A 72089-nucleotide genomic window follows, 5' to 3' on the forward strand; every position below is an offset into this window, starting at 1 on the left:
AAAAATTGAACACACCAGCAGTGTGTGAGGAGACCTGAAAGTGGCACATGGCAGAGTGTGGCGATGGAGACAGCAGCAATGGGAGGCCGTACAGGGACCCATGAGAGACTCTGGACCTGGCAGCAGCATGAGGAGGCGGTATATAGGGGCCTATGGCAGATTAGGGGCCTGGAAGCAGCTGTAGGAGGCCCGTAATCTGCCAGCACCCTATGTCAAAAAATTCAACACACCAGCAGTGTGTGAGGAGACCTGAAAGTGGCACATGGCAGAGTGTGGCGATAGAGACAGCAGCAATGGGAGGCCGTACAGGGACCCATGAGAGACTGTGGACGTGGCAGCAGCATGAGGAGGCGGTATAGGGGCCCATGGCAGATTAGGGGCCTGGCAGCAGCTATGGGAGGCCCGTAATCTGCCAGCACCCTATGTCAAAAAATTGAACACACCAGCAGTGTGTGAGGAGACCTGAAAGTGGCACATGGCAGAGTGTGGCAATGGAGACAGCAGCAATGGGAGGCCATACAGGGACCCATGAGAGACTCTGGACCTGGCAGCAGCATGAGGAGGCGGTATATAGGGGCCTATGGCAGATTAGGGGCCTGGCAGCAGCTATAGGAGGCCCGTAATCTGCCAGCACCCTATGTCAAAAAATTCAACACACCAGCAGTGTGTGAGGAGACCTGAAAGTGGCACATGGCAGAGTGTGGCGATAGAGACAGCAGCAATGGGAGGCCGTACAGGGACCCATGACAGACTCTGGACCTGGCAGCAGCATGAGGAGGCGGTATATAGGGGCCCATGGCAGATTAGGGGCCTGGCAGCATCTATGGGAGGCCCGTAATCTGCCAGCACCCTATGTCAAAAAATTCAACACACCAGCAGTGTGAGGAGACCTGAATGTGGCACATGGCAGAGTGTGGCGATGGAGACAGCAGCAATGGGAGGCCGTACAGGGACCCATGACAGACTCTGGACCTGGCAGCAGCATGAGGAGGCGGTATATAGGGGCCCATGGCAGATTAGGGGCCTGGCAGCAGCTATGGGAGGCCCGTAATCTGCCAGCACCCTATGTCAAAAAATTCAACACACCAGCAGTGTGTGAGGAGACCTGAAAGTGGCACATGGCAGAGTGTGGCAATGGAGACAACCCACCGACTGTTTTGCTCGCTGCCAAGCTGCCACCCTCTTCTCCTGATGATGCGGAAGCAATAGCCTGATGACGACGAGGCTGCCAAGTGCGATCAGCCTCATCATCATCAATTAGGGTCTCCGCCTCACTACTAGCCCCCTCGGCTGCGTGTGGGTAAGGAGACAGACCTGTCTCTAGACCGGCTACCGAGCCACTCTCCTCGACACTACTTCTTCGCCTGGCTGCTGAAGAGGCGGATGTCTCCCCCCGTTCCTGACCGCCCTCTGTTAGCTCTTCCTCACTGTACTGGATGACACCGGGAGCACTAGCCTCTGGCTGCGAATAGTGCTGCCTCGACCCCTTCCTCTGCTGCCACATCTGCTCGCTCCTAAAACATTGCCTCCTCTGCCACTCCTCTGCATGTTGTCTGACATACTCTTTAATTAAACGATTCTGTGTCCCTGAGTAACAATTCTGTGTCCCTGAGTAACGTTTCTGTGGCCCTAAGTAACATTTCTGTGGCCCTCAGTAACAATTCTGTCTGTCCCTGAGTAACAATTCTGTGTCTGTCCCTGAGTAACAATTCTGTTTCCCTCAGTAACAATTCTGTGTCCCTCAGTAAAAATTCTGTGTCCCTCAGTAACAATTCTGTGTCTGTGCGAGTAACAATTCTGTGGCCCTAAGTAACAGTTCTGTGGCCCTCAGTAACAGTTCTGTGTCCCTGAGTAACAATTCTGTGTCTGTGCGAGTAACAATTCTGTGGCCCTAAGTAACAGTTCTGTGGCCCTCAGTAACAATTCTGTGGCCCTAAGTAATGGTTCTGTGGCCCTCAGTAACAATTCTGTGTCCCTGTGTAACAATTCTGTGTCTGTGCGAGTAACAATTCTGTGGCCCTAAGTAACAGTTCTGTGGCCCTCAGTAACAATTCTGTGTCTGTGCGAGTAACAATTCTGTGTCTGTGCGAGTAACAATTCTGTGGCCCTAAGTAACAGTTCTGTGGCCCTCAGTAACAATTCTGTGTCTGTGCAAGTAACAATTCTGTGTCTGTGCGAGTAACAATTCTGTGGCCCTAAGTAACAGTTCTGTGGCCCTCAGTAACAGTTCTGTGTCCCTGAGTAACAATTCTGTGTCTGTGCGAGTAACAATTCTGTGGCCCTAAGTAACAGTTCTGTGGCCCTCAGTAACAATTCTGTGTCCCTGATTAACGTTTCTGTGGCCCCAAGTAACGGTTCTGTGGCCCTCAGTAACAATTATGTGTCCCTGATTAACGTTTCTGTGGCCCTAAGTAACGGTTCTGTGGCCCTCAGTAACAATTCTGTGTCCCTGAGTAACAATTCTGTGTCTGTGCGAGTAACAATTCTGTGGCCCTAAGTAACAGTTCTGTGGCCCTCAGTAACAATTCTGTGTCTGTGCGAGTAACAATTCTGTGTCTGTGCGAGTAACAATTCTGTGGCCCTAAGTAACGGTTCTGTGGCCCTCAGTAACAATTCTGTGTCCCTGTGTAACAATTCTGTGTCTGTGCAAGTAACAATTCTGTGGCCCTAAGTAACAGTTCTGTGGCCCTCAGTAACAATTCTGTGTCTGTGCGAGTAACAATTCTGTGTCTGTGCGAGTAACAATTCTGTGGCCCTAAGTAACAGTTCTGTGGCCCTCAGTAACAGTTCTGTGTCCCTGAGTAACAATTCTGTGTCTGTGCGAGTAACAATTCTGTGGCCCTAAGTAACAGTTCTGTGGCCCTCAGTAACAATTCTGTGTCCCTGATTAACGTTTCTGTGGCCCCAAGTAACGGTTCTGTGGCCCTCAGTAACAATTCTGTGTCCCTGATTAACGTTTCTGTGGCCCCAAGTAACGGTTCTGTGGCCCTCAGTAACAATTATGTGTCCCTGATTAACGTTTATGTGGCCCTAAGTAACGGTTCTGTGGCCCTCAGTAACAATTTTGTGTCCCTGAGTAACAATTCTGTGTCTGTGCGAGTAACAATTCTGTGGCCCTAAGTAACAGTTCTGTGGCCCTCAGTAACAATTCTGTGTCTGTGCGAGTAACAATTCTGTGTCTGTGCGAGTAACAATTCTGTGGCCCTAAGTAACAGTTCTGTGGCCCTCAGTAACAATTCTGTGTCCCTGAGTAACAATTCTGTGTCTGTGCGAGTAACAATTCTGTGGCCCTAAGTAACAGTTCTGTGTCCCTGTGTAACAATTCTGTGTCTGTGCGAGTAACAATTCTGTGGCCCTAAGTAACAGTTCTGTGGCCCTCAGTAACAATTCTGTGTCCCTGAGTAACAATTCTGTGTCTGTGCGAGTAACAATTCTGTGGCCCTAAGTAACAGTTCTGTGGCCCTCAGTAACAATTCTGTGTCCCTGAGTAACAATTTTGTGTCTGTGCGAGTAACAATTCTGTGGCCCTAAGTAACAGTTCTGTGGCCCTCAGTAACAATTCTGTGTCTGTGCGAGTAACAATTCTGTGTCTGTGCGAGTAACAATTCTGTGGCCCTAAGTAACAGTTCTGTGGCCCTCAGTAACAATTCTGTGTCTGTGCGACTAACAATTCTGTGTCTGTGCGAGTAACAATTCTGTGGCCCTAAGTAACAGTTCTGTGGCCCTCAGTAACAATTCTGTGTCTTTGCGAGTAACAATTCTGTGGCCCTAAGTAACAGTTCTGTGGCCCTCAGTAACAATTCTGTGTCTGTGCGAGTAACAATTCTGTGTCTGTGCGAGTAACAATTCTGTGGCCCTAAGTAACGGTTCTGTGGCCCTCAGTAACAATTCTGTGTCCCTGTGTAACAATTCTGTGTCTGTGCGAGTAACAATTCTGTGGCCCTAAGTAACAGTTCTGTGGCCCTCAGTAACAATTCTGTGTCTGTGCGAGTAACAATTCTGTGTCTGTGCGAGTAACAATTCTGTGGCCCTAAGTAACAGTTCTGTGGCCCTCAGTAACAATTCTGTGTCCCTGAGTAACAATTCTGTGTCTGTGCGAGTAACAATTCTGTGGCCCTAAGTAACAGTTCTGTGTCCCTGTGTAACAATTCTGTGTCTGTGCGAGTAACAATTCTGTGGCCCTAAGTAACAGTTCTGTGGCCCTCAGTAACAATTCTGTGTCTGTGCGAGTAACAATTCTGTGTCTGTGCGAGTAACAATTCTGTGGCCCTAAGTAACAGTTCTGTGGCCCTAAGTAACAATTCTGTGTCTGTCCCTGAGTAACAATTCTGTGGCCCTAACTAAAGTTTCTGTGGCCCTAAGTAACAATTCTCTGGCACTCAGTAACAATTCTGTCTGTCCCTGAGTAACAATTCTGTGGCCCTAATAACATTTCTGTGGCCCTAAGTAACAATTCTCTGGCACTCAGTAACAATTCTGTCTGTCCCTGAGTAACAATTCTGTGGCCCTAATAACATTTCTGTGGCCCTAAGTAACAATTCTCTGGCACTCAGTAACAATTCTGTCTGTCCCTGAGTAACAATTCTGTGGCCCTAATAACGTTTCTGTGGCCCTAAGTAACAATTCTCTGGCACTCAGTAACAATTCTGTCTGTCCCTGAGTATGAATTCTGTGGCCCTAACTAGCGTTTCTTTGTCCCTAAGTAACGATTCTGTGGCCCTAATTAACAATTCTGTGTCCCTGAGTAATAGTTCTCTGTCCCTAAGTATCGTTTCTCTGTCCCCAAGTATCGTTTCTGTGGCCCTAACTCTGTCCCTGTCCCTAATACAGAGCGGTCTGCCTCTGTTCAATGACTGCAGGCAAATGAAGAATTCCAAAATGGCCGCTATTTATAGCTCGACCATTACACAGTGCTAGCTGGCTGGCTGCTGATTGGCTGATGCGATCACATGTCGTTGAGGAATGCATTATGGGTCAGCGCGCCTTGTCTGCGCGCCTTCCCAGACATCCCCGCTCCGTCGCCGCACATGTCAGCCGCCATTTTCGGAAAAATTTCGATTCGCGCGTCCGAATTAGGCTATTTTTCGGATTCGGCGCGAATCGAAATTTTTCCGATATTCGACTCGAATTCCACTTCGGCTACTTCGATTCGCTCATCTCTAGTTAAAATAATAGATTTACTAATAGGGGTAGACAGGGGCAGACTGACAACTCATGGGGCCCCCGGGAAATAGGGGATCATGGGGCCCCTGTGGCCTTGCCCAAACTCAAAAAGCCTATGAAAAAGGTACAAGGGGCATCTCATGGGGCCCCGTACCGAGTTTCTAAATGGTCAGTCCGCCCCTGGGGGTAGATTTACTAAAACTGGTGCACTCAGAATCTGGTGCAGTGGTGCTTCTAACCTCAGCTTGTTCTATTAAGCTTTGGCAGTAAAACCTGGTAACTGACTGGTTTCTATACAGAGCTACACCATATCTTACATGCTTCAATTTTAGTAAATAACCCCCACCATGTGCTCCAAGCTAAGGTTGAATAGTGACAACTGATGCCCGGTTGATGTGGTAGCTAAGTCCCAGTGGGGCTGAGTTGCAAAAGGAATATAATGTTAACATGGCAAAGTGAAGTGGTGTCCAATACAATATTGTCCATATATGGCAAAGCAAAAATCCTGTATCTTTTTTTTGTTTTTTTCATTTCTTTTGCACATGATTGAGTTTTGGAAGTGAGAATATTCAACATATCTATTTAAAGTGGTTGTAAAGCCTTAAGGTTTTAAAGCCAAAGACAAAGACAGCTACTTTTTTAAAAGATGCCAGCAATGGCAACCAATGTACTTCTCACAGTGCAGGTTAATATACACTCACCTGTTCAATTGCTTGGTAGCGCAAATTACTAATCAGCCAATTACATGGCAGCAACTCAATGCATTTAGGCAGCTAGCCATGGCGAAGACTATTTGCTGAAGTTAAAACCAAGCATCACAATGGAGAAGAAATGGGATTTAAGTGACTTTGAACGTGGCATGGTTGCTGGTGCCAGACGTGCTGATCTGAGTATTTCAAAAACTTTTGATCTCCTGGGATTTTCCCACACCATCTATAGGGTTTACAGAGAATGGACAACAGTGACTATATATATATATATATATATATATATGCAGTTAGTCTTTAGAAAGCACACACATTCCCATTGTTGTATCCCTTTAAAGACCCTGTAAATACAGAAAAATACCTGCTAGTCTGCCAGAATTGTACTCAGAACTAAAGTCATGTTGTGCACTGACAACATTCAGCATTTTTGTGGACTGAATGGTTTCAGCCCTGTCCAGTTGTATTTTGCTAAACTACCTAAATCCTCACTCTCATCCTGGAATCCTATACACTAATCTGGATTTGAAGATTGCAACTAGGAGAGTTAATCAAAATGAAACTGTGCACAGGACAGCTCTAAATGTCTGACATGATCAAGAGGTAATTTTTCACCGATCCAACAAATGTAAAAAAAATGCTTTCAACTGTATATCTAATAGAATAAAAGGATTGAATTTAAAGACAAGTTCATGGCTGAATTCACACATACTAGTGGTGCATTAGGCCGACCATAGATGGTTTGAATCTCGGCCTGTTCAGCAGGAACCTGCCAAGATTCGAACCATGTGTGGGCAGGCTGAATGTACCCAAGTTGATTGATCGATCAGCCAGGGTACAACCAGCCTTCTGGATTTTACATGCGATTATCGCTAGTGGCTATTATAGCTTTCTCCCAGTGTGAGGCGGGAGGTATTCCCCTGTCAAGACTGACTGTGGTTGTAGAAAAGATATTCGCTCCATCTATGGCCTGCTTTAGTTCATACTTCACGCATTAATCTGTTTTGCATTAAGGCAGCCCATTTATAATAAATGGCTTGCCAATGCACGACAACAGAGAAAAAAATACAAATGGCCTCAACTATACAGTCAAGGGAGTGCTATTCACAATGAATGTCACAACATTGAACCAAAAATGATCTAAATACATTGCAATCAGGGGTGTCCATATGGTTGGTGTCACCTGGTGCGATAACACTTGGTGACACCCCCTCCGACGATCCCCGCAGAATGGATTGGATCTGCATATTGAGCATAATGGATTGGTCTCCGATCCATTATGCTCCCCAATCCGCAGATCCGATCCATCCTGCAGGAATCATGGGCTTTATTTATAACTTACCTTTTCATGGAGCAGGTCCGGTGTCACCCTGTATAGGTTGCATGCCGACAATCCCTGCAGAATGGTTCGCATCTGTGGATTGAGCATAATGGATCAGAGTCCGATCCATTATGCTCCCCAATCTGCAGATCCGCGCCATCCTGCGTGGATTGTCGGCATGCAACCTATACGGGGTGACACCGGACCTGCTCCACGAAAAGGTAAGTTGTAAAGAAAGCCAATGATCCCTGCAGGATGGATCGGATCCATCCTGTGGAGTTCGTCGGCTTTCTTTACAATTTACCTTTTCATGGCGTGGGCCGTGTTTCACCCCGTGCGGTAGGTGTCACCCGGTGCGGCGCGCACCCCCCACACCTGCCTAAGGATGCCACTGATTACAATAACAAATGTTAAAATGCATTTGACAGACAGCGCATACAAGCAGCGAGAAAGGGGTGCAAATCAGCATGGGGAAGCATGTTAAACACCTCCACAATATGCAAATTGTGTAAAACCTTTAGTCGTGAACCACCACAAGTTTGTGAAGAGCCAGCTTAAGTGATCAAGCCAGATTTGTATTTTTCGCTCAGTAATTTAAATCACATATTTGGAATTGTAAGAGATTCATAATTCCACATTTACAGAAAATCAAATGACAGGAAGATATTGATTTGGTATCTAAAACATATGGGTTCCATAAAAACACAGGAGGCACTCTGTAAGGGGTAAATGCCTTAAGAGTTAATAGAAACGGTAGCTTAGTTAGATTTATCTCACTGAGAGCACAACCTTATGGGCCTCAAACATTGCTAAAAAAAATCAGTTATGAAGAATTATAAAAGGTCATACTTCAGCAAGCCCTGAAAGAAGAAAGCCTTTTGTCTAATGGGAACTGTGTGAATGTATGACTTGATTGACTGCCTTTCCTTATTGGGATTAAAAGGTTAATGTGAACAGCTTCCTACTGGATGGTTACGTCTAGTGTGCTGGTGTAGATTGATGCATAAATTAATATGTTCATACACTGGATATCAAAGGATCAAAGCTCCTGCTTAAAGAACAAGGTAGCGAAAGGAATTTCATTTTAGCAGATGAGTTACAAGCCTCATTCTCATATGTTCACAAGTAATGTGGAGTATGTTCTCTATTAGGCAACAGAAGTAAAGATGACCCTCATAAAAACTCTCTTGATCATCTCTGTATACTTATTTTAGTATTTAACCACTTGACCTCTGGAAGGTTTTATCCCCTTCAAGACCAGGGCATTTTTTTTGCTATTCTCTACTGTGCTACTTTAACTGGCAATTGCTAGGTTATGCAACATTGTACCCAAAAGTTATATAATTTTTTTCACACAAATAATACTTTCTTTTGGTGGTGTTTGATCACCACTGGGTTCTTTATTTTTTATTATATAAATTAAAAAAGACAGAAAATGTTGAAAAAAATTAATATTTTCTGCTTTCTGTTATAAAACATATCCAATAAAAAAAAATAAAAATCACATTTCTTCATAAATTTAGGCCAAAATGTATGTATTTGGTAAAAGAAAAATCCCAACAAGTGTGTATTAATTGGTTTATGTTAAAGTTATAGTGTCTACAAACTATGGTATACAGTTGCAAGAAAAAGTATGTGAACCCCTTGGGATTACGTGGATTTTTGCATGAATTGGGCATAAACTGTGCTCTGAACGTCATCTAAGTCACAACAATAGAAGAACACAGTCTGCTGAACATAATACTACACAAACATTAGATGTTGCCATGGTTTAATTGCACATAACATGTAAACATTCACAGTGCAGGGAGGAAAAAGTATGTGAACCTTTGGACTTAATAACTGGTTGACCCTCCTTTGGCAGCAATAACCTCAACCAAATGTTTCCTGTAGTTGCAGATCAGACCTGCACAACGATCTGGAGTAATTTTGGACCACTCCTCTTCACAAAACTGTTTCAGTGTAGCAATATTCTTGGGATGTCTGGTGTGAATCGCTCTCTTAAGGTCATGCCACAGCATTTCAATGGGGTTGAGGTCAGGACTCTGACTGGGCCACTCCAGAAGGCGTATTCTGTGCTGTTGCAGCCATTGTTTTGTTGAATTACTTGTATGCTTTGGGTCATTGTCCTGTTGCATCACCCATCCTCTGCGGAGCTTCAGTTGGCGGACAGATGGTCGTACGTTTTCCTGCAAAATGTCTTGATAAACTCTGGAATTCATTTTCCCATCAATGACAACAATCTGTCCAGGCCCTGAGGCAGCAAAGCAGCCCCAAACCATGATGCTCCCTCCGCCATGTTTCACAGTGAGGATGAGGTTTTGATGTTGGTGTGCTGGGCCTTTTTTTCTCCACACATAGTGTTGTGTGTTCTTCCCAAACAACTCAATCTTGGTTTCATCTGTCCACAGTATATTTTGCCAGTAGTGCTGTGGAACATCCAGGCGCTCTTTTGCAAACTTCAAACGTGCTGCAATATTCTTTTTGGACAGCAATGGCTTCCTCCGTGGTGTCCTCCCATGTACTCCATTCTTGTTTAATGTTTTCCTTATTGTAGATGTGTCAACAAAAATGTTAGCATGTGCCAGAGATTTCTGTAGGTCTTTAGCTGACACTTTGGGATTCTTCTTTACCTCATGCAGCATTCTGCGCTGTGCTCTTGCAGTCATTTTTACAGGACGACCACGCCTAGGGAGAGTAGCAACAGTGCTAAACTTTCTCCATTTGTAGACAGTCTGTCTTACCGTGGACACATGAACATCAAGGCTTTTGGAGATACTTTTGTAACCCTTTCCAGCTTCATGCAGGTCAACAATTCTTGATCGTAGGTCTTCTGAGAGCTCTTTTCTGCGAGGCATGGTTCACATCAGACATGAAACCAGTAAACCCAAAACAGGTGTGTGTTTTTTAAGGGCAGGACAGCAGTCAGCAGCATATCCAATATCATCACACTGATTGGAGTCAAGGTTGGCTCACTCCTGGCTCCAATTAGCTCTGGGAGAAGTCATTAAGCTAGAGCCTCACATACTTTTTCCTCCCTGCACTGTGAATGTTTACATGTTATGTGCAATTAAACCATGGCAACATCTAATGTTTGTGTAGTATTATGTTCAGCAGACTGTGTTCTTCTATTGTTGTGACTCAGATGACGTTCAGAGCACATTTTATGCCCAATTCATGCAAAACTCCACGTAATCCCAAGGGGTTCACATACTTTTTCTTGCAACTGTATATGCTGGAATTTACGCAACTATAAACTTATAATGTGGCTGCCAATCTGGCGCTAACATACACTGGCTCGGTGGGAACTGACAGTGATGTCGCGAGTGACACTAATACAGTGATCAGGTATAATACTGTACACTGTACTAATGACACTGGCTGGGAAGGGGTTAACATCAAGAGGCAATCACAGGGGTTAACTGTGTGCCTAACAAGTGTAATGTGTACTGCTTTTACTCACACATCTGACTGTTTTTTCTCCCTGCAATTCAGAGAGAAGAGACAGCAAGATTACTGTTTTGTTTACACAGAGTTCTGTGTGTTTGTAAACACAGAACTCTGTGCTGTGATTGGACAAAGCCGATCAGCAGGTTTCAGTCGAAATTATTGGCTGAAACCTGCTGACAAACTTGTGCTGTGTCGAATCACAGCACAGGTCAGCAGCGGTGTGCAGATGTGTGCCCAAAACCTGGAAACAAATGGTTACATACATGTATATTGCCATGCCTGAAGATGCCACCTGCTTGCAGCAGATGTACTGTGAGCGGGCAGCAAGCTGTTATAAGAAATGTTGTAAAATATTGATACAACATATACATTATAACTGCTATACAATTAAATTTATAGTAAAATGGTATTTACAATTAAATTTCCATTTCAGTCATCAGCTTTTTACAGCTGTCAGATTCAATTGTCACTTCAGAAGCCACAGTTTCCAATACAATATACAGGATATATATATATTTTTATATATATATATATATATATATATATATATTTAACTTACTCATTCTTGATATAAACTCAAGAAAATGCCTGAAAGTGAACTGATTGTATTCCTTGTTGGTTCCTTTTAAATTATAGAATGGCCCCGACTGCTTGTAGCAACAGCTGAAAACACAAATCACTTGAACATTGCTCCAATTTGACTGGAAGGTAGCTTGAAGCAGTTGACCAAACAAGACCTGATCAGGCAAACTTCAGTAGATGTCTGTACACCACATCAATATCCAGTGATCAAAGTGATCAAAGAAAAGGAGAAACAGATAGGAACATAACTCTTGTCAAAAATTATTTTTGGGATGTAGTTTCATTATGAACACCATATGTTCACAAGGTATAGGTTCAAAACAAAACCATGTTTAGCATTATCTTTGGTTTCTCAGTATGCAGGATGATTCAGATATGTAGTTCCGTAAGTTTTACTTGTAATGATGTGTGTATGGTTTCATATTCCTAAATTGAAAAACCGCAGGTCAAAGCTTACCCAATGTTTTTTACATCACTGTTGTTGTGGGGGATTGGGGAGCATTTATATAAAAAATCCTTATGTCACCTTTACCTGTTCATTGGGCTGGTAAGTTGCATAGAACTCTCCAATTGTTACAGCCAATCTCCTAGGAGGGCTGACAGTTTTTCAGTAGCAGGCTGATTTTTTGAGTTTGGGAGCAGGGCCTATTTTTTGTAACCATTCTCTTGATGCTACTTGATGCAGAAGGACATGCAGCATGGTATTAACACTCATGTTTTAGCCACTATTCCTCTAATTTTTTCATCTGAAGTGGGTGTTAAGGGGGTGAAGCTACTTGGAAACTGACTGGTACCCCTGTAGGCAGAGTGGCAAAATGTGTGGGTACACTTGGTGCTGCACAAAGCTCTCTGTAGTGGTTTTCCACCTGCTGGAAGTGCAGTGCTGAGTGGAGCAGAGTGCATTTGGCATTGCTGTGGACAGTTACCTTTTTTTAACTGTATGCCCTCCACTGACACCAATGAAAGACAATGTGATCTATTGTAATGGTACTAAACAGGTTTTGTGCTCAGAAGACAAGCAGGAGATGATATTCAGGAAATATTCTACTTAACCGCCTTGCCCAGAAACAATGTCAAGAAATGATTCTTTGTCTACCAAGAAAAAGCTTTTCACTTCATTTCATGGCTCTATATGTTCCATACATACATTCCATCACATAACTATGGATTTAAGACAAACTTTATTAACTGGATATTGACAATCTAACCTAAGAGCTACAGTGAGATATTGTGGATTTCAATTCCTTTTTTTCCTGGGCTTGGAGCAGCACCAGTATGTCTCACACAGGCGCAAAGTCAGGATACAAGCTAAGGTCACATAAGGCAGGCAGAAATCCAAAGACAGGTCAGGGGTATGCCGAGTCATGCACGGGTAGGCTGGTACAACAGGTCAAGGCTCAGGATAAGCAGGTGCTAGCTGAAGACCACTCAAACATCCATTCATGTCACAGTCCAGCTTAAATAGGCCATTTGGTGCCAGTGCCAGTTCCGGCTGCATGTGCGCATGCATGTGCATATGTTTTCAGCACACACAAATATGTGTGCTAATCCCATTTTGCATTGAGCATTTGCTCAGAATAAGGTGAATGAACATGAGCATGTGACAGTCTTCTGGTTTCAACACGCACTGAGCTTCTCTTACACATCTAATATTTCCACAGCAGCTTCTCAGTTGCCAAAATCAGGTAATTATTTTCTTCAGGGTCAGTCCTGCATTGTGCCTCAAAGTTTCTGATATTTTCCTATCACACTTAATGTTTTTGCAGATGCTCCTCAGTAGCCAAATTTTGACAATTGTATTGCAGGGTCAGTCTTCTGTTGCACTTTAAACTTTGTAGTCCTAGTGCTCTAGCACTGTCAGTCCGCTACAACTAAAGTTTTCTCAACTGCTCCTCAGCTGCCAAGTTTGGCAATGGGGCAATTTGTTTTGCAGGCTCAATTCTATATTGCATCTAAGGCCTAAGGTGTTTAGCCTGCATCTCAGATTCCAGTGTTTTCTGCAGCTGCTACTCAACAGGTACATTTTAGCGATTTTTTTCTTTTTTCTTCAGTGTCAGTCCTGCATCACACCTCAGAATTTGTGGTGTTTTCCAGTGCCCTGGCACTGTTAAGGTGACACACCTAATTTCCCTATGGCTGCTTTGACCTCTGAAATAATGTAGTCTAACAATAATTTCATCATTAAAACCTGCCTGGTCTCTCCCCATTAAGATGCAGCCTGGTAAAGTCCATAGAGTCTGTAAATATAGTTTGCTTAATTGTTTTGGGAATACTGATGTCAATGTCACAGGTCCAAAATAAATTAAAAATATTTGGTATACTGCCTGTAGCATATTACTTCTATTGTAATCTGTAAAACATAATCCTTAGATGTATTTAGCTCCTCCAAAGATAAACTAGGATGTGGTTTAGACAATGTGGCCCTCAAGATATCATAGAAATATAAGAAAAATAACTATGCTGTCTTTCGTATATTACTTCTTTTTCAATTGCAAAAATATTAACTTTCATTTATTTTTTGCCCTTTAAAGCTAAATGGGGATGTGTTTAGTCCATATGACCTAACAGAAATGGTACACATAAAACCTATGCAGTGTGCACAATATTTCTTCCTTTTTATAGTGTAAAAAACACACTTCATTGTATATATTTGACCTGAACAACTGCATACGTTGTGTTTTTTACAATGCAGCCTATTCCAATTGCTGAAATGCTTTCTATGTAGTTTGTAAAATAATTCTTCCTTTTAGTCTCAGACATATATAAACTCCGACAATGAGTTCTTGGATGAAAATGTTGTATGTCCCTTTTAAAGTGTTTCCTACTCCAGTTGCCTCGGTGATTACTAGGGAGTCTGTAAAATGTTTCTGACCTTTATTTAAAAATAATACACTCTAGATTGAATTTCATGCTAAAATCTGCTTTGTCTTTCTTTCTTACATTGTGGCCTTCTAAAACTGCTTATATGATGCACAGGTTGTGTCTCTGGCAATTGTCTCTGATAAATTATACTGACTTGGATACCCTGGCTAATTGCATCAAGAGCACCTCAAAGAGCAAATTAGAGGAGATCAAGTAGAATAAACTATGCATAAATTCCCGAGTGTCAACGCTGAAAACCTCCAGGGGGTGGTGGATACATGATTGACTATTTGGAAGCCTCACATGTCCTACATTTGTAGGCTCTCAACCAAATGTGACTGCAAGTAGATAATGGGAAGAACAGCAGTTGCAGGAATATTGTTAGGATTAGGGGCATTCCAGTACGGACTACGGGGCCCAATCTTCTCTGCACTGTCACTGCCTTATTCACTAAGCTCCTGAACTGGGACCCATCCACTGCCATAAAAAACTGATTGCATGCATAGAGTAACAGGTTCAAGAGCAGGCACCAGCGATAACCCTCGGGACGCACTTTGTCACATTCACTTTTACAGACGTAAGGAAAAAATACTGCGATAAACATGGGAAAAGAAATCACTTGATTTGGATGGTGCTGCTATATCTTTCCTCCTGGATTTATCAATCAAACTCTCTTCATGCACAGACAAATGCATCCACTTCTACAGCAGATCCATAGTTACATAGTTAGTCTGGCTGAAAAAAGACAAAAGTCCATCCAGTTCAACCATTAAAAAAAACAAAAACAAAAAACAAAGTTATAATCCTACACTCACAGTTGATCCAGAGGAAGGAAAAGAAAACCCAGCAAAGCATGATCCAAGGGGAAACAAATTCCTTCCTGATCCCCCGAGAGGCAATCAGAATATTCCCTGGATCAACTTTACCTATAAATGTTAGTATCCAGTTATATTCTTTGTATCCAAGAGAGAATCCAGGCCTTTTTTAAAGCAATCCACTAAGCTGGCCAGAACCAACTATTTAGGGAGTCTATTCCACATTTTCACAGCTCTTACTGTGAAGAAACCTTTCCATTTTTGGAGATTAAATTTCTTTTCCTCTAGACGTAAACAGTGCCCCCTTGTCCTCTGGGATGACCTCAGGGTGAATAACTCTACACCGAGTTCACTATATGAACCACTGATGTATTTATACAAGTTGATCATATCCCCCCTTAATCTCCTCTTCCATAGAGAGAATAAATTCAGTTCCTCTAATCTTTCCTCATAGCTGAGCTCCTCCATGCCTTGTATCAGTTTGGTTGCCCTTCACTGTACTTCCAGGAGAGTGGGGTGTCATATCATATCATCCCTTTCAATTGCAAGTTTGGAACTGTGGCAACACCATCTACAGTACCTACATGGCCCAGAAAAGCTCTCAGATCTGTTTTCTTTTCTAGGATCACAGCCGGTGGAGGTCCCAGACTTGTTTCTGTGACACTGCCCAGCACACAGTGCAGACAGGCAAACCACCTCCAACAGCAACAGAAGAGACCTTGCTCTCCCTTGGCAAGAGATATAGAAAGAAATATAGCCTTCTTATGTAGAGGCTACCCCTTGCAAATATAGAGACTCTAAGGGGTTTGTAGTCCACACATACCCTATTGATTCCAACTGTTTGATGTTATGGGTTAGGATTTTGAAATAGTGTGGTGGTTAGCTATATGGCACCTGAGTAACTTGGGTATAATACCAGCGTGATTTCCTATAGGCAATGTATTGTCTTGCAGGGTATTTTCCATGGGGCTTCCTACAATGTCACATGGCAGTCTCCACCTGGCAAATTTACATATTGCCCCATACTGTGACCTATACCTTCTCAAGTTTTGATGCTCTCTTGGAGCTTATTACTTAACTGAGCTCCTAGACACCCCGGCAGCATAGATTCTCTTCCAGACATTATTTGCTCATGATTGGTCCTGCCTTACATTTATTTTTCAACTGCCTGTTTTCTTCTAGGGAGCCCCTACTCCACTTAATATGAAAGGGCCATTGTCAGGGGGGTTCTATCCCAGGGGACAAAATTTGGTCAGGGTGATATGGTAGACTACAGGAGTCCACTTCTTGTTCTGCTCAACCACAATCTGCCTAATAATTCTGATCACCCCATTTGGGGGTCAACGGCTCCTTAATGTTTGTGTATGGACATTTCTTTTGCTTTTTAATAGTTTTTTTGTGGCTTAATGGATTGTAGTGTCTCAGACCCAGATCACATTGTTTTTGGACTGTTTCCACACACTCCACATAGGCTGCTCTATAGCTTCTTGCTTCTAGGGGTGTCTCTGTACAACTTTGTAAAACTTCTTACAAGTATTTTTTTATAGTTTACCTATTCTTTTGATGCACAGGTATTAGCAGTTATTGTAAGTGTTACCCACTCACCTGGTCTTCTCTTAGTTTGGTTTCTTTTACTGAGAGCTACGCTCTTAGTTTTTTGCAACTCAGCTCTCTCTTTCTTATGGGGGCTCATCGCTTCCCACTGTTTTAACTTTTTTGTACGTTCCACCTCACTGTCCCCCTTCCTTGTGGTCTAGGGGAGAAGGGAGAACACCTTTACTTTTATTTGTCTCTTCTCCTTCTCCATCTTACTCCACTCTAGTCTTCCCAGGTTTTTTTCCCCCTCAATTCATTTCCCAGCTGGTGCCCTCCTTGTCAGCTTCCCTTGCTATCTCATCCCTCACAGATTTGCAGCTCCTTCGCAAAATACTTGATAGCCTTGTCCCTTTTAGAATAAAGGTACAATATGCAAAGGACAGAAAAGTGTTTTATGAGTGGGGCAAAAAACTGGGCAATTTGTTAGCAAGGGCATTGAGAGACATGAGACTAAAATCCCACTTTTTTTCCATCTACTCTGGTGGAGGTAAACTAGCCTAAGCGTCACATCAAATACCTAGCTGTTTTAGGAAATATTATTGCTCCCTCTACAATTTGACACCTGTCATCATTTCCCCTCACCAGGTACAGAACCTTGAAAAAAAAAATCAATGCCTGAGTGATTCTGGGATGCCTATGATAACAACCGAGATACTCCAAACGCTAGAGGCACCTATCTCATTTGAGGAATTTGCAACAGTGCTTAGGGAATATAAACCACATAAGCTCCCTTATTATATTATTGAACATTCTCACATCTACTTACACAACCTTTTCTTGCAACATAGAGTTCACCTGAAGTTGGTCATTCCTTCCCCTCAGAGCTACGGTTACAGTTATTCCATAGAGGGAAGGATGCTACTCAATGTTCTAACTATTAGCCAATCTCCCTCCTTAACACAGACCTTAAACTTTTCACAAAAATTTAAGTCAATAGAATACTGTCCTTTTTTAGGTCAACTTTTAAAGTCAGCTTGGTACCAAATAGGGATGCCAAAGACAATACAACCAGGGCCCTCAATGTCATACATTATGGCCACTATAGAAATACTCCCACCTTACTTCTATCGATTGGTGAAAAGGCATTAATAGAGCAGACTGGAGATTCATGAAAGCGATACTTCATTACATTGGCTTGGGTGTCCATATGAAAAATTTGGGGAAAATGCCATGTACTCCTATCTAACAACTTTAGTAAAAATTAATAATGTTTACTTTGAGAGTTTTTTTGCCTTAAGGAATGGAATGCGACAGGGGTGCCCAAACTGTCAAGCTATGCCAATGACTTATTGTTTTTCCTCACCAAACCTGGTTAGTTTCTTCCTAGCCTCCTTTCAGAACTCCATACCAACAATACCTAAGGTTTACAGTGTAAAATTAAAATTAACTATCAGAAATTTGAAGCTCTAAACTTGAACATTCTAGCTTCCTATTTAGACACCCTCAAGTCTCATTTTACTTTCAAGTGGGTGTTCGAATATGTTACTTATTTGGGTATACGCCTGACTCCACATCTAAAGGCCAATTTCCTGCCTCCTCTACCTGAATTTCATCAGAATTCGGTGAAGTGGAATTTACTGTAATTTTCTTGGTTTGGTCAAATCTGTATCTTAAAGATGATTATCCTTCCCAGGCTGTTATACAGACTTCAGACACTGCCAAATAAAATCCTAAAATGTTTGATAAATAAATAAAAAATTAATTCTGCAATTTAATATAGACATCCAAAGCTCAAACTGCGCCATCTTCTCTTTTCCCAACCCAAACAACGCAGAGGCCTTGGTTTCCCGGACCCTTTAAAATATTACCAAGCTGTACACATGACCTGGAGATTGGACTGGTTCACCCGGGGTGCAGCCAAATGCTGGATACAGTTAGAGAAAACTATGCCAGTAGCACCCTTCTAGGTTTACCATGTCTCTGCTCATCCTCTGACCTCAACTACCTCTTACCCTGTTCCAGACTGATCACAAAGTCATATAAATAGATTACTCCCCCTCTCCAATGACTCCCATTTAGAATAAATTGCATTTCAAATAAGGTCAGGTAGACCTGACTTATTAACCATTGTGACATTAGGCAAGTTTCCAGTGGTTCAGTGGTTGCACTTTACAGTGGACGCACCCCCCCCTTTTTTTATTCTCCCTTCTTTCTCTGGACCACAGGGCTTGTTCTTATATACCTACCTCTAATTAGGCTTCTTTTTCTTCCTTTTCATTAACAGGGTCATTAATGTCTGCACTACATCTATTCTACCTGTTATGAGTGTTAGCACTATTTTCTATGCCCTCTTGCACAGTCTGGGATTTTCTGTTTTCTCATGATACTCTTAGGATAGCTTGCTATTTCATTTCCCTGGGCAGGCCCATGCCAGGATAGTGATATTATTGCAGCCATCTCATAATACTCCAGAAAACCTACATGTTATCCTCCCTTGAACATTTAGTGGACCAGTTTTCAAAGATATGTTATTTAATTGGACTGTATTATTGATTTGAATGTTTATTCAGACCCTAAGTTAATCTTTTCTGATTTTGGATGATTTAAAATCTTTGTACTCTCTTTATTTATATATGAGTACACCAAAATGGGAAACTATAAAAAGAGCCTTCCCTCTTTTTCTTAATTTGCCACCCTCTAAAAAGCCTATATGATGAGCAGCATATCTGTGCAACATTTCTAACTATTGTCTCTAACATAATACACTGTAATTTTTGTTTCACAATCAAAAATGTTTGTCTCTCCCTTTCGCATTGTGACTTCATAACAATGCTCACATGATATGCACTGTAACTGTACAACATGTGTGGCTGTTGTCTCTGACATATTTTTATTTCACAATAAAAAAGTGTCATGTCTCTCCCTCTTCAAATGTGGCCTTGTAATAATACTTACATGATGTGCAGTGTGAATATGCTACATTTACGACTGTTGTATTTGACATAATACACTGTAATTTTTATTTAATAAAATAAAATGCCTTTTCTCTCCCTCAAATTGCAGCACACTAAAAGCACTTGTGATGTGCAACATGTCTGACATATTTCTGGCTGTTTTCTTTGAAATACTACACTTTAATTTTTTTTTCCTAATAAAACCTGCCTTGTCCCTCTTACACTGCTATCTATTCAAGTTGCTTACGTACTTTCCAGCCATATTGCTATTTTTCAATAGGTAAGTGCTCAAAATGTATGAGTATTGACCAAAAGCTGGTGGTACCTGGATCCTAATGTAAATCTACAAAATATGGAAAAATCTATAGGGGTGACAGGATTTTTTTGGTACTAGCAAAGACACAAAAACAACAATTAATGATTAAAACCAGATAATTTTATTACAAAGAAAAGTATCAGTATTAGAGATGAGCGAATCGAACTAGGCGAAGTGGAATTCGTTTCGAATATTAGGAAAATTTCGATTCGCGACGAATCCGAAAATTAGCATACTTCGGATGCGCGAATCAAAATTTTTCCTAAAATGGCGGCGACATGTGCGGCGACGGAGCGGGGATGTCTGGGAAGGCGCGCAGACAAGGCGCGCTGACCCATAATGCATTCATTCATGACATGTGATCGCATTAGCCAATCAGCAGCCAGCCAGCCAGCACTGTGTAATGGTCGAGCTATAAATGGCGGCCATTTTAGAATTCTCCATTTGCCTCCAGTCATTCAAGAGAGGCAGAGCTGTCTGTATTGAGGGAGAGAGTTAGGGACACAGAAACGTTACTTAGGGCCAGAGAAACGTTACTTAGGGCCAGAGAAACGTTACTTAGGGACACAGAAACATTACTTAGGGCCAGAGAAACGTTACTTAGGGCCACAGAAACGTTACTTAGGGCCACAGAATCGTTACTTAGGGACACAGAAACGTTACTTAGGGCCACAGAAACGTTACTTAGGGCCACAGAATCGTTACTTAGGGCCACAGAAACGTTACTTAGGGTCACAGAAACTTTACTTAGGGCCACAGAATCGTTACTTAGGGCCACAGAAACGTTACTTAGGGCCACAGAATCGTTACTTAGGGCCACAGAATCATTACTTAGGGCCACAGAAACGTTACTTAGAACCACAGAAACGTTACTTAGTGCCACAGAATCGTTACTTAGGGCCACAGAAACGTTACTTAGGGCCACAGAATAGTTACTTAGGGCCACAGAAACGTTACTTAGGGCAACAGAAACGTTACTTAGGGCCACAGAAACGTTACTTAGGGCCACAGAATTGTTACTGAGGGACACAGAATTGTTACTCAGGGACAGACACAGAATTGTTACTCAGGGACAGACACAGAATTGTTACTCAGGGACAGACACAGAATTGTTACTGAGGGACAGACACAGAATTGTTACTGAGGGACACAGAATTGTTACTGAGGGACACAGAATTGTTACTAAGGGACAGACACAGAATTGTTACTGAGGGACACAGAATTGTTACTGAGGGACACAGAATTGTTACTGAGGGACAGAGAATTGTTACTCAGGGACAGACACAGAATTGTTACTGAGGGATACAGAATTGTTACTGAGGGACACAGAATTGTTACTGAGGGACACAGAATTGTTACTGAGGGACAGACACAGAATTGTTACTGAGGGACACAGAATTGTTACTGAGGGACACAGAATTGTTACTGAGGGACACAGAATTGTTACTCAGGGACAGACACAGAATTGTTACTGAGGGACACAGAATTGTTACTGAGGGACACAGAATTGTTACTGAGGGACACAGAATTGTTACTCAGGGACAGACACAGAATTGTTACTCAGGGACAGACACAGAATTGTTACTCAGGGACAGACACAGAATTGTTACTGAGGGACACAGAATTGTTACTGAGGGACACAGAATTGTTACTCAGGGACACAGAATTGTTACTCAGGGACAGACACAGAATTGTTACTGAGGGACACAGAATTGTTACTGAGGGACACAGAATTGTTACTCAGGGACACAGAATTGTTACTCAGGGACACAGAATTGTTACTCAGGGACAGACAAAGAATTGTTACTCAGGGACAGACACAGAATTGTTACTGAGGGACAAAGAATTGTTACTGAGGGACACAGAATTGTTACTCAGGGACACAGAATTGTTACTCAGGGACAGACACAGAATTGTTACTGAGGGACAGACACAGAATTGTTACTGAGGGACACAGAATTGTTACTGAGGGACACAGAATTGTTACTCAGGGACACAGAATTGTTACTGAGGGACACAGAATTGTTACTGAGGGACACAGAATTGTTACTCAGGGACACAGAATTGTTACTCAGGGACACAGAATTGTTACTCAGGGACAGACACAGAATTGTTACTGAGGGACACAGAATTGTTACTCAGGGACACAGAATTGTTACTGAGGGACACAGAATTGTTACTCAGGGACAGACACAGAATTGTTACTCAGGGACACAGAATTGTTACTGAGGGACACAGAATTGTTACTGAGGGACACAGAATTGTTACTCAGGGACAGACACAGAATTGTTACTCAGGGACACAGAATTGTTACTCAGGGACAGACACAGAATTGTTACTCAGGGACACAGAATTGTTACTGAGGGACACAGAATTGTTACTGAGGGACACAGAATTGTTACTCAGGGACAGACACAGAATTGTTACTCAGGGACAGACACAGAATTGTTACTGAGGGACACAGAATTGTTACTGAGGGACACAGAAGTGTTACTGAGGGACACAGAATTGTTACTCAGGGACACAGAATTGTTACTCAGGGACAGACACAGAATTGTTACTCAGGGACACAGAATTGTTACTCAGGGACACATAATCGTTGAATTAAAGAGTATGTCAGACAACATGCAGAGGAGTGGCAGAGGAGGCAATGTTTTAGGAGCGAGCAGACGTGGCAGCAGAGGAAGGGGTCGAGGCAGCACTAGTCACAGCCAGAGGCCATTGCTCCTGGTGTCATCCAGCGGTCGTGTCTCCACCGACAACCCTGCCGTCATCGATTGGTTGGCTCGGTCGTCTTCCTCTTCCCAGGTCACCTCTGACACCTACAGCCAACGGTCGGTGGGTACGTCAGACACAACCGTTAGTTGGCATGGCCCGGGAGCAAGCCCACTAAAATCACGTGTCCTCGACCTGCCCCTGTCCTTTGGTGTTCCCTCACCAAGCGAAGTATCGCATGCTGTGGGCTCAGCCCCACTGTACAGTGAGGAAGAGCTAACAGAGGGCGGTCAGGAACGGGGGGAGAAATCCGCCTCTTCAGCAGCCAGGCGAAGAAGTAGTGGCGAGGAGAGTGGCTCGGTAGCCGGTCTAGAGACAGGTCTGTCTCCTGACCCACACGCAGCCGAGGGGGCTAGTAGTGAGGCGGAGACCCTAATTGATGATGATGAGGCTGATCGCACTTGGCAGCCTCGTCGTCATCAGGCTATTGCTTCCGCATCATCAGGAGAAGAGGGTGGCAGCTTGGCAGCGAGCAAAACAGTCGGTGGGTTGCCCAGGAGGCAGCAGGGTCGCAGCAGTGTCAGTGGAGGCAAACGGCCACGGAGTAGAGCACCAGATCCACTGCAGCCTACCACCACGGCCAGTAGTGGTGCCGGTGTGCACGGAGGAAGTAGCAGTCAGCCAGTGAGGAGTAGCGGGGGCAAAGTTTCCTACTCGGCGGTGTGGCAATTTTTCGTCAAGCCGCCCGAGGAAGTAAACGTAGCCGTATGTCGACTATGTGGCCAGAAAGTCAAGCGTGGCCAGGGGGCCCATGTTGGGACTACAGCGTTGCGTCAGCATATGCAGCGTCGCCATTTGGTGGCCTGGGAAAACCGTGATAAAGATACGGCGGTTCTGCTGCCTGCCCCAGCCCCCGCTCCATCACCCGCTCCGTTACTTGCTCCGTCACCCGACGTCAATCGCCCTCTATCAGCCAGTCAAGGCTCCAACACCTCTGCTGAGGGGAGTTGTCGCTCGTTGGCATCTTCCGCTCGTTCAGATGCTCCTTCTCCTGCTACTCCTCTTCACGGATTCCGTCAGCAGTCTTTCTTGGAATCCGTTTCCAAGAGACAACAGTTTGCGAGCACGCACCCGACGGTGCAAAAGCTGAACGTCCTCCTGTCCAAGTTGCTGGTGCTGCAGTCCCTCCCTTTCCAAGTGGTGGACTCAGCACCTTTCCGAGAAATGATGGCTTGTGCCGCGCCGCGGTGGAGAGTGCCAAGCCGTCATTTCTTCGCCAAAAAGGCAGTGCCAGCCCTGCATTCACATGTAGAAGAGATGGTGGGCCAGTCTTTGAGCATGTCGGTCTCTGCCAAAGTGCACGGCAGCGCCTACGTGTGGAGCTGTAACTACGGTCAGGGACAGTACATGTCATTTACGGCCCACTGGGTGAACGTGGTGCCGGCACAGCCGCACCAGCAACTTGGACAGGTCACGCCACTTTTGCCTCCACGTTTGCACGTCCTTGGTCCACAAAAGATGTCCGCCTCTACCACCTCTTCTTCCGCCGTGTCCTCAGCCGCCACCCCCGTGCCAAGTCCCATTACCCGACCGGCATATCACATGTGCAGGGCGCAACGGTGTCACGCTGTGCTGCACCTGGTATGCCTTGGTGAACGTAGTCACACAGGGGAGGAACTTCTCAGTGTAATGAACAGAGAAATCGACAGATGGCTGTCTCCGCGCAAACTGAAAATCGGAACCATGTTGACCGACAACGGAAAGAACATGGTGTCTGCTCTGCGACGTTGCAACAAGGTGGAATTCAACCCTACACATGTTAGACCGCCTTTACGAACAGCGAAAGGCCATCACCGATTTCCTGATGTTACAAGCGGATAAAGGTACTCCCCTGTGTAACTTCAATGTCAGCCATTGGCAGCTCATGCGTGACACCTGCCGCTTGCTCAGGCCCTTTGAGGAGGCCACGCTATTCGTGAGTCGGCAGGACTATGGGATGAACGACGTCATTCCTCTGTTGCACGTCCTGGAACAAATGCTGTTAACAATGGCTGGTCAGGGTGCGGTAGACGTGGCGCACAGATCTCAACGCCACAAGACCCCTGTGGGGGCAGGACAGGAAGAAGAGGAGGAGGTAGAGGAGGACATTTGTGCTCAGGAATTATTGAGTGAAATGGGTGGTTTTTCCACTCAGCGGACAGGAGTGGAGGAGCAGGAGCATCTGGTAGAGGAGGAGGAGGAGGAGACAGAGGACCCAGACGCACCGTGGCAGTATGCTGTGGAGATGGAGGCAGAGAGTCCCTTGCATTCCTTGGCACAAATGGCCCATAGCATGCTCGGTTGCTTGCGTAGCGACAGCCGAATAATAACCATCAGACAGAGGGATGACTTTTGGCTGTCCACCTTGTTGGACCCTCGCTACCGTTCAAAAATGGTGGCCTTTTTCACACCTGCTGAGAGGGAGGCCAAAATAACGTACTATAAAAACCACCTATGTAGTCAGTTGGTCTCTGCCTTTGTGCGCCAACGTCCATCCTCAGACACTGTGGGCCCTGTGCGCTCGCGTTCCGCTGCCAAGGCAGCAGGGGAGGGGTGGGGTGGTAGGAGCAGTGGCAGCTCCACCAGCAGCGGCTGCCTCAGTCTGCAGTCGATGATGAGTAGCTTTCTTCACCAGCGCAGTGAGGAAACTACTAACCAGCCGCAGCAGCAGCAGCATCAGGTGGACCTGGAGCAGGACCTCAAACAACAGGCTTGGGCCTACTTGGACAGCACCCTGCCAACCGAGGTAGACAATCCCCTTGACTACTGGGCAACGAAACTTGACCTTTGGCCCCAACTAGCTGAATTTGCCCTTGAAAGGCTGTCATGCCCGGCCAGTAGCGTGGCATCGGAGCGCGTGTTTAGTGCGGCAGGAGGTATTGTAACTCCGCGGAGGACACGACTGTCCACCCAAAGTGTGGAGAGACTCACGTTTGTGAAAATGAATCAGGCGTGGATTAGTCTGGATTTCAAACCACCAGTTCCTGACACAACTGACTAAATCCGCCATGAATCATGCCCCAAACATGTGCCACTTTCAGGTCTCCTCACACTGCTGGTGTGTTCCATTTTTTGTCATAGGGTGCTGGCAGATTACGGGCCTCCCATTGCTGCTGCCAGGCCCCTAATCTGCCGTGGGCCCCTGTGCCGCCTCCTCATGCTGCTGCCAGGTCCACAGTGTCTCATGGGTCCCTGTACGGCCTCCCATTGCTGCTGTCTCCATCGCCACACTCTGCCATGTGCCACTTTCAGGTCTCCTCACACACTGCTGGTGTGTTCCATTTTTTGTAATAGGGTGCTGTCAGATTACGGGCCTCCCATTGCTGCTGCCATGCCCCTAATCTGCCGTGGGCCCCTGTACCGCCTCTTCATGCTGCTGCCAGGTCCAGAGTGTCTCATGGGTCCCTGTACGGCCTCCCATTGCTGCTGTCTCCATCGCCACAATCTGCCAAGTGCCACTTTCAGGTCTCCTCACACACTGCTGGTGTGTTCCATTTTTTGTCATAGGGTGCTGGCAGATTACGGGCCTCCCATTGCTGCTGCCAGGCCCCTAATCTGCCGTGGGCCCCTGTACCGCCTCCTCATGCTGCTGCCAGGTCCAGAGTCTCTCATGAGTCCCTGTACGGCCTCCCATTGCTGCTGTCTCCATCGCCACACTCTGCCATGTGCCACTTTCAGGTCTCCTCACACACTGCTGGTGTGTTCCATTTTTTGTCATAGGGTGCTGGCAGATTATGGGCCTCCCATAGCTGCTGTCAGGCCCGTAATCTGCCATGGGCCCCTGTACCGCCTCCTCATGCTGCTGCCAGGTCCAGAGTCTCTCATGGGTCCCTGTACGGCCTCCCATTGCTGCTGTCTCCATCGCTACACTCTGCCATGTGCCACTTTCAGGTCTCCTCACACACTGCTGGTGTGTTCCATATTTTGTCATAGGGTGCTGGCAGATTACGGGCCTCCCATAGCTGCTGCCAGGCCCCTAATCTGCCATGGGCCCCTGTACCGCCTCCTCATGCTGCTGCCAGGTCCACAGTGTGTCATGCCATGTGCCACTTTCAGGTCTCCTCACACTGCTGGTGTGTTCCATTTTGTCATAGAGTGCTGGCAGATTACGGGCCTCCCATTGCTGCTGCCAGGCCCCTAATCTGCCATGGGCCCCTGTACCGCCTCCTCATGCTGCTGCCAGGTCCACAGTGTCTCATGGGTCCCTGTACGGCCTCCCATTGCTGCTGTCTCCATCGCCACACTCTGCCATGTGCCACTTTCAGGTCTCCTCACACACTGCTGGTGTGTTCCATTTTTTGTCATAGGGTGCTGGCAGATTACGGGCCTCCCATAGCTGCTGCCAGGCCCCTAATCTACCATGGGCCCCTGAACCGCCTCCTCATGCTGCTGCCAGGTCCAGAGTCTCTCATGGGTCCCTGTACGGCCTCCCATTGTTGCTGTCTCCATCGCCACACTTTGCCATGTGCCACTTTCAGGTCTCCTCACACACTGCTGGTGTGTTCCATTTTTTGTCATAGGGTGCTGGCAGATTACGGGCCTCCCATAGCTGCTGCCAGGCCCCTAATCTTCCATGGGCCCCTGTACCGCCTCCTCATGCTTCTGCCAGGTCCACAGTGTGTCATGCCATGTGCCACTTTCAGGTCTCCTCACACTGCTGGTGTGTTCCATTTTGTCATAGAGTGCTGGCAGATTACGGGCCTCCCATTGCTGCTGCCAGGCCCCTAATCTGCCATGGGCCCCTGTACCGCCTCCTCATGCTGCTGCCAGGTCCACAGTGTCTCATGGGTCCCTGTATGGCCTCCCATTGCTGCTGTCTCCATCGCCACACTCTGCCATGTGCCACGTTCAGGTCTCCTCACACACTGCTGGTGTGTTCCATTTTTTGTCATAGGGTGCTGGCAGATTACGGGCCTCCCATAGCTGCTGCCAGGCCCCTAATCTGCCATGGGCCCCTGTACCGCCTCCTTATGCTGCTGCCAGGTCCAGAGTCTCTCATGGGTCCCTGTACGGCCTCCCATTGCTGCTGTCTCCATCGCCACACTCTGCCATGTGCCACTTTCAGGTCTCCTCACACACTGCTGGTGTGTTCCATTTTTTGTCATAGTGTGCTGGCAGATAACGGGCCTCCCATTGCTGCTGCCAGGCCCGTAATCTGCCGTGGGCCCCTGTACCGCCTCTTCATGCTGCTGCCAGGTCCAGAGTGTCTCATGGGTCCCTGTACGGCCTCCCATTGCTGCTGTCTCCATCGCCACACTCTGCCATGTGCCACTTTCAGGTCTCCTCACACACTGCTGGTGTGTTCCATTTTTTGTCATAGGGTGCTGGCAGATTACGGGCCTCCCATAGCTGCTGCCAGGCCCCTAATCTGCCATGGGCCCCTGTACCGCCTCCTCATGCTGCTGCCAGGTCCACAGTGTGTCATGCCATGTGCCACTTTCAGGTCTCCTCACACTGCTGGTGTGTTCCATTTTGTCATAGAGTGCTGGCAGATTACGGGCCTCCCATTGCTGCTGCCAGGCCCCTAATCTGCCATGGGCCCCTGTACCGCCTCCTCATGCTGCTGCTAGGTCCACAGTGTCTCATGGGTCTCTGTACGGCCTCCCATTGCTGCTGTCTCCATCGCCACACTCTGCCATGTGCCACTTTTAGGTCTCCTCACACACTGCTGGTGTGTTCCATTTTTTGTCATAGGGTGCTGGCAGATTACGGGCCTCCCATTGCTGCTGCCAGGCCCCTAATCTGCCATGGGCCCCTGTACCGCCTCTTCATGCTGCTGCCAGGTCCAGAGTGTGTCATGGGTCCCTGTACGGCCTCCCATTGCTGCTGTCTCCATCGCCACACTCTGCCATGTGCCACTTTCAGGTCTCCTCACACACTGCTGGTGTGTTCCATTTTTTGTCATAGGGTGCTGGCAGATTACGGGCCTCCCATTGCTGCTGCCAGGCCCCTAATCTGCCATGGGCCCCTGTACTGCCTCCTCATGCTGCTGCCAGGTCCAGAGTCTCTCATGGGTCCCTGTACGGCCTCCCATTGCTGCTGTCTCCATCGCCACACTCTGCCATGTGCCACTTTCAGGTCTCCTCACACACTGCTGGTGTGTTCCACTTTTTGTCATAGGGTGCTGGCAGATTACGGGCCTCCCATTGCTGCTGCCAGGCCCGTAATCTGCCGTGGGCCCCTGTACCGCCTCTTCATGCTGCTGCCAGGTCCAGAGTGTCTCATGGGTCCCTGTACGGCCTCCCATTGCTGCTGTCTCCATCGCCACACTCTGCCATGTGCCACTTTCAGGTCTCCTCACACACTGCTGGTGTGTTCCATTTTTTGTCATAGGGTGCTGGCAGATTACGGGCCTCCCATAGCTTCTGCCAGGCCCTTAATCTGCCATGGGCCCCTGTACCGCCTCCTCATGCTGCTGCCAGGTCCACAGTGTGTCATGCCATGTGCCACTTTCAGGTCTCCTCACACTGCTGGTGTGTTCCATTTTGTCATAGAGTGCTGGCAGATTACGGGCCTCCCATTGCTGCTGCCAGGCCCCTAATCTGCCATGGGCCCCTGTACCGCCTCCTCATGCTGCTGCCAGGTCCAGAGTGTCTCATGGGTCCCTGTACGGCCTCCCATTGCTGCTGTCTCCATCGCCACACTCTGCCATGTGCCACTTTCAGGTCTCCTCACACACTGCTGGTGTGTTCCATTTTTTGTCATAGGGTGCTGGCAGATTACGGACCTACCATAGCTGCTGCCAGGCCCCTAATCTGCCATGGGCCCCTGTACCGCCTCCTCATGCTGCTGCCAGGTCCACAGTGTGTCATGCCATGTGCCACTTTCAGGTCTCCTCACACTGCTGGTGTGTTCCATTTTGTCATAGAGTGCTGGCAGATTACGGGCCTCCCATTGCTGCTGCCAGGCCCCTAATCTGCCATGGGCCCCTGTACCACCTCCTCATGCTGCTGCCAGGTCCAGAGTGTCTCATGGGTCCCTGTACGGCCTCCCATTGCTGCTGTCTCCATCGCCACACTGTGCCATGTGCCACTTTCAGGTCTCCTCACACACTGCTGGTGTGTTCCATTTTTTGTCATAGGGTGCTGGCAGATTACGGGCCTCCCATAGCTGCTGCCAGGCCCCTAATCTGCCATGGGCCCCTGTACCGCCTCTTCATGCTGCTGCCAGGTCCAGAGTGTCTCATGGGTCCCTGTACGGCCTCCCATTGCTGCTGTCTCCATCGCCACACTCTGCCATGTGCCACTTTCAGGTCTCCTCACACACTGCTGGTGTGTTCCATTTTTTGTCATAGGGTGCTGGCAGATTACGGGCCTCCCATAACTGCTGCCAGGCCCCTAATCTGCCATGGGCCCCTGTACCGCCTGCTCATGCTGCTGCCAGGTCCACAGTGTGTCATGCCATGTGCCACTTTCAGGTCTCCTCTCACTGCTGGTGTGTTCCATTTTGTCATAGAGTGCTGGCAGATTACGGGCCTCCCATTGCTGCTGCCAGGCCCCTAATCTGCCATGGGCCCCTGTACCACCTCCTCATGCTGCTGCCAGGTCCACAGTGTCTCATGGGTCCCTGTTCGGCCTCCCATTGCTGCTGTCTCCATCGCCACACTCTGCCATGTGCCACTTTCAGGTCTCCTCACACACTGCTGGTGTGTTCCATTTTTTGTCATAGGGTGCTGGCAGATTACGGGCCTCCCATAGCTGCTGCCAGGCCCCTAATCTGCCATGGGCCCCTGTACCGCCTCCTCATGCTGCTGCCAGGTCCACAGTGTGTCATGCCATGTGCCACTTTCAGGTCTCCTCACACTGCTGGTGTGTTCCATTTTGTCATAGAGTGCTGGCAGATTACGGGCCTCCCATTGCTGCTGCCAGGCCCCTAATCTGCCATGGGCCCCTGTACCACCTCCTCATGCTGCTGCCAGGTCCACAGTGTCTCATGGGTCCCTGTACGGCCTCCCATTGCTGCTGTCTCCATCGCCACACTCTGCCATGTGCCACTTTCAGGTCTCCTCACACACTGCTGGTGTGTTCCATTTTTTGTCATAGGGTGCTGGCAGATTACGGGCCTCCCATTGCTGCTGCCAGGCTCGTAATCTGCCGTGGGCCCCTGTACCGCCTCTTCATGCTGCTGCCAGGTCCAGAGTGTCTCATGGGTCCCTGTACGGCCTCCCATTGCTGCTGTCTCCATCGCCACACTCTGCCATGTGCCACTTTCAGGTCTCCTCACACACTGCTGGTGTGTTCCATTTTTTGTCATAGGGTGCTGGCAGATTACGGGCCTCCCATAGCTGCTGCCAGGCCCCTAATCTGCCATGGGCCCCTGTACCGCCTCCTCATGCTGCTGCCAGGTCCACAGTGTGTCATGCCATGTGCCACTTTCAGGTCTCCTCACACTGCTGGTGTGTTCCATTTTGTCATAGAGTGCTGGCAGATTACGGGCCTCCCATTGCTGCTGCCAGGCCCCTAATCTGCCATGGGCCCCTGTACCGCCTCCTCATGCTGCTGCCAGGTCCACAGTGTCTCATGGGTCCCTGTACGGCCTCCCATTGCTGCTGTCTCCATCGCCATACTCTGCCATGTGCCACTTTCAAGTCTCCTCACACTGCTGGTGTGTTCCATTTTTTGTCATAGGGTGCTGGCAGATTACGGGCCTCCCATTGCTGCTGCCAGGCCCCTAATCTGCCATGGGCCCCCGTACCGCCTCCTCATGCTGCTGCCAGGTCCAGAGTCTCTCATGGGTCCCTGTACGGCCTCCCATTGCTGCTGTCTCCATCGCCACACTCTGCCATGTGCCACTTTCAGATCTCCTCACACTGCTGGTGTGTTCCATTTTTTGTCATAGGGTGCTGGCAGATTACGGGCCTCCCATTGCTGCTGCCAGGCCCCTAATCTGCCATGGGCCCCTGTACCGCCTCCTCCTCCCCATTGCTGCTGCCAGGAGGCAGCAGGGTCGCAGCAGTGTCAGTGGAGGCAAACGGCCACGGAGTAGAGCACCAGCTCCACTGCAGCCTACCACCACGGCCAGTAGTGGTGCCGGTGTGCACAGAGGAAGTAGCAGTCAGCCAGTGAGGAGTAGCGGGGGCAAAGTTTCCTACTCGGCGGTGTGGCAATTTTTCGTCAAGCCGCCCAAGGAAGTAAACGTAGCCGTATGTCGACTATGTGGCCAGAAAGTCAAGCGTGGCCAGGGGGCCCATGTTGGGACTACAGCGTTGCGTCAGCATATGCAGCGTCGCCATTCGGCGACCTGGGAAAACCGTGATAAAGATACGGCGGTTCTGCTGCCTGCCCCAGCCCAGGGTTCCATTTTGTCATAGGGTGCTGGCAGATTACGGGCCTCCCATTGCTGCTGCCAGGCCTTAATCTGCCATGGGCCCCTGTACCGCCTCCTCATGCTGCTGCCAGGTCCACAGTGTCTCATGGGTCCCTGTACCGCCTCCCATTGCTGCTGTCTCCATCGCCACACTCTGCCATGTGCCACTTTCAGGTCTCCTCACACACTGCTGGTGGGTTTCCATTTTGTCATAGGGTGCTGTATGGCCTCCCATTGCTGCTGCCAGGCCCGTAATCTGCCATGGGCCCCCGTACCGACTCCTCATGCTGCTGCCAGGCCCGTAATCTGTCATGGGCCCCTGTTGTCGCTTGTTGGCATATTCCGCTCGTTGAGATGCTCCTTCTCCTGCTACTCCTCTTCACGGATTCCGTCAGCAATCTTTCTTGGAATCCGTTTCCAAGAGACAACAGTTTGCGAGCACGCACCCGACGGTGCAGAAGCTGAACGTCCTCCTGTCCAAGTTGCTGCTGCCAGGCTCGTAATCTGTCATGCGCCCCTGTACCGCCTCCTCATGCTGCTGCCAGGTCCAGAGTGTGTCATGGGCCCCCGTACCGACTCCTCATGCTGCTGCCAGGCCCGTAATCTGTCATGGGCCCCTGTACCGCCTCCTCATGCTGCTGCCAGGTCCAGAGTGTGTCATGGGTCCCTGTACGGCCTCCCATTGCTGCTGCCAGGCCCGTAATCTGCCATGAGCCCCCGTACCGCCTCCTCATGCTGCTGCCAGGTCCAGAGTGTCTCATGGGTCCCTGTACGGCCTCCCATTGCTGCTGTCTCCATCACCACACTCTGCCATGTGCCACTTTCAGGTCTCCTCACACTGCTGGTGGGTTCCATTTTGTCATAGGGTGCTGTATGGCCTCCCATTGCTGCTGCCTCCACCGCCACACTGTGGCTCCACACTCTGGTTTTGGCCCCGTGACTGCCCAAATGAGTGAAGTGTGCGGTGATTCTAAGATCGATGGCACTCATCTGCATGTCATACTGACTGATAGTATTATTTCTCTTCCCCAGCAGACTCCAAGGGCATTTAAATTAAAGGTACAGTGTTCTGCACTAATATAAAGGCTCTCTGAAGCCTAGAAACACCCTTTTATAAGTTAAATCAGTATTAAAAACAATCACAACAATTAAAAAAATCCTCTTAGTAGACTGTACTACAATCAACACCCCTGTCAGAGGGCTTTATAACTAGATCTGTATGTGCTTGTAATTATTTTAAGACAATATGTTGCTGCTTGTCAAATTAGTGGAAAATGAATGCTAATGTTGATGTTTAAGCTCATTAACAGTTTCATGTAAAAAGTACCAAATATTGGGATAGATAGAAAAATCAAGAAAGTTACATGCTATAGGTCTGAAAACAGCATTTTTATTCCCCAAATGTTGGAGACACTTTTGTGTATCCTCAAGTGGGGGGATCAAAATCAATTACCCCCTCGTCATAAGTGCCCTAAACTCATCCATTGTGAAATGCTTAATTTGCTCAGATAAATCTTTCTTTTGTTTACGTTCTTCATCAAATAAATATTTAAAACTTAAGTTATGGACAAACATATAGAGATCCTTAATGGTCTCCATATTGTCAATAGATTGTGCCTGGCAAAAGCCCAAACCCAATTGCAATACAGAATTGTGTGCTAGGGTCAGTTGGACAGAGGTAAGAGTAATGATGTTCAGTTCTGTGTTGCTGGTAGATTCATTAGATGAGGGGTTGAAGGACAAATGAGTCTAAATTGCCTTGTTTCTTGGATTTGGGTGTGGTTATTTCGAATTCTAAATTAAATCAGTTTGAGTAGTTAGTGTTTTAGAGGCTGCAGAGAGAATATTTGTGCTTTTACTTAACAAATTTTGAAGGACTGGTGCAAAATTAGTGCCATTAGCACTAGAATCCCCCAAGTGAGGCGATACATCAGAGCATTTCTTACTGTCAGGGTTATTTGGGGAGTACCCACCACCAACGTTTCGTTTGTGCTCCGAAAAACTTGGGTGTGCCTGTTGACAAATAGAGACAGATGAATCAGATTAAAGTGTTACTAAACCCTGGACCCTGCATTCACTCTATCTAGTCTCCCACAGTACACAGAACATGGAAGTGTAATTATTTTAGTATATACAAACTGCTAAATACGTTTTCTCATCAGCAATTAGTGCAGTCTTGGGACATCAGCTGAGCACTGGTTAAAGCTTGTAGGAGGAGTTTTATCTAGGATGGAAATCCCCTGACCTTTGTCTGGACAGTGCTGATTGGCCCTGTGCAGATCACATGCACTCTCTCAAGAAAAAAAAAAAACCTCTCTAGCAATACACACTAAACTGAGTATGTGCAGAATAGCAAGGTTCAGTTTGTATTATCAGCCTGGATATTTGAACAAGAGGAGGGGCGGAAAAGAAAAGATCAAACAGCTGTTTTACACAATGCAGAGGATTAACCCCTTAGGTTCCACAGTGAGTATAACAAGCATGCTTTACTACATATGCAGACTGATTTTACTGTTTTTGGGTTTAGTAACACTTTAAGTGGTTTCTTCAACCTGGGATTGAGTTTGTGGAATGGCTCGTCTGTTATGATAACGATAACTGGATCTACCTAACCTTTTATAGGCATAACTCTCCATGAAGGCCAGCTTATCCTTATTGAACTTCATGTCTAGATGGCCTTTAACCTCTTGCCAGCTACTGGCAAAAGCTGGCTGTCAAAAATATGTTTACAATGAGCATTTAAGCAATCAATCTCTATATCTAATGTAACCATGTTGCTGGAATATTGTGAGAGCAATAAATTATTTAATTCAGTTGGTAAGTGTACGTTTTCTGGATTTTTTTAAAATACTCTGAGGGATTTTTTAGGGTCGTAAAAGTGTGTATACACAAACCTTGTGGATTTATATCTTTTATATGTTTCTGAAAAAAGTCTTTATGCCAGTATAAATGTGATTTTCATTTCAAAAGTCCTTGCTTTTTTCACAGGTATATTTTCAGATCAGTTTTTTCAGTTAGACTGAATGTTGGACATAAATCCTGTCCGAGCGGTACCAAGAAAATCCATCCTTTACAATAATGCCAGTATAATACACCACTATAAAAAATAAGGAAAAAATGAAATAAACAAATTAATATTTTAAAATATTAAATACTACCAAAAAATAAATATTCATACAGCCAATCAGGCTCTGCCTGATTTTGTTTGGGGTAAGTGCCAAACCAGCTACCAGCTATTGAATTTGTTTCACAGTTACTTTTGTATTATGGTATGCACTTTGATTGATTTTTTTGGTATTTTTGCATTGTTTGGTATTATTTTGTACAATTTTGTTTTGTTATAGAATTAATTTTCCCTCGTACTCCTGAAGAAACCGCAAAACATATCCAGATTAGCTGACTGCAAACTAACCTTTATCATGAAATAACAGCTTTCTGTTGTACCTTAGCACCAATAGTGTTGATTGTAGCACAGTCTACTAAAAGGGTTTTTTAAATTATTGTCATTGTTGTTAATACTGATACTTTTTTGTGTTAAAATTATGTGTTTTTAATCATTATTTGTTGTTGTTGTTGTATCCTTGCTGGTACCAAGAAAATCCTGTCGCCCCTATAGCTTTTTCCATATTTCTGTATTTGTCAATTGCCACTTGCACTGTAATTTTTATTTGAGCATCTGCCTCATTTCTGGAATGTGGAATTGAGGTTTTAATATATTTTCATGTGCTCTCTGTTGAAACTTTATTACACTTGGCAGACAATATGGTGTGGCACTGCACTACAAGAAAATCAAAAGCTATGCTGGCAGAAAACATTTGCCACTGTTTGGCAATTGTTACAAAGTCGAGGCCTTTAGCTTTAATTTTTTGAAATGTAAACCTTCTGATAGCTTTTAGATCTATTGTGTCTGCTACTTCAGCCCTACTCAACTAGCACTAAAGTTTAAACATATGCTATACATAATATACAATGTTGCAAGGTCCAGTCTTTCTGTGTAACTTAATTCGCCACACAAAAAAAAATGTCTTTTGAAGTGAATCCCTCACCTTTAACCAGGTAAATTATCTACTATATTGCAGGGGTTCTAAAGTTTACATCAAATGTGCTCCAACCCTGTTGTCCATTACCACCTTAAGAAAGGCTCACTCACCAGATGGGATGAACATCAAATTATAATATGCCCCCTCTGATAAAAGAAAAACCCCTCTACCTTTCAAATGCTTAGGGTTGGTGGAGAATGAAGCACTATAATGGTGTAAAAATTAGTTATTCCTGGCTACTGCAATAGGAAAGCCAGCCTCCAGACATATAAAGATACTTAATACAAGGTTGACCCTAACAACTTTTAGGATTTCTGAACTTATTCAGAGATCTGCCAATGCGTGGTGTTATATAATTGATATTAAGGATAACACATGTTTTATACTATGTATTTTTATTATATATGCATGTTGATGTTAATAATTGTTTGATGTTTGGACCAGGAAACAAAGCAAACAAAGGGATTGTAAAATTTGAGATTTGAAATTATTAACCCTTAAAGGCTCCACTGAGGAAGAGAGAGCATGGATTGCAGTGGTATTGAAAAATACAATTTACATATTGGGTTTTGTTGCTTTAGAAGAAATTTACTCTTCTGTCTTGCCCTACATGACCCCAGTAAAAGGAAAAAAGGGTAATTACTCAAAAACATCTAAAAAGCTTACAGAGGTTCTAAATCTTCTACTCTGTTAAAAATATACAATAAATGCATTGTTGTCTGCAATTTGACTGGGAAAATGCTCCAAGTTCCAAAAGAAATGTTGCCAACTTTTTTCCTTTTTAATTGTTTTTGTTTGATAAAAAATAATGTTCTTACCCACGCTAATGATACAGTATGCTGTATATATTTAGCAGTATATAACATATTCACATATTTCCCGAATACATTCAACTGTGTTACTGTGTAACACACTGGTGTTATAAAAATCTTGGAAAAACAACAGAGGATTTTGTTATCTCCATTGCTATTCTAGAAGCTAATAATTAATGATATCACATTAATGCCAGTATACTGTATAAACAACAATTTAAAGTGTACAATAACATCTTTATTATGCTGCCTCTTCATCGTAATTAAGGATGTAAATAAATAAGGAAGTATGATCAGTAACACATTCTCTTGACAAGAGATTAAAAGGAAGATATATATCTACAGACACAAAATTCAAGCTGTTTAGTACATTTTTCAGCTGGCCTATCCCATAAAAGTAAATAGTTTAGGAAATTCACATGCAAAAAACCTAAATGCAATATAAAATATTTATATTTGTCTGAGCTGTATAACATTTATGAGAACATTGCACATCCACACAAAAAGCTAATTTAATATGTTCATTTAGCAGAAGCCTTCTGCAAAAATAAATTTCAGTTTGGCGTAATCCTTAAAGTCGATATATAATTTTGCTGAGCATAAAACATGCCCTTTGCTGCTGGCTTCTTTATTATATATTAAAAGCTTTAACGGATAAAGCTGCGACTCTTCATAATTATTTAGGTTATATGAAGTTAGAAAAATGCTGATACGATTGTTTTTGTCTGGCTGAACTGACACAGCTTATGAGATCTTCTCCAATAAATATTCTACTGTAAAAAGCAGAACCTGCATGAGAGTATCAAAAGATTCTATTTTCTGAGTGCAATTGTGATCCAAAAGTGGAATTAACTACCACCGTCAACATGAATGCCTGGTAAGACGATATCTTTTTGAAAACAGGAAAATGCAGACTGGTTTTATTAAATATAGCTTAATTTACTATGGCTTAAAACAATTGACATTAGAAATAAAAAATGTTATCTGCCTATTAGAAAGTTGTATCACTGTGGATACTAAGACTTAACATGTATGTATGTCCTAAACTTTTTTTTTTGATAGAGTAGGGAAAGATTACAATCACTAAGATTATAATTTGTATTGTCTTTTCACATAATAGTAAATTGTGAATGAAGGTTACAGTACAATAGTAGCTTTCACTCATAAATGAATGCAGACCTGAGAAATTGGCAACTTAGTCCAATAGATTTACATAGATATGTTTAATCATAAGAGCTCTATGACAGTGGGGTGCTGCTTTCATTCTGCAACAGAGTTGGAAGCTGTCACACTGAAAGCAGGGCAGAGTGCCATTGGTTACACTGGTGAGAAACACAATGCTTCTCTGTACTCTGCAGGACTGAGCTGTCAGTTTGACAGTTCAGTCATAAACAGTACAGGAGATGGGCAATGCAGAGGAAAGAAGCTCCCTCCTCAGCTGGGTCCCCCCATCATGGCGCCCAAGGCAGCTGCTTCTTCTTCAGGTAACTAACAAGATTCACTGACTACTATACTTATGATAAAAGCTTAACATGAACTTGGGCTTTGACAAAGTACAAAATAACAGGTTCACTGTATGCTCCATTGTACAAGTCCCATGTAAGCTCCAAGTTGAGCTTACAAGTTGAGCTTACACAGAGCTGAGGACTCTGATAGCACCCCCATTTCACAGCGTTGTGTGCCTGTGTGGCCAATTAACCAGGACAAGTAAAACTGGAGGAAAGGGGATGATTTGTACATTCCCCATACTCTGAAGAACCATGTATTTTACTTCCCTCGCCTTGGTCAAACAAAACAACAGAACAACAATAGAAATTATGTGTTTATTGTGGGGCTGCCAAAAGTAAACCTGTTGCTGTACCCTACATGGGAAAATCACAGCTTCACTTTAAGCTGCCAGCTTCTTCCAAGGTCAAGCCAAGATAGGATACCTAAGTCTTCAAATCTTTTATGATAATTTTAATTCTAAACTGGGGTCCTGTGGTTTTAGTTTAAACCTAAACGTGATGCAAAAGGTTATTTTCTTTTAAATGATAAACATGTCAAACATGGAATACTTACCTGCTGAGTGCTCCCATAGCAAGACACTTGCTATGGGACACTTGTACATGCACTCTCCCGAGCTGGCTGTGTCTACAGACACTCAAAGTATGGCTCAGCTCTGCCTGCACCTCCTCTTCACCAGCTGCATTCAAAAGCAGTGGGAGCCAATGAGGAGAAAGGGAGGCCAGGGAGGTTCTGCTCCGGTGCACATCGCTAGATTGAGGTAAGCATTGGGGGAGGGGGTTGCTGTACACAGAAGGTTTTCTACCTTCATACATAGAACAAACAGTCAACCTTTCACTTAAACAACATTTACATTATATTTTCTGGCCTTTCCAATGACATCATGTTTTGCTTATGTTGAATCCACATACTGTATAACATTTTATATCAGTGTATTAATGTCTTTGTTCAATCATCATGTAAATGAAGCCTAAAATATTAAATTACGTATAAAGCATTATAAACATGAAATTCTCAGATGTAAAGAAGACCTTTGGATATGATTCATTATACTAATATTATTTTATCCATACATCTACAACTGAAATTTTCAGTCTGCTTGGTACAGTTAGGGACAGTTAATTCCAATTTTGTTGTAGAACTATTATTCCAGTAGTAAACAGAAAATGAGTGAAGGGAACTGGAAACAGTTCTATTACTTTGAATGCACCACTGGGTATAAAATAGTAATCTTCTATCTGGAGCTCTCTTAAAATGTTACAGCAGACTGACATTTACTGCATGTGAGAACCAGCTAGTGAAGCAAATAATGTACAGTTTAGAGAGACCAACAGTGTAATAAATCATTTGCAGAACTTGCAGAATTTCTGCATTGCAACTGCATTTAAATTGCTAGTAATGGTTGGTGCTAACATTTAGGTTTACGTTGTCTTCACCTTCTTCTTGTCTTCACATATACTCATCCTTTTTGAGAATATTTTAAAACTAATAGGAAAAATATGTGACAAAGTATATTTTATATACAATAGCAGGTAATAGATTTCTCAAGCGTGAGGTTTAGCTCTCAGTTCTCCAAATGTCCTTTGCGTTTCCTGGTCTCTCCTTGGTGCAATTTCCTTAGAAAATTCAAGACCCAGCAGAAGTCTGCTGGAAAACAAGTACAAGTTAATGAGGTGTATATATGGTGTTGATGGCACATGTATTGAAACTGGATGATGTGTCTGTCGGTGTCTGAACACTGACAGTGGGAAACCACTAGAATGCTTGTGCCAGTGCATCTTACATGGATGATTCCTTGGGAAACTCTTATTAGCTATTTTAACTGGGAGGAAGCCTTTGATAAATTCATAAAATGCTAAAAAGATTAGGATTTCCAGTTGCCCTCATGTCCTACAACCCCCACTATGATTAACCAGTTGAAAACAAAATAATAAAATAATCATGATGTTTGATATACTGTAATGGCTAGAAAATTTCCCTTGATAAAGGTTACTCTTGACAAATTTTGTATCTTGCAGGGCACTATGGTGCAACATTTCTACTAGGTGGAATATAACCTTTTACTGTACCTGCATCACAAGAGCAAAGTGGTTGGTGGCCTTCATTTCTCAAGCTGAATTTGCACTTAAAACAGATTAAAGTAGACACAAGACAAGGTGAAGGAACCTGTCAGCCAATATATTGCTATTAAGAGAACCTCTATTTTTTTATGTTAGTTGAATTTTTATTTTATAGATGCTCAGTGATGACATTTGCTATATTTTTTTATACACAATCCTTGTTTTACATATAAACATTTGATGAAGGACCCTTAGAGCACTGTGGGTTCAAAAGCAGTGTAAGCAGTTTCCATTTAGGTATAATGTGTCCCAGTAAAAACCTCAGAAAGATCTGTATAAAAGTAGAGAAAAGAGGGGGATTACATTCTGCTCTGACTCACTCATGTGTACAAATTTTTAGCTTGAGCTATTGAGCTCTGCAAACTGGATTCTTTTCAATAGTAAATAGAGAAACATTGGAAGACATGTTTAATAAGAACCCTAGAGGTTCACTTGCTGGATGAAAAAAAGCAATAAATTGATATACAATATTTAATATTTTAACTGAAAAAAATATAGAACAACATATTTTTATTTTATTCTTAATCACAACAAAAAAGAAACAGTACCATTACACATTTTGTTTATACACCACAGTTTTCATATTTGAGACTAGTATGGGTGTAGAGCATATGAAGAAGTTTGAGGGCAACAAGTTCATTTTAGATAGCATTTTATTTTACAGGGGAAATGTAAGAAGGAATGAAAAAACAAATGGCCAAGCCAACCTTAGGACTGATGCTTCTATCAGTCTTTTACATTTATTGATGGAAATAACCTGTACCCATGCCATGTCATGACTCAACATGACTCAATTAGACCTGATAGACAGGCCAGATGCCAACTGGAACAGTGTGCACAGAAGCCTAATCACTTAGTATCTGCAAAATGGAGGCTGTAATGATGTTAAAAGCCAGGTATTCCACTTCGTGCAAGGTCTACTATCACACATAGAGGGTATACTTTGCTTGGTGCAAGGAAAGAAAATGTTATTTCATTTAATTTTACAGTTATATCTATATCAGCAATTAACTGTCAAGGTTAAGCTCTCATTTTTGATGAAGATCTTTGTGCAGGGTGCTTCTTATGTGGCTCTCCATTTGGACCCACCAATGTCTCCAATCTTTTCAGGTCCTACATAAGATGGTACTGAGGACTAGAACATCCTTCCTTCCAAAGGTGTTTTTTTCTTTTCAACTTAACCAGGACATTCCTCTGTCTACCCAAGTGCATCAAAATGACCTATCCTGACAATGACTGGATGTAGTTCAAGCTGTCCTTCTACCTCACAGATACTTCCTCCATTAGAAAGATTTAATGCTCTTTTGTCATTCTTCATGGTCCCCATAAGGGGAAACAACTTCTTGTTCCAAAATTTCTCACTGGCTTAGTCAGATCCTCATTGAAGTGTATTGTCTACAAGATCACGTTCCACCATGACCTGTCAGGGCACATTCCTCTAGATATGTGTGTGCTTTCTGGGTTGTTTGACATCATGAATTATTTCCTAAATTTTTAAGGTTGCCACCTGGTCTTCTGTTTGCATGTTCTCGAAGTTTTACCAGGTGGATGTAGAGGCCTCTTCTGCTACTTGTTTTGGGATCAAGGCCATTGAGCTTCAGGCTCAGGCATTCAGCTGATATAAAAATATACATATATATATTGAGCAAGACCTTGTCACTGTGGGAATGGAGGAGAATATGACACAGGATTCTCATTAAGGGTTAATGTGAGGTTCCAGAGCATTGTTTCTGAATGGAAAAAGCTTTGTTTTTTGTTTTCTCCAGATACTGTAGTTCTGGATTGGAACTTTTAATCCTGTGTCTGGATTTTACCAGGTGCCTGCAGCTGGTCTGAGTACACAGATGTGCAGGGTCATTATATACTCAAGCCTGAGAATAGCTCAGAGCCTGCAGTTTGGATACAGCTCTCAATTTAGGAGATATAAAGTCTCACCCAGGGGTCAGAGGAATCCTAGCCAGGAGCAAAGGGACAAGAGGTCTCACTGTGTGATTCACCACCACAGTGCTATGCCGCAGGATTCTGGGAATTAAATTGTCACACCTAATAGATTATGTGTGAACTAAAGAGTGTTTAGTTAGAATTTTATCTAGTTATATTATGCCATATAGTGATTTTATTATTTATATCCCAGTAATATTTGTAAAACTAATTATAGTAAAACAATTCATCAGGGAAGCACATGTACATGTGTAACATTGCGTGTACCAGATAACTTATTGTGAGGATTCATGCTGTATTAGTAAAGAGCTAAACGCAAACATATGACTCACAAACTATGTTCTTGTTTGTTTAGAAGAATTATTGCATGCCCTGTTTACAACGAATGACGTACTAAACAAGTTAAATGTTATATTTAGTAAACATGAAATCATGCTGTATTTGTGGGATTGACACAGGAACAGATATTCAAAAACTGTCCTGGAATGTATTTTCACCCATAAGGTCATGAAAAATGTCTAAAAATTATAGATTTTAATTAGTTTGCAAAATTTTTCTTTAGTGTAGAAATTGATAACTGTGAGTTGCCAGCAAGAAAACTGGATCTTATGTGGTAGTACTGTATATATTGTAAACAATCCAAATTAACCAGGTATTCTCCAGAAATGGAACCAGTCCAGAACGGCATATATTTGTTGTGTTTTTTTTCTGGTCTTTGTCATTTTATAAGCTTCTGAGGCCTGCAGAAATTCTATTTGGTTGGGCCATATTGCACTGCACTTCAGTTAGGAAGAGCAGATTTCTTTTAAATGGCATGGCAGGTCAAATCCACTTCTAAACTGATTGGAACTCTAGATGCATGAATTGAGCCTCCTGACTTAACTTTACTCTTTTTCTTTTTTTGCTGCTGGAGAACTTTTTTTCAAATTTTTGCACACATAATAAAACATGCATTTTAAGCCAGTTTTCTGAAAGCAGAATACCTACAGAATAAAAATATGGCAGTTGCAAATGTTTATGCTGCGCTGTATTTGCACAACTATTTTCAAACGTACAGTATCTCAGAGAAGTGAGTACACCCATCACATTTTTGTAAATATTTTATTCTATCTTATCATGTGACAACACTGAAGAAATGACACTTTGCTACAATGCAAAGGAGTGAGTGTAACAGCTTGTATAACAGTGTACATTTGCTGTCCCCTCAAATAACTCAACACACAGCCATTAATGTCTAAACCGCTGGCAACAAAAGTGAGTACACCCCTAAGTGAAAATTTCCAGATTGGGCCCAAAGTGTCAAAATGTTGTGTGTCCACCATTATTTTCTAGCACTGCCTTAACCCTCTTGGGCATGGAGTTCACCAGAGCTTCACAGGTTGCCACTGGAGTCCTCTTCCACTCCTCCATGACAGCATCACAGAGCTGGTGGATGTTAGAGACCTTGCGCTCCTCCACCTTCCATTTGAGGATGCCCCACAGATGCTCATTAGGGTTTTGGTTTGGAGACATGCTTGGCCAGTCCATCACCTTTACCCTCAGCTTCTTTAGCAAGGCAGTAGTCATCTTGGAGGTGTGTTTGGGGTCGTTATCATGTTGGAATACTGCCCTGCAGCTCAGTCTCCAAAGGGAGGGGATCATGCTCTGCTTCAGTATGTCACAGTACATGTTGGCATTCATGGCTCCCTCAATGAACTGTAGCTCCACAGTGCTGGCAACACTCATGCAGCGCCAGACCATGACACTCCCACAACCATGCTTGACTGTAGGCAAGACACACTTGTCTTTGTACTCCTCACCTGGTTGCCACCACACACGCTTGACTCCATCTGAACCAAATAAGTTTATCTTGGTCTCATCAGACCACAGGACATGGTTCCAGTAATCCATGTCCTTAGTCTGCTTTTCTTCAGCAAATTGTTTGTGGGCTTTCTTGTGCATGATCTTTAGAAGAGGCTTCCTTCTGGGACTACAGCCATGCAGACCAATTTGATGCAGTGTGCGGCATATGGTCTGAGCACTGACAGGCTGACCCTCCACCCTTTCAACCTCTGCAGCAATGCTGGCAGCACTCATATGTCTATTTCCCAAAGACAACCTCTGGATATGACGCTGACCACGTGCGCTCAGCTTCTTTGGTTGACCATGGCAAGGCCTGTTCTGAGTGGAACCTGTCTTGTTAAACCGCTGTATGGTCTTGGCCACCGTGCTGCAGCTCAGTTTCAGGGTCTTGGCAATCTTCTTATAGCCTGGGCCATCTTTATGTAGAGCAGCAATTCTTTTTTTCAGATCCTCAGAGTTCTTTGCCATGAGGTGTCATGTTGAACTTTTAGTGACCAGTATGAGAAAGTGAGAGCGATAACACCAAATTTAACACACCTGCTCCCCATTCACACCTGAGACCTTGTAACACTAACGAGTCACATGACACCTGGGAGGGAAATGGCTAATTGGACCCAATTTGGACATTTTCACTTAGGGGTGTACTCACTTTTGTTGCCAGCAGTTTAGACATTAATGACTGTGTATCGAGTTATTTTGAGGGGACAGCGAATTTACACTGTTATACAAGCTGTACACTCACTACTTTACATTGTAGCAAAGTGTCATTTCTTCATTGTTGTCACATGAAAAGATAGAAAAAATATTTACAAAAATGTGAAGGGTGTACTTCTGTGAGATACTGTATATGTATTTACAGTAAAACACATGAAACTAATTTCAGTGCACACAAACACAATATAATTTATTTGTAAAAAATGAAAAGATGTATAAGGCAAATAGATATGAAATTTGCCAAGCCTTAAAATTGTGAACACTCATATATTGGGAAAATCATGTGGAGCTTTAAACCATCATTTCAGTAATGAAATGGCAGTACTATGTTTTGCTTGTTAATTAAGACTATCTATTCTTATGTCTAGATGAAGGAAATTGATAGAAACTCCAATTTACCAGCAACTCCCCTGAAATCTCATCTGCCCGGTAGTATTCCACTAATCTACCAGCAATGAATCCACTGTTCTGTTTTTTTTTTGGATAACAAGTGGGAAGAAAACATACAAGGGTGTTGTGAACATTAATCTTTGTAGGAATGCCAGTCTTTTAATGTTATTCTCATTACACATTAGTTTAATATGCAATCTGTGTAATTACCCAAAGAATGAGCTTGACTTACCCTATTATACTTGCTTTCATATATTATTAAGATCAGCTATTATAGATTAATGTACTGGAAACTCTTCAATAAGGTTTTAAGTCTTTTAATTCGATTTTCACCCATTATGTCTCTATAAGTATTATAACTATTCTTATGACCAGTGGCATCAATTGTAGATTTATGAGATTCGAGAAAACGCCTTAAATCCTGCCTTTGTGAATTAAGTACTTTCTGGAATTCCTAAAATGCCAACCTTCAAAATGCATGTATTATAACTAAGACATATTAAAATTTTTTTTTTTTTTACTTATATTAAACTGCATGTTTAGAAACTTGAAATACTATATCCCATTTCCCCCATCCTCAATATTGTTTCCCTCAAAGCATATGTGAACCTTTTCCTTGTAAATCAACCCATTCAGCGTAATATAGAAATGCAAAGTGTGTTTGTGTGCATATATATATATATATATATATATATATATATATATATGTGTGTGAATAACTTTTTTTTTTTAATTTCTTCTTTACTGCAGAATAAAAGGATTTTTCTTTAGTGATTGCATCATTTCTTTTCGACCTGATCACTTCTTAATGAGTTCATTGGTGGAGTCCTCAAACAGTTCTGAAGATTGATGTTACATCTAGGGGTAGTGACAAGATGGTTGGTGGGGCAAAGGCTGTAACGGGGGATCAATGGTCTTATGTGATGAGTGGTAAAGAATGGGCATTCTAAATTGTGCCCAGTGATGGGCTTTAACCCCTTTAGGACAACGTAACACATATATGTGGTATCCAGGAATAAAGCCTAGTAAGTGGGCTTTATTCCTGGGTGCCACATACTGTATATGTGTTCCTGTGTTTGTGCTGTAAGCACACTCGATTGCACTGCCAGTGACAGCTCCTGGTCTCGTACTAATGATCAAGAGCTGGTAAATCCAGATCTTGATCATGTGAACACTGTGATTAGCCAAATAACAGTGATCACATTGACAGTGTGATGTAACATCTTAAAAAACAATCAATGATAAAAACCGTGCGCTGAATGCGTGCTCAAATATAACCTATAAATGAATTTATCTCTATTTAGTGATAATTGGCAATAATAAATACATATCAAACACTGCTGCCACCTTAAATAAAATAACTGAAAATAAAAACAAAACCACAAATTGTATAGTCATGCTGTGAACAACTAATACACAAAACACCCTCTTTAGTGACATTGTGAATAGTGAAACAAAACTGTAACATAACAATCATATAATGTAAATCAATCCACTACTGTGAGATAATAAAGTCCATTATATCATGGGGATGCCACTTTCAGTGTTTTAATCTTTCTGTTTCTTAATATCCCAAACCAAAATCACCACATGCTAGTGAGACAGCCTTTCCTTTTAGATATGCACTCACCACACTTACATGCCTCCCACTCTTATAAGTGGCATGTATCGCTTCTTAAATCTCTAATTGTGTATCACCAAACTTCATAGACTTCATAAATCCCCTTACATACCATCCTCCCTTTTCACTTATATTTTGTGAGTGGCTTTTTAAACTTATTTAATAAAATGGAGAGTATTGGTTACTGTACCATTGGAATATATCTTTTACTTTTCATGATAATGATACTGGGTGGAGAGGAGTAAGGAGGCTTATGTCTATGAAGTTTACATGGTGATACCACAATTGGAGATTTAACAAGCAATACACGCCAATCATGAGAGTGGGAGGTATGTAAGTCTGGTGAGTGCATACCTAAAAGGGAAGGCTCTCTCATGAGCATGTGGTGATTTTGGTAAGGGGATTGAATCCACATATTCCTAAAGCTCAGGCGGGGTATAATGTGCTCAGGATGTATAGAGGTCCAAGAAAAACTGGACAAAGGAATCCATAATTTGTTCCTGTGAGGAATGAAGGTTGGCAGCACCATCATAGATACTGGAAATAGTAACAGGGACAGGTATTGGTTTGGCCAGAAAGGCTAGAAGAAGGCCATTCCTATCCCATGATTCCAATATCCTTTGAGCTTGATATGAAAGCTTCTATTCAGTTTTATCAACTAAAGCTAATAATTTGTATGCTTTCTGAGCAGCCTTCCATAGCTGATAGTTCATAATAATAGGATCTAATGTATAGGTTGCCTTAGCCTCTCGTAGTTAGCCTGCTAAGTCTACTATGCGTTCACTGTTAGCTTTCTTAAGGGAAAATGCTACGTTTAAATTTATTAGAGAGGATAAATCTTTTCAAAGTGGTATTTCTACCTACATTTTTATATAGTTTATCCAATAGTCCTGTCAGGTGCGGACTGACAACTCATGGGGCCCCCGGGCAATAGGGGATCATGGGGCCCCTGTGTCCTTGCCCAAACTCATAAAAGCCTATGAAAAAGGTATCAGGGGCATCTCATGGGGCCCCCTACTGACCCCGGGCCCTCGGGCAGTGCTCGAGTTTCCAAATGGTCAGTCCGCCCCTGAGTCCTGTATACATCCCTAAATGTTTTTTTTACAGAGGTAGACTCGCTTATTTCCTCCTTCCTAAGGTACTCCAGGCCCAAGGATTTCTTTACCTATGCTTCAGCTACTAACTTCACAAGGGGCTTTGGCGTTACCAAATTTATGTTTCTATTATTTTGCCTCTCAGCTTGTTTTTATACACTGGTGGCTTTTCCCGCTATTAAATAATGCAGCTACAGCTGTAGAAGCATCCCTGGTTTCTTCCTACGAAACGCTGACAAATTTAATCTAAAGACTAATTACGCCATCAAGGGATGGGATGGATTTGCTGAAAGTATGGCTTATAGTGTATTGTTAATGTGCTTTTATGTAACCTAATACCTCCCGCTTTGTCTCATTCAGTCAACCAATTTGGTTCAACCCTACCTTCCCTCAATTCCTCAGAATACTGGATACACAGCTGTGGGCGCAGAAGAGCTTGAAATATGTACTTCAACTCTACGATGGTGGTACGTTTTACTTCATTCTCCAATTTACAACTAGAATTCCAGGTTCTGGATACCTGTTTTTTTAGGTACCTTCAGTTACGACACACAACAAGTTCAATTTAATAACTCTTTACTGGAAAAAGCACTGTTAACTTCTGAACACTCTAAGCTTATCTCTTCCTATTATGATATGTTAACACAGAGTAATCCTACTCGTTTACACATCCTACAAACCCAGGATATCCCAGATCTCTCAGATTAGAACTGGGATGAACGCCTTCATAATTACTTCACTACTACTATTTCCACAAGGGACAGATTAATTCAATTGCGTATCTTTCACAGAATTTATTATACTCCCCTTGGCTCTTTCAAGAAGGATAACCCTAAATACCATAACTCTAGGGGATATTCTCTTCACATACTTTGGAGCTGTGAAAAAATGTGTCCCTTTTGGTCACACGTTGCCCAGTTTCGTGCCACGCATTTTGATCTACCGAATATTTGTAATCCAAAATGGTGTATATTAGGGTACTGGAAGATATGGATCTCAGCTCCTATCAGAAACAATTTCTTCTTTATCTGGGGGTTCCCTCTGAAGTCATTTCTGTTAATCTATGGAAAAATCTGATTAACCAAGTACTACCAATCTATAAACTAACCTATGAGGCCAGGGGATGTCCTCCTAAATTTCACCAAATATGGGGCCCATGGACAGAGCTATTTGATACCTGTGTGGAGCCAGATACGTAAATAACTCTTTTCTTTTCTTAGAATTACCTGAATATTGGAGTAATTCTGTATGTAGAGGACTCATTTCTTCCTTTCATGTTACTTACAAGATAGTGGCTTGTATTTCTTCTATACCAGGAAATTGTATCAGTAATTTTCTGTTACCCTGCTCTTATATGAACCCTGGAGGCTTTTCTTTTGGACCACTGGATGTAGATGTGAGTTTGTTTTTTGTTTTCTTTATTTTTCCTTTATTTTCTTTTCAGAATTTTCATATTATAGACAACTTTGAGTTAATGGAAGTTTTGTTGTTCTGTTTACTTTATGTCCACAACCTGTGAAGCATGCTGTATTGTATTTGTTGTATATGTTCAATAAAACTCAGTTTTAAAAAAATTATAATAATTTGAAAGACTTGGGACCCACCGAATCCACATTTGTTTCCTCAGATGATTTGATGGCTTGAAAATACGTGATGTTTCTCTGCTGTGTTTATAGCTGCTGGTATTGTTTGTCATTATTATACCCTTAGCTATTCTGAAGCATAATCCTGTTTATCTCTGGAGCATGATGAGTGCCCACATCATTATGACTTACTGGAGAACAGCACTAAACTGAATTGCAAAATGTAAAGCTTTTTCTTTCTTTCTTACTGTGTTATTAAGATACTTTGTTCATGTATCTTTTGGTTTTTCACCCTCTCAGTGTATTTATATTTTTTTGTGTGCGCTATTGTAAATTTGATGAAACTCTTTAATAAAAATTACCTGATTAAAAAAAAAATCTAGTTTAGTGAGTGTTAGTGTAATTTAGAGTGTTAGTGTCAGTATTTGTAGCAGTATCCATTAGTGTTAGTGTCACTTGGGGTTTAAGTGTCAGTGTCAGTTAATGTTAGTGTAAGTGCCAATTGTCAGTACAAGTTAGTGGCAGTGTAAGTGTCAGTTGGTGTCAGTGTGTCAGTTAATGACATTGTTAGTGGCAGTTAGTGGCAGTGTTAGGGTCAGTGTGTTTTTATACCAGAAATTAAAAAGGTATCAGTTTGAGTGCCAGTGTGTGTAGGTAAGACAAAAAAAAAAGTGTACTATTGTTTCTTGAACTTATTATGGGTACAATGAACAAATAATGCACACATGTGTGGTATAGCCATGATCATCAGGAGTGGAATAATTTATCTTGTTGGGTCTTTGGTGGTTGCTCATGGTAATGCCATAAAATTATATAGTTAAAGTTTTAAAAAAATGTATTTTCAAATGTTTTGCACCAGTTTTCCATCCATAAGAAAAAACATCTGGAAATATCCATTAACATTTACCACCAAATGAAAGCACAATCTGTCCAGAAAAAAACAGGGTATAATCCAACTGAATACTACAAGTAGTTGTGATCATATGTACAGTTTTACCAACTCGTGGCTAGTAACAATTTCATCAACAATTTCATTAAAAATATATTTGTCATGGTTCTCAACAGCTGCATGTTTTCAGCAACAAATAAAATTTAGTTTAAATTCAGATAACTTAAATATGACTAAAACTAAACCAAAATTTGACGTCAAAATTAGCAGTGGTTAAAAAGCAATATTCTTGTTTGTTTATGAAACTTGGTTTTATTTATAAAATTGTTACTTGTTTTCATTATTAACAGAGAACTGTTAAAGTTTGTATATTCACATTATAAGTGCAATGGCATTACAGCCAATATAGTTTGCGGGGTTTTTGTTTTAATTATTATAAAGTTGCACTTCTGTTTGTCAAAAAGCAATATTTTAGTTTTTTTTATGTTACTGGAGATTTTAGTTGACTAAAACTGAAACAATTCAAATGACTAAATTACAACTAAAACTAAAATGGCATTTTAGTCAAAATACTATAACTAAATCAAAATTTTATGTCAAAATTAACAGTGCTAATGGAAAAATTGCAAAATTGGGTTTGGGCGTTAAGGTTTGCTTTGACCTTAGTTTTGAAGGGGTTATTGAAGTAATAAATGCAAGATACCACACTTTTGGAGTGTCTCAGGAAGTATATAAAATGGAATGCCCACTCCAACATAAAATATCAGAGTTCAGTGGACTTGGTTACATTTATAATAGAAATAATAGGGCATCAAAGAAGTTTCTGAACCTTTGGGACAAACATATAGTGATGTCCTGTTGGACAACAAACAAGAAACAAGAGATCCCTGTGCTCAAATCCATACAGCTAGTGCATGCATTTATCCATCAGGTGCTAAAGGGGTGTAACCACATTAACTCTAGAAATTCTGAAGGACCCTCTGCACACTGGTATGTACCCTTTCAAGCAAACTATGCAATAAATAGGGATATTTGGTTCACACATATTGCAATACATGCTTAAGCTGGCCAACTGCGTCAAAGTAATCCCTCTATGGCCAGTCCTACTCTGCCCTGCCTACGCAAGTGCTACTGTGGACACAATGCTAGCATAGGGGAAAAGACACAATGGGGAGAGCTACAAGGTTCAGGAAAATCGCTGTTGGACAACAGACACAAAAAATAGTTTATCCATGTGTCCAGCTGTCTCTAAGAATGTTCCAAACATACACTGTTGCAGGGGCAGACTGACCATTTGGAAACTCGGGCACTGCTCGAGGGCCCGGGGTCAGTAGGGGGCCCCATGAGATGCCCTTGGTACCTTTTTCATAGGCTTTTTTGAGTTTGGGCAAGGACACAGGGGCCCCATGATCCCCTATTGCCCGGGGGCCCCATAAGTTGTCAGTCCGCCCCTGCACTTTTGTGTAAAATTTACACTTCAGCATGCAAACTTGTGTTCCTATTGAACTTACCCTAAGGGGTGCAGGCCACAGGCATGTTGCATAATCTACCTTCTAGTGGATTCTCCAATATATTAAGAATTCACTTACTGTACAGCTGTACAGGAGGAGTGTTCTGTCACAGCAAAGGGATGAATCCGAAAACACGCTGACAGGTAGGGTTGTTATAAATGTCCCCCCGCCTGTCAGTGGGTAATGTGATCTGAGCTGCACACGCACAGCTCAGACCACATTTACAGCCTGCTCTCTGTGCCATGGCGATGTGACTCCCATGTGCATGCGCTGGAATGACATCACCTTGTCCCGGCCATTCAAGTGGCCACAGATATGAAACCCAAAAGGAAGACTGGGAGAAGAAGAATGCTGCCAGGGTCCTGGGAGAGCTGAAACAGCGCAGCACTGGAGGGCTCAGTTTGTAGGTAGGTTTGTCATAATGTACCAGCATGCAGTGCATACTAGTACATTATGACTTAAACCTGCAAGGGGGCACATTTTTAAAAATGATCAGCCAGACTTTACTACCACTTTAAGAGAAGTTCTCCAGACACAAGTTTTCAGCTGGACACAAGATTAGCTGCAGTATCTGATGAAAAGCACCATATCTCTCCTTTTTTTGTTAAACAGAATATATTAGGCATTAATATGTATTCTATGCTAAAAAACTGATGATCATACAACAACAGCCGTTTCTTTTTCTGTAACCCTTAAAAGAAATCACTATTGAAGAAAAAAAAAACAGCTGGATGAGAAAAGGAAATGTGTTTCCCTCTAAATAGTCTCTAAATCTCCCTCTTTTGAAAACCACAATGTAGTTTTTTGTATGAATAACACTTTTTTTTCAGGAATTTCAGTTTGTGCCTGTTTATGTTTACTTTTGCGCTAAGACATTTGTGGTTTTTATTTGTCTCTCCCATTTCTTTTTTCATTAAAGCAAACCATCACATTTCCTTATTTTTGCAGTCTTAATGTGCTGGAATTAAATCTGTTATAACGGTCACATACCGCAATAGATTTATATATTTTTTATACAAAATTTGAAATCAAGGATACGGTTGGTCTCTATTTAAAATAAACCTGTTATGAGAATAATATATTGACTGCCATTGTTGACCTCCTTCAAAAATGCTAGTTGAATCAGTGATCTAAACAAGTATGCCACCGAGGGTGAGATAAAATCAGAACTCCTTCTATACATAATTGTTCCAAGTAAGTGACTCAAAAGTGTAGCAGGCAGGTAATAGGTGATCACTAGAGATGAGCGAATCGAACCTGGCGAAGTGGAATTCGTTTCGAATATTAGGAAAAATTCGATTCGCATCGAATCCGAATATTAGCAAACTTCGGATGCACGAATCAAATTTTCCCCGATCCGCCGATTTTCATCCCTTCTACAGCCGGCAAAAAGTGTCCCTGCAGAGAGCTCCGCTATTTCTGACAGTTCTCTGACAGTTCCTTCACATTTACAGCAGTTGAAACATTGTATCTATTTGTTTCCATTTAGGATACAGATGTTTTTATTCGGAAACAAATAGATACAATGTTTCAACCGCTGTAAATGTGAAGGAACTGTCAGAGAACTGTCAGAAATAGCGGAGCTCTCTGCAGATACACTTTTTGCTGGAATGGAATTCTTCTTCATCCTCATCCTACTTCTACTTCTTCTTCTTCTTCTTCATCCTCATCCTACTTCTTCTTCTTCTTCTTCTTCTTCTTCTTCATCCTCATCCTTCTTCTTCTTCTTCATCCTCATCCTACTTCTTCTTCTTCTTCATCCTCATCCTACTTCTTCTTCTTCTTCTTCTTCTTCTTCTTCATCCTCATCCTACTTCTTCTTCTTCTTCTTCTTCTTCATCCTCATCCTACTTCTTCTTCTTCTTCTTCTTCATCCTCATCCTACTTCTTCTTCTTCATCCTCATCCTACTTCTTCTTCTTCTTCATCCTCATCCTACTTCTTCTTCTTCTTCTTCTTCTTCTTCTTCTTCATCCTCATCCTACTTCTTCTTCTTCTTCTTCATCCTCATCCTACTTCTTCTTCTTCTTCTTCTTCATCCTCATCCTTCTTCTTCTTCTTCTTCTTCTTCTTCATCCTCATCCTACTTCTTCTTCTTCTTCTTCTTCTTCTTCATCCTCATCCTACTTCTTCTTCTTCTTCATCCTCATCCTACTTCTTCTTCTTCTTCTTCATCCTCATCCTACTTCTTCTTCTTCTTCTTCATCCTAATCCTACTTCTTCTTCTTCTTCTTCTTCTTCATCCTCATCCTACTTCTTCTTCTTCTTTTTCTTTTTCTTCTTCTTCATCCTCATCCTACTTCTTCTTCTTCTTCATCCTCATCCTACTTCTTCTTCTTCTTCTTCTTCTTCATCCTCATCCTACTTCTTCTTCTTCTTCTTCTTCTTCTTCATCCTCATCCTACTTCTTCTTCTTCTTCTTCATCCTCATCCTACTTCTTCTTCTTCTTCTTCTTCTTCTTCATCCTCATCCTACTTCTTCTTCTTCATCATCATCCTCATCCTACTTCTTCTTCTTCTTCTTCTTCATCCTCATCCTACTTCTTCTTCTTCTTCTTCTTCTTCATCCTCATCCTACTTCTTCTTCTTCTTCTTCTTCTTCGTCTTCTTCTTCATCCTCATCCTACTTCTTCTTCTTCTTCATCCTACTTCTTCTTCTTCATCCTCATCCTACTTCTTCTTCTTCTTCATCCTCATCCTACTTCTTCTTCTTCTTCATCCTCATCCTACTTCTTCTTCTTCTTCTTCATCCTCATCCTACTTCTTCTTCTTCTTCATCCTCATCCTACTTCTTCTTCTTCTTCTTCTTCTTCATCCTCATCCTACTTCTTCTTCTTCTTCTTCATCCTCATCCTACTTCTTCTTCTTCTTCTTCTTCTTCTTCTTCATCCTAATCCTACTTCTTCTTCTTCTTCATCCTCATCCTACTTCTTCTTCTTCTTCTTCATCCTCATCCTACTTCTTCTTCTTCTTCTTCTTCATCCTCATCCTACTTCTTCTTCTTCTTCATCCTCATCCTACTTCTTCTTCTTCTTCTTCTTCATCCTCATCCTCATCCTCCTCTTCTTCTTCTTCTTGCCATGGGCCCCTGTACCGCCTCCTCATGCTGCTGCCAGGTCCAGAGTGTGTCATGGGTCCCTGTACGGCCTCCCATTGCTGCTGTCTCCATCGCCACACTCTGCCATGTGCCACTTTCAGGTCTCCTCACACTGCTGGTGGGTTCCATTTTGTCATAGGGTGCTGTATGGCCTCCCATTGCTGCTGCCTCCACCGCCACACTGTGGCTCCACACTCTGGTTTTGGCCCCGTGACTGCCCAAATGAGTGAAGTGTGCGGTGATTCTAAGATCGACGGCACTCATCTGCATGTCATACTGACTGACAGTATTATTTCTCTTCCCCAGCAGGCTCCAAGGGCATTTAAATTAAAGGTACAGTGTTCTGCACTAATATAAAGGCTCTCTGAAGCCTAGAAACCCTTTTTATAAGTTAAATTCGCAGCGAATAAATTCGCATCGAATCTAATTTATTCCACAAATTCGGCGAATCAGCCGAATCGAATTTTTGAATAATTCGCTCATCTCTAGTGATCACCTTCTGGGCCGCCGAAAGACACTTGAGTAACTCTCCAGACTAACAATGAAGGATCATACCCTTTGTTGAGCAGTTAATTCAATTATTTTCATTTCATAAAGTTTTTTTATTTGACATAAAATGGATCATACCAGACCGGCTACATAGGTCTGAAATAAGCATAGTGCATTTCTTACCATGCTTATTTTCTCATATATACTGACCTTATATACCCTTATCAAACAATTCCCAATCCCTGCAATCTCCAGTACAGAGGAATCAGGCTTTTAGTTGCATTGAACACCTAGTACAAAGTTCATATCACTCAGAGGTCTTTTCTTTCATATTCATGATATATCCATTTTATTAAAATAGTAGTGAACTTGACAATCCAAGTGAACTAATTATCATTTGAAAAAAATCTGTCTAGGACTAACCTGGAGCAGTAGATGTAATTAGAATGATGAGATGCAATAGGCTGCAATCTCCAATACAAAGGAATCAGGCTTTTAGCCGCATTGAGTAGATCTTCCTGAATTTGGAGATTATCAAGGATGTATTATGTAATAGGCTGACCCAGGAAGGAGAGAAGGACAGTGGTTATATTTTGTATTAGCTACCATATGAGAGACCAATGACCTTGTATTTTTGGGCATGAGCATCATATAGCAGATAAGGTATCTGATTCTTTATACACACTGCAACAAGGTGTTGACAGATTCGGGTCCCAGCTATGTATTCACATATAAGTTCTATAGCACTGTACTTACTGTGTATATATAAAAGAAAGCTGTACTAGAAAGTATCTAATCTATAAATCAGCTGCCGTACCATATATAGGATACACTATAGCAACCAAATTATTAAACCAAATTGCGCAGTGCTAAACATAAAAATGTATGAAATACTAGACATGAAAAATACAAAAGTAACAAAAATGCCCTTGATAATGTTATCTATGACGAAACGCATTTGTTGGAACTGGAGGCCGTCATGCCTATGAGCATTTGCGTGCCTGTTCAGAGGAATTCTGGGATGTGTAGTTTGTACTGGGATGCCTGTATACACGGCATATTTGTGAGTGTTTTTAACTATTTTAACATTAAAACTGTATTGGATTTACACTATTGGAGCCTTACTTTTTTTGTACATGCGGTGTGTTATGCCTATCCACATATATAGGAGATGAATTAATAGGAGGATATCTATCTGGTGGTGATCGGCTGGTGATTGGTGGATTGATATACAAATGCTGTTGTTGACTTCTCTCACGAGGCTCACAGTATTTCTGGTGGGTGAAACACATGTGGTGGTCTATATTCCGACTACATAGAATCGGTGAAGAGTACTGCCTCTCTTTCTGTCACTTTTATACACTTAGTGAAGTAATTCACTGAAATTTGGACTTTCATTTAGTTTTATTTATGTCACTTATGATTTTTCATGAATGAATGGTATTTCATGCATGTTTAGTGCTGCAAAATTTGGTTTAATAATCTGAAATTACTATCTGCTGTGGCAGAGTTAGTACATACCAGTTTCAATTTGTATAGTTTTTTTGAGCCAAGTACAGGACTTGTGACAGCTCCTTCTCCCAGTCAACTATATACTCAGAAAGAGGGGGTACATAGAAAAAGAAACATTATGGATATAGTGTGTGGAGGCCTATCATGTAACCTGGTCAAGGCTGAAGTGTTGAGAGAACATCCCTTGCGGCTCTGGTCCAAACCATTGGCGGACTGACCATTTGGAAACTCGGGCACTGCCCGAGGGCTCAGGGTCAGTAGGGGGTCCCATGAGATGCCCCTGGTACCTTTTTCATAGTATTTTTGGAGTTTGGGCATGGACACAGGGGCCCAATGATCCCCTATTGCCCGGGGGCCCCATGAGTTGTCAGTCCGCCCCTGGTCCAAACACACCTGTTTGTGGGAACAGGTGTTAGAGGCTCAGGGTGGCATGGGTGCCAAGACCTGGACAGCAGGTGATGAACAATAGAGGTGGTTTGCAGGGATGGTGGTTGATGTACATAACAGAGCACCTCACGATCAGAAGTTGTAGACAGTCTGTGCACTGATTGTGTTGGAATGCCAGACAGGGCCCAGAAGTCTGATCTGGTAACCAGGTTATGAAGGAGCAGGCAGGAAAACAGAGTCAGAAGTCTTAAGCCAAAGTCATACACAGTCAGACATCAAGAGCCAGGCCAGGGTCCTAAATGAATGAGCAGAGATAGAAGGAGCTGAGTCTGGAAACAAGCCGGGACAAGCACAGGAGATGAAACAGGAGTGAGGTTAAGCAACAAGCCAGAATCATGATCAGGAGAGCGTTATAGGGAAATCCTGGAACAGACTGAGCCAGGAAGTGAAAGTCAAGCAGCTAGGTAACAAAGAAGTACAGTAACTAGGACCACAGCGAGCTGAAGAAGATATAGCAATCAGCATATGTCAGGTTGTTCTTTAGATAGGCAACTTGGCGCCATTCTGGGGACTGGATGTGCATGGGTATGTGCCAGTGCACAGATGCCTGCCAGTGCATGCTGACGTGCTCTGGTGCAGACAAATGTGACTACGTGTCAGTGCGCACTGGTTACTAGCCTGAGTTTGTCCATGTACTGGCACATGTACACAATCATTAGCTGCAAGAGTATTGGTTCCCTGACAAGAGCATTTCTCCAACATGTACATTTTTTCAAGTGGTAGAGGTCATCTATTCCCTTTAGGGGTTTTGGTAAATGTTTTAAATACATTAAGTTAGAGAAGCCTACAGCAATCAAGAGGAAGGAGGGCCCTGGCTATCTCTTACTCCTCCAAAAGTAAAACAGTATTAAACAAAACAAAATGTAACAATGAAATCTTTAAATGTGGTGCTGCATGAATTTTTTTTTTAGGCTTTTGTTTTAATTACACTTAGTGATTTGGCCAATAACACACTTCCTGTATTGAGTGTCTGCATTCTGGATGAAGTGGCAAAGCAGACATCTTGGGACAGCAGTCTTTGTCAGTCTTGGAAGAGGGTAGTGTTAGACTAGCAGATTTAGATGGACGTAACTAACAATTTGAAGCTGAACTCCATCTAACATTTTATAAGCAGTGGCAACAAACATTATTTTTCCTTTTGGGTTAAACGTTTTACATAAATTAATTAAAGCTGACCATGGTAAGAACCTCTATCAGTGATACATGATTAATCTCAACCCTCTATCTGATATTTTGTCTGGGCAGGTTGTTCTGTTAAAGTGAGTTGAAAAATAATAGACTTACTAACAAGATCACCAGGGAAAAAAAGTATAAGAAACCCAAAATCCTAAAAAAAAGATAATTAATGCAGCCACCACATCTGGTGAATTAGTGAGCTGCAATTTACTACATTTTTGTTTCGGGGTGTTTTACCACTTTAAGTAATCCGTTACCTATCTTCATATTGTGCAGTCTTAATACAAACATCCACCTGCCAGTGTACAAAGGCTTTGACATCTTGGTTCAGAGGAAAGTATGGATAGTTTTAAAGGGAGGTCTTACCCAGCCTTTGTTTCTTTGTACTACAAACTTTGCAACTTGGGTATCCAATAATTATGAGACCTACAGAAGCAACTGCAACAAAGACCTACAGAAGCAACTGCAACAAAGACTGTGGTAATTTTTACCCTGAAATTCATTAGCTTCAAACCATGTTAAGAGGAGATTTACATTTTTCTTTTTTCACTGATCCTGGCTACTTTGATGTATTCAAGAGCTCAATATTTAGGCAGTGTACTGAAAAAACATGTCATTAGCTTTGAATTTTAGAGACTAATGTACAAGGGACAGAAGAAATAATTACGCTAATTAAATAGGGTACACTATTTTTCTTTAAATTAATTGCATCATGCATCTATGAATAGAAAGCTTTGAGCCTTCAGAATATACCATGCTGTTTTCTATACATTAAATATGTGTGCATACCAACCAACTCTCTTATTTCAGACATCTTAATTTTGTAATTATTTATTTAAATGATTGTGTGTCTTAGATTCCATCTGTTTCTGAAGCAGAACCCCTACATTATTTTCTTTTAAATTCGAGACATATTCATAAAGTCCCAAGGCGGCAGGCTGTGTGCTGCTGCAGGACTGTACATATGTGTTGTGTTTCTACAGACCCCTCAAACAAATAATTTACCAATTAGCTTTGTCTACGTTGCTGTCTGCTCTAATGTTTATTAGTTCCAGCTAGGGACATATGATGAAATCCATCCCATATGAAAAACCACATCACCCTTCACACTCAACATATGTTATTCTTAGCTGCGTAATGAATTAGCATGTGATTATTTTGCTGTTTTGCGCTAGACATGAAACTGCTGCTACAGAGTACAATATGCAAACACAATACAGGATTTTTTTTTTATAAACAGCCTTGTTGTGGATATCTAGTAAAATACACAATTCTCTATATGGCCAATGCAGCCTTCATCCAATGCATAGAAAATGTAAGGTTCCATTCATTAAATCATAATGAAAAGAAGTATATTTTTATTAGCGCATGCTATTCTATTTTCGTGACAAAAATATTTTTTTTTTTGCGTTCATCAACAAAATTTACCAAATGAGCAATAAATTATTTTTACAAACTTTTCATGTAGAATAAAGGTTTCAAAACTTATTGCACGATTTTGCACTCCCAATAACCTGAATAGTGGAAGCTGTGACCAGAAAAAAACACTTTACTTTCTCACAGCAGCTTCCATGATAACTGGTGATCTGATGACTGTTGTGAATGAAATCTAAAAGGAGCAGGAGAGGCATTGGAAGCACAAATTTGCAGAAGTGGAAGCAGGGAGATTCTTGCACTGCAGGAAAGTGCAGAAGGTGCGCTGCTAAATAATTCAGGACGCAATGTAAATCCTTCAGGGTACTCTTTGGGCACAACTCACATTTCTAGATGTTCCATATAAAATAACAAATATTCATGTTTTTGTCCAGATCCACGTTAACTGGCTATAATACTAATAATTACATAGTGTGGAACAAGGCATTATAGGTCAAAAAACCTTACTCTGTCTATTGAGGAGAGCAGAGAACAGTTACTGATTCATGAGAAATAGATAGAGAATACCGTATTTTTCGCTCCATAAGACGCACCTGAGCATAAGACACACCTATGTTTTAGAGTAGAAAAACAGGAAAAAAATATTCTGAACCAATGGACTGCAGACATAGTACAGGAGATGACCAGAGACTGCGGACATAGTACAGGAGATGACCAGAGACTGCGGACACAGTACAGGAGATGACCAGAGACTGCGGACATAGTACAGGAGATGACCAGAGACTGCGGACACAGTACAGGAGATGACCAGAGACTGCGGACATAGTACAGGAGATGACCAGAGACTGCAGACATAGTACAGGAGATGACCAGAGACTGCGGACACAGTACAGGAGATGACCAGAGACTGCGGACATAGTACAGAGGATGACCAGAGACTGCGGGCACAGTACAGGAGATGACCAGAGACTGCGGACACAGTACAGGAGATGACCAGAGACTGCGGACATAGTACAGAGGATGACCAGAGACTGCGGGCACAGTACAGGGGATAACCAGAGACTGCAGGCACAGTACAAGAGATGACCAGAGACTGTGGACATAGTACAGGAGATGACCAGAGACTGTGGGCACAGTACAGGAGATGACCAGAGACTGCGGACATAGTACAGGGGATGACCAGAGACTGCAGACAGTACAGATGACCAGAGACTGTGGACACAGTACAGATGAACAGAGACTGCAGACAGTACAGGGGATGACCAGAGACTTCAGACAGTACAGGGAATGACCAGAGACTGCGGACACAGTACAGGAGATGACCAGAGACTGCAGACAGTACAGATGACCAGAGACTGCGGACACAGTACAGATGACCAGAGACTGCAGACATAGTACAGGGGATAACCAGAGACTGCAGACAGTACAGGGGATGACCAGAGACTGCAGACAGTACAGGGGATGACCAGAGACTGCAGACTTTTGGGGAGGGAGGGGGAGCGGGTACCTGAATTTGACAGGTACCCGCTCCCACATCCGCGGAGTTGTCCTCTCTTTAGCTGTGCCGGGTGCCCACTGAGCATGTGCGAGAATCGCTGCGGTTTGTGAATGGCCCGGTGTCTTCTGGGACCTGTCATGTGTCCCAGAAGACGCCGGACCATTCAAAAAGAGCAGCGATTCTCGTGCATGCACAGTGGGCACCCCGTTGAGCGATTCCGGCTCGGGAAGACTGCACAGCGCTGGACCAAGGAACAGGTGAGGTCCTCCTGCAGAAAAGAGCTGGGCGGCCGGCCCAGTATTCTGACACGGTGGCGGCGGCAGAAATACCGGACCACCTGCTCCATATTCGCTCCATCAGATACAATGACATTTCCCCCCCTTTTTTGGGGGGAAAAAAGTGTGTCTTATGGAGCGAAAAAAACGGTAATTTGCTTAATAAGGGCACCATATCCACAAAAAGTAATACACTTAAGAGACTGAACCTGCATATTAAGGTGAACACTTATGAAGCAGAGGTAATTTACTGAAACTCAGTGCATGGACAATCATCTCCTCTGATACCCTGTTTTTCCTCTAAGAAGGGCTGTTACAGTGATATTCACTGTAATGGCAATCATAGTGTAAAAAAAAAAAATTCTGATCAACCCCCCCCCCCCCCCCAGAGTAGTACCGTGTCACTACGGTGACACTGAACTACTCTGAGGAAAGAATTTTAAAAAATAGTAAAAAAGTAACAAATGTTAAAATTTTTTTAAATAAATACAAAATATATATTTTTTTAATATACTGTCACCAGTCAGTATCCCTGATTACCTCCACACCACTCATATGATGATGCTGTACTGCACTGGTGACGGTATGTAAAAAATTATGAAAGAACTTTTTTTCTAAAGGATACGTTCACATAATAATAATAATAATAATAATAAATGCCCATTTTCTGCAGGTGAAAAAAGAAATGTGCATTTATTTTTTTTTTTTGAGCCTGGAAAGCATTGCACCAGTGATCAACAGATCACAGGTGCCATGCAGGACTCTTGCAAACCGTCAGAGTGTCTGTGTGCACTACTACATAGCTTAACAAAGCTGTGATAGTTCATTGAAAACTACAAACTGAAAGTCACAAAGGCTATCAGGACTTGTAGTTCATTCATTCACAAAATTTTGTGAATGAATGATGTGGCCATGTGAGCGAAGCCCTGCATGGCCGCACTGTTTTCAAAAAGTGACAGCTAGTCACAGAAGGGGGGGAGGATTGGGCAGCAAGTACAGCGGTTCACCATAAAAACAGGTGTAACATGTAACATGTTCCCAAAGGTGAACATATCCTTTAATTTCTTCATGTTCTAAAATATTGTGACAAAAAATTACTATAAAAAAAAACCCTCACTATGTCACTTACTTAATACCTTGGACTGTCTATTTTCCAAAAAGGTGTCATTTAGAGGGTAGTCCTGGCAGTTTAAGGCCTCAACTAATGAGATAGGCCATCAGCACATCAGAACTGATCAATTTTCAAATATATATATATATATATATATATATATATATATATATATATATCATGCTCTTTTATTTAAGGATGATGATCACATGAAGCCATTTATTAATTTATTATCAAATAGTTATTTGGCTCCTTTTTAAATCATAATGATAACAGAAATCACCCAAATGGCCATGATCAAAAGTTTACATACCCTGGAATGTTTTGCCTTGGTACACAAGGTGACAGACACGGGTTAAAATGACAATTAGAGGTTAATGTCCCATATCTGTGGCTTTTTAAATTGCAATTAGTGTCAGTGTATAGTCAATGAGTTTGTTAGCTCTTATGTGGAAGCACTGGCTAGGCTAGATACTGAGCCATGGGGATCAGAAAAGAACTGTCAAAAGTCCCGCATAACAAGGTAATGGAAGTTTATAAAGATGGACAAAGACATAAAAAGATGTCCAAAGCCTTGAATATGCCAATCAGTACAGGTAAATCACCTATTAAGAAGTGGAAAGTTTGGGGATCTCTTGATACCAAGTCAAGGTCAGGTAGACCAAGAAAGATTGCAGCCATAACTGACAGAAGAATTCTTTGGGATTCAAAGAAAAAACCACAGGCAACCTCAAAAGAAATACAGGCTGCTCTGGAAAAACATGGTGTGCCCTGTCATGAAGGGAGTAAAAGCTTGTAGAGGTCAAATGGTTAATGTCCGCTAGATATACACTCTTTTTGGTGAATGATTCATGAGAAATAAAGGTCTGCAATAGTTAAATATATTATGTGAAAAATAAAAAAAATCCATACCTAAAATAAATCCTGTGTATTTGAACTGAACAGTTTGATCCGAAAACTTAAGTGAAATAAAATATTGAATGTTAAATTAAGTTTTACATTGAAAGGAAACCCTTTATAATTGAAACACAGTTTCCTGGATGTACTGCCAGTATTCTTGCTTCAATGCTGAGTAATAATTATGCAGAACTTCTGACCATTTCTCTGAGTATTTTGAACAGCATGTTTGTTCCAATTCAGTGACTCTAAGATCACCAAAAAGGGTCAAAAACATTCTATTCTTGTGAGTAGTTAAATATTCTGATCCATGACTGCTTTATTTTAATCATTATGAACCTGTTTTTTGCCCAATACAATACATTGCCCCATTTCTGATGTCCTGTAAAACAAAATGCTTTTGTAACTATTGGCCAGTATGATATCTAAAGCTGACCATACATAGATTGAAATTTAAACAAGACCCAACCAAAAAACACTCGCACTGAATGCGTGCATTAATAAATGAAACATTTACTTCAATAACTAACATAAAATAGTGACTAATAAACACTGCTGCCACCTTAAATCAAATATACCGTGCATAGATAAATGAACATTAATAGTCCAGTGGTACTGTGATCAACAATAAACAAAACAATCATGTGATATACCTCAATCATTTAAAATAAAATCCATTGTGATACGTGAATATCTCTTTCAGTATAAAAATCTTCAATTATTACTAAGCCAAAATCACCACGTGCTCATAAAGAAGGCTTCCCTTTTGGGTATGCACTCACCAGACTCACATGCCTTCCTTTCTTATGGTCGGCATGTATCGCTTGCAAATTTCCAACAGGGTATCAGCATGTAAACTCCAAAATCTCCATAAATCTCCTTTACTCCTTTCTACCAGATACAATAGTCATGTAAAAATAAGAGATAAACTCCAATGGTACAATAACCAATAACATATTTTATTAAATAAATGGACAGCCACTCACAAGATAAACCAATAAAAAATGCCTGTGGTATTAAGTGTAGTGGGATGTGTGTATCGTGCTCTCACCACCACCAGATCCCAAACAATTGTGCATCCACGTCACTTCCGGTTCTGGTTTAAAATGTCACTTCCGGTCTAATACCCTATGTGTTATATGTATTGGACATTATGGGGTTTATTTACTAAAGCTGGAGAGTCCAAAATCAGATTCCCTTCTGCATAGAAACCAATCAGCTTCCAGGTTTCATTGCCAAAGCTTCATTGAACAAGCTGAGGTTAGAAGCTGATTGGTTTCTATGCAGAAGGGAGTCTGATTTTGGACTCTCCAGCTTTAGTAAATAAACCCCTATGTGTTCATTTCTAAAGCGTATATATTTGCATTGTGCTATTGTTTGATTATGATGAGCTGATTAAGAGGCTAATGTCACCACTGTATGTAACCCTTCACATTGCTAATATTCAGGTCTTAATGATAACTCCTTTTGAAGGTATATGTGTAATATGATAATCTACTAGTGATGTGGTGGAATATCATTTTAAACAGATGGACAGTAGTGGTACCCAGTGTCAGCGTTCCACCAATGATAGCGTTGGGGAGGGTACATAGGAAGAGTCGCCGTGCCAGACAGCCATCCTTATGACTAAGTCGGAAGTGACGAAACACGTCGGGGTGAGGCTGTGTGGCGACCGGAAGTGACATTTTAAACCAGAACTGGAAGTGACATGGGAGCGCCATTGTTTGGGATCCGGCGGTGGTGAGAGCACGATACATGCATCCCACTATACTTAATACAACAGGAGTTTTTTTATTGGTTTATCTTTTGAGTGGCTGTCCATTTACTTAATAAAATAGGTTATTCGTTATTGTACCATTGGAGTTTATCTCTTATTTTTACATGACCATTGTATCTGGTGGAGAGGAGTAAAGGAAATCTATGGAGATTTTGGTGTCTACATGTTGATACCCTTGTTGGATATTCATAAGCGATACATGCGGACCATGAGAATGGAAGGCATGTGAGTCTGGTGAGTTCATACCCAAAAGGGAAGCCTTTTTAATGAACATGTGGTAATTTTGGATTGGGAATATTTGAAGATTGCTACACTGAAAGAGATATCCACATTTCACAATGGATTTTATTTTAATTGATTGATGTATATCACATGGTTTTTTGTTGATCACAGCGCCACTGGACTATTAATGTTCATTTATCTATGTATAGATTGAAATTTTGCCGTTCAGCAGGAACCAGATGTATTTTGATCCATGTATAGGCAGGTTGGTTGTACAGAATTGAATATCCCAACTGACTTCTTTACAACCTCCCAGTTGGATTTTTGTCACTATATCTGGCAGCGCTGATCAGTATATTCTGATGGCGGAGATATCTCAGAATTAAAAAGTGCAGTAGGGGGGATTCCCCCATCCACCTTACGTCTTTTTTTTTTATTCAACCCGCTGATTGAACTAAAAAAAAAGACTAATGCATGGTCAGCCTAAGTCTAATTTAAATTCTTAATAGCATACAGTATACTACCCCATGTTCTATGCCCTGTAAAACATGAATCCAAATATAATGTGTTAAGAAAAAATACAGAGGGGACAACTGTCTGCCACTGTTACAAGAATTTAATGTCACGGTACTTGAAAAGAAATACCAACATGTCTGTGATAATGCAAGTGGAGGTCATTAAGACTTCTTCCATGTTGGAATACAACGTAAATTGTGTCACATGTAGAAGTATTTTGCCAAAGACCAACATTTTCGGAGGAAAATTCTGCAAAAAAACCCAAACCGTGTTTCCTGCTAGACATGTACATTAACCAGTTGTCTGCCAGGGAAATAATTTTTATTTTTTTCAACACATGTTAAAATCTGGAAACAGCCCACAAAATATATGTACCAACCAGGGGCGGACTGACAACTCATGGGGCCCCTGGGCAATAGGGGATCATGGGGCCCCTGTGTCCTTGCCCAAACTCAAAAAAACCTATGAGAAAGGTACCAGGGGCATCTCATGGGGCCCCCTACTGACCCCGGGCCCTCGAGCAGTGCCCAAGTTTCCAAATGGTCAGTCCGCCCCTGGTACCAACTGTTAATTGCTCAAAATTTCTAATAATTTATTGTATATTTGTATTATTATATTTAATTTCTATATTTTTTCTGCCTGTGTCAGATAACATTATGTACAGTATCTGATCAAGGTTCAATGGTATGCTTACTGTTCAGTATGAATATCATCAATGTATTTGTTTTTGCACATCTAATTTAAGATATTATAATATGATATACAATATCATATTAGGGTACTTTAGTATACAAAAAAATGTTTATTGCTGAATAAAGATGACTATTTTAATCTTCACTTTGACTGGAGGATTCTGGACACCAACAACCACAGGTAGGGACCTGATAGTGATGAGCAGAACATACCTGAGTGGTTAGGGCAGATTCTGCTAACATGACTAAATTTCAGGTGCCCAAACTGAATCATAAGCTGTAATGGCCATATCCTAGGGATTGTTAAAATTGGCATGAGGGGCTGGGCACTGTGTCCGGGGGACATGTACCAAAGCAAACAAAATGTTGAATTCTGTTTGACAAGGAGCAGCACTTTTATTAAAGCTTAAAGAGAAATCTTAAATAATGCAAAATTTCTTTAAATAACATGCCTGGGGGATTCCCTGACCCTGTCTGTGAAGGGTTGCATTTGCATGATGTATGCAACCTACTGCATCAACACTGACATTTCCAAAGAACAAAGTGTGCTAGCAAAATGACAGCTGCCAGCTGCTCCCTTCTGTTTGTAAAGTGGCCCGGGATTCCATTCATCTATACCAGGGGTATTGAATTAAAATTGAAGGAGTTCAAGTAACTAAAATTTTCATCTGGCTGAGGATCGAAGAGGGTATGCCCATCAATGTGCCCCCTTATATTGGGTGTCACCATCAGAGTGCAACTTTACATCATGTATTCCCATCACATTAGGTGTGCCCATCAGAGTGCTCCTTTACATCAGTTGTCCCCATCAGAGTGTCCCTTTACATGAGGTATCCCCATCACATTGCCACCTTACATCAGGTATTCCCATTAGAGTGCCCCCTTACACTCAAAGTAACTCTTTCTATCATATTCCCCATCAGAGTGCCCCTTTACATCATATTCCTCATTAAAGTGCCCCTCTCCACAGTGTGTGCCCATTTGTGCCCCCTTAACATAAAATGCACCCATCAGAGTGCCCCTTAACATAAAATGTGCTAATCAGAGTGCCCCTTAACATAAAAAGTGCCCATCAGAGTGCCTCTTAAAATAAAATGTGCCCATCAGAGTGCCCCTTAACATAAAATGTGCTCATCAGAGTGACCGTTAACATAAAATGTGCCCGTCAGAGTTCCCCTTAACATAAAATTAGGGGCATACTGATGGGTACATTTTATGTTAAGGAACACTGTGATGGGCACATTTATATTAAGGGGCACTCTGATGAGCACATTTATTTTAAGGGGCACTCTGATGGATACATTATATGTTAAGGGGCAATCTGATGGGAAAATTCTAGGTTGTGCCCATTAGAGTGCACCTTTACATCAAATGTTAAATATCTGGTGTGGAATTTTTAAAGTTTTGTGTGGGGTTCCCATTGAAAATCAATACAAAAATACCATGGTGTTTCGTTTTTTTAAGTTATCCCCACCTCTTTCACAGGATTCCTGGCCATGAAATTTAATAAATCCTGGCCATGAAATTTAATTTAATACGGCCAATTAATTCACTGGTTGTTAAGGACTCAGCAGTGCCTGCACTTGCGTTTGCTTTTAACAACCATTGACAAGGGAAAGCTGTCATGTATAATCGTAGTAGCAGCACCACTATTAAACATGATGCTTGGATCCAGTCAAGGCTTGTTCTGCACTTATGTTTGGACTGAACCTTAAAGGGTATCACTTTTGTTGAGATTTAGTACTCTCCTAGATACACTAGGTGGAGCTAGATATCTAATGGTTAGACAGGAGCTGGTTTACAGCTCAGGTGCAATAGCCAGAGGGGTCAAATTCAGTCCAGGGCTGAGAGACTCTGTAGGCCAGCCCCTCTGGAATTTCTCCCTGCTCTGAGGCTTTTGGAGGAGAGCTTTACAGGAAGTGGGTGGGTCTGAAGAGTGGTTGGCTGCACCTTTGAGGGAATCCCAAAGGAGGCTTGAAAAGGAGCTGTACTCCCTAAAAGGTGTTAGAGTCTGCTCAGTAGGCAAGAGTTGGAGTGTGGTGGTGGGAGAGGAGTGTCAAGAAGATGTATGTAACTACGTGAGGCTGGAGGAGGAAGGCTGCCAGGAGGCCTGCTAGGATGGGGCCTGCCTGTGAGTCTAGAGCTGGAAAGGAGGAAACCTCAGGACTCACTGGTCCCCTGAGAGAGGACCACCTGCATGGCAAGAAAGGAGCGGCCCAACTGATAGGCTTTATAGCAGCAGCCATTCCACAAGCGATACAGGAGAGGATCTGCGTGAGTAAACCTGCACCCCCTGGATGGATAGGGGAAGGAGCATTCTGGTGAGAAACCAGATTAGCCCTCTGCTAGTGACTATGCACCTTACTTAAGGGAACAGGAGTCAGATCCCCTGCTCAGGAAGAACACCTTCAGATTGCTGGGTGAAAATAAGTTAATCTAGAGTCTGAGGTAGTACAACACGAGCTTCTGGCCAGCACTTGAACAGAGACTTTGTCAGAGGGAAGAAGCTGTGAATAGTTCAGGAAGTTGTCCTCAGGCTTCAGTTCTTTTGGGCATCCTATACACCCCTATACCCTATCCAAATGTAATCCCCTCAATAAAATAACAAAGCCAATTCTCAAGGCCTGATTTCTGTCTGTTGATGAAAGCTGTGTGTAGAATGCTAACTGACTGGCTGTGCAGGACTATAGGGGGACCCAAAATTCAACAGAAACCCCTAAGGGGGTAGTGCTACAGAAAAAAAAAATCAGTCCCCCCTTGGTGGTCAATGAACATTGCAGGAATTTTCACAAACTTTGTAGCAAATTCCCACCGTTTGTTGCTGTGAAGAAATAGTGATTTGTTGTACCAGAATGACCACATACTCAGTCTGAGAAAATGTCAGCTGGTATATTTTCTGTGTACTAAGGAGAAAAGCTGCCGTTTCTGCATCCTTTTAGTAATTAGTAAGTAATTAACCTCAATAGAGTACCTCATCAAAACTTTACTTCAATATTTTGATTACAGGAGGTGCCTAAAATCTGACTTGTATAGACTTGAGCCAATCACACAAGCAGGGAATAACATTTTTGGAGGCATTCTGTGCACTAGCTGGGTACAGAATGCCCCCAGGTTGACATATTGCATTCAATTTTTAAAGAATATTGTTTTTAAACTGGAAATATACTCAGCTTCAGTTCAGTGATTCAATGCTTCAGAGCTCCCTGAAGATGTCGGGTCTCAATCTCTGGCTTCTGCGTCTTGATCGCCGGCTGCTCTCTTTGGTGGGGCTGAGTAGACTTCACTCTGTCCATGTGCAGCACTTCAGTCAGCTTCAGCATTGCCGAATTTGTACAATGAGATGTGCATGCTCAGTTCACTGTACAGGGGTGGATTGGTATGTAAGTCATTTTAATACATGATAGTCAAAGCATGTCTTCTGCATTACAAATCCTACCTATTCCCCAATTTTTATTTTTCCTATAAAGTTCCAATTTAATAACATTACATTACAAAATGGCTTGTGTTGCAATTGTATTTGGTATATTTTTTATTTGCTAATTTTGCCACAACGTGTCTAGAAAATCCTTAGTTTTCAAGTACCTTAAGCAGCTGATTTAATCACTTATTGAAAATGCAGATTTTTTCTTTTAATCCTTGCATATGTTCCAGTTTAAGCTCTTTCCATGACTTCTGCTCCAGGTTTCCTGTTTCACAACGGGTCCTTTCTCTTGCAGCATCCTATGAAGTAACCAATACATGGAGGGACTAGAGTTGTGTCTCCCTACACTGTATGCATCAACAGAAACACACAGCCCTGTAGCATGGGATGGCCAGGTATTCCCCTGCTCTTCACTCCTCTCCCTCCCCAGTGGTGTATTTAGGCTTTTTGCTGCCCTAGGCTACACAGAAATCGGACACCCCCCTCCCCGGCGGAGAGAGCCTGACACCGACCAACACCAGACCCCCTGCCATGTGACAGTGACCAACAACACCCCTGCCCCATCCCCACCCGAGACAGCCTTCTACTAACACCCCACAGCTCCACAGCTCTGGATATCCCCGGTAATCACAGTCAGGCTCTGCATACACCATCAAGCAGCCCCACCTGGTCCCTATGCCGCATATGTCCCTTCTTCTGGGGGACAGTGCTGCCCCCCTAGAAAATGCCGCCCTAGGCAAATGCCTTGTTTGCCTTGTGCTAAATATGCCCCTGCCCCTCCCTTTCAAAAGGAAACAGACTGGCTGGAGACTGCACTGTCTGCTGTTAACTCTTTCCTTTGAAGACCAGAAGTTCAGGGAAGCAGCACTGGGAAAGTATGATCCAGCAGCACTGAAAATTGTAAACTGCAAGTGCTGGGGTAAGGATTTTCATAAATCGTTTACTAGGGAATGTTTATTTAATTGTGCTCACTGTGTTCAACTAGAAAACCTGAGGGTTTAATATTGTTTTTCCATACACCCCCAAAAACAAAAGGATGCAGCAAATAATGTACACAGCAGAGCATCGGTGTAACCATTAGTTAATGTACAAGTTTTTTTTTCCATTAGAAAATCTAATATGTGTAAAAGTGACTTTTCTACAAAATTCCAGCACACTAATTGCTCCCATTGTTCTCAAATTACATTTCCAGGGCTTACACCAGCTATAGTATCTTTATTAATTATTCAGGCTCTGTGGGAGTTTTGGTGTAAGATAAATATTTCTCAGCTAAACATAATTCATAATCCTGAGGCCTCTCGAGCTAAATTCAAATGTACAGCAGAGAGAGGTTATTTGCTTGCGCTGTGCTTTTATAATTGACTGCTGAAAAAAAATAAATCTGAGGAAAAAATCATTTAATTGGGCAAGGTCAAGAGCAGAGGAAAGTTATTCCTACCTCATTTATCACAGGCAGCAAAACACTTCATGCACATGCAACAAATGTTTAATGGCAACCACCCATGGTGGAAGGGGCCTTGTACTTTTACTTCAGTCCTCGCTAAAACTAACATGACTTTGCAGCTTTGAAACGGGATGAATAGAAGCAATGTTTTTGTTTGGTTTTGTAGTGTTGAGATAGAAATAGCTTCAAGCTGCAATTTAGGAGTCATTAGAAATAAACAGCATACTCTAAAGCTGTTTTCCAGATAATACATCTTGACATACCCTGGGACATGCATAGAAGTCTTAACTGTGCCCACAATTGGTCTAATGATCCC

The sequence above is a fragment of the Staurois parvus genome, unplaced genomic scaffold, assembly GCF_062004578.1.
Source record: "Staurois parvus isolate SC_StPar_1 unplaced genomic scaffold, SC_StPar_1.0 ptg000122l, whole genome shotgun sequence".
NCBI lineage: Eukaryota > Metazoa > Chordata > Amphibia > Anura > Ranidae > Staurois > Staurois parvus.